This window comes from Durio zibethinus, chromosome 18 (genome assembly GCF_047325235.1).
Source record: "Durio zibethinus cultivar Kanyao isolate XHJ-2024 chromosome 18, ASM4732523v1, whole genome shotgun sequence".
Taxonomy (NCBI): Eukaryota; Viridiplantae; Streptophyta; class Magnoliopsida; order Malvales; family Malvaceae; genus Durio; species Durio zibethinus.
Genome location: NC_143179.1, coordinates 20879975 through 20951753, shown reverse-complemented (window position 1 = coordinate 20951753; position 71779 = coordinate 20879975). Strand labels below are relative to the sequence as shown.

At 31.8% G+C, this 71779-nt stretch overlaps 5 protein-coding genes and 1 pseudogene across 9 annotated transcripts; all 6 read left to right on the top strand.

Moving 5' to 3' along the window:
* Positions 1-21904: 21904 nt before the first annotated feature.
* Positions 21905-26013, top strand: LOC111299920 (AP2-like ethylene-responsive transcription factor ANT). 3 transcript variants are annotated; one of them, XM_089747869.1, is made up of 9 exons: positions 21905-22990; positions 23110-23776; positions 24048-24130; positions 24279-24287; positions 24383-24471; positions 24571-24644; positions 24738-24788; positions 24886-24962; positions 25265-26013. In XM_089747869.1, the coding sequence occupies exons 1-9, from the start codon at positions 22654-22656 to the stop codon at positions 25915-25917; spliced, it is 2040 nt and encodes a 679-aa protein (XP_089603995.1). In that variant the 5' UTR covers positions 21905-22653; the 3' UTR covers positions 25918-26013. The 3 variants fall into 3 exon arrangements, with proteins under 3 accessions (XP_089603995.1, XP_089603994.1, XP_089603993.1); XM_089747868.1 differs by lacking the exon at positions 24279-24287 and having other exon boundaries at positions 21919-22046; positions 22627-22990; XM_089747867.1 differs by lacking the exon at positions 24279-24287 and having other exon boundaries at positions 21927-22046; positions 22615-22990.
* A 9450-nt stretch (positions 26014-35463) lies between these two features.
* LOC111300708 (receptor-like protein 44) lies at positions 35464-37164 on the top strand. The gene has a single exon (XM_022896325.2). The coding sequence runs from the start codon at positions 36072-36074 to the stop codon at positions 36873-36875; it is 804 nt and encodes a 267-aa protein (XP_022752060.2). The 5' UTR covers positions 35464-36071; the 3' UTR covers positions 36876-37164.
* Positions 37165-49616: 12452 nt separating this feature from the next.
* LOC111300707 (squalene monooxygenase SE1-like) lies at positions 49617-54113 on the top strand. Its single transcript, XM_022896324.2, has 8 exons — positions 49617-50290; positions 51241-51352; positions 51470-51644; positions 51797-51965; positions 52154-52372; positions 52549-52824; positions 52971-53249; positions 53736-54113. Exons 1-8 carry the CDS (start codon positions 50033-50035, stop codon positions 53838-53840), a joined length of 1593 nt encoding a protein of 530 aa, XP_022752059.2. The 5' UTR covers positions 49617-50032; the 3' UTR covers positions 53841-54113.
* Positions 54114-54509: 396 nt separating this feature from the next.
* Positions 54510-56195, top strand: LOC111301040 (GTP-binding protein At3g49725, chloroplastic-like). Of its 2 annotated transcripts, XR_016329991.1 has the most exons (4): positions 54510-54981; positions 55187-55236; positions 55696-55797; positions 55889-56027. XR_016329991.1 is itself a non-coding variant. In XM_089747866.1 (2 exons), exons 1-2 carry the CDS (start codon positions 55672-55674, stop codon positions 56063-56065), a joined length of 303 nt encoding a protein of 100 aa, XP_089603992.1. In that variant the 5' UTR covers positions 55561-55671; the 3' UTR covers positions 56066-56195. The 2 variants fall into 2 exon arrangements, 1 of the variants encoding a protein (XP_089603992.1); XM_089747866.1 differs by lacking the exons at positions 54510-54981; positions 55187-55236 and having other exon boundaries at positions 55561-55797; positions 55889-56195.
* Positions 56196-56614: 419 nt separating this feature from the next.
* On the top strand, positions 56615-59853 carry LOC111299919 (putative pectin methylesterase CGR2). The gene is made up of 7 exons (XM_022895441.2): positions 56615-56754; positions 56966-57133; positions 57227-57266; positions 57375-57410; positions 58139-58513; positions 59053-59108; positions 59494-59853. The coding sequence occupies exons 2-7, from the start codon at positions 57011-57013 to the stop codon at positions 59644-59646; spliced, it is 783 nt and encodes a 260-aa protein (XP_022751176.1). The 5' UTR covers positions 56615-56754; positions 56966-57010; the 3' UTR covers positions 59647-59853.
* A 6851-nt stretch (positions 59854-66704) lies between these two features.
* LOC111300706 (1-aminocyclopropane-1-carboxylate synthase 3-like) lies at positions 66705-68827 on the top strand (annotated as a pseudogene). Its single transcript, XR_016329990.1, has 4 exons — positions 66705-66991; positions 67104-67235; positions 67353-67513; positions 67644-68827. The product of XR_016329990.1 is annotated as a 1-aminocyclopropane-1-carboxylate synthase 3-like (transcript).
* Positions 68828-71779: the final 2952 nt, after the last annotated feature.

Below are 71779 nucleotides of genomic sequence, written 5' to 3'. Positions count from 1 at the left end.
TAATTTTTACAATTATACATGCCTATTTAGTATTTATATAACATTAACTCAATATCATTAGAAATAAGTGTCAGGTTATATTCTAACAAATCTAATATGCATAAAGAAGAAAAGTATTCACATTAAACAGTCCCCAATAAATTAGTGATGAACTATATGGAAGCTCAAATTATGATTATGACTAAAAATAATAGAGCCAATGACCTTTTTTTTTTGTTAAATAATATGAACCATCCAAAAGTTTTTCTACTGATAAAGCGTATTGTGCAAGTCTTGAAGTGGCCCAAATTCAATTACTTTTTTGCTAATAATATAGAGACTTTTGGTTTACAAAATTCAGTATTTAAATGCAACTTCACAAAGAACATACTGCTTTTCACAAGTTTGCAACAAAAATAAAAGTATAATATGATAGTGTTTGACAAACAAATCAGAATTGAAAATATCAATATTAACAAATAGCTATAACACCTTGCCCCCTTTCATTGTTGTTCTCGATCTGCATCCCCACAATATTCATAAGGGTATTTAATTTAGGCATTCATAAAAGTATTTAATTAAGGCATTCTTATTTAAAACACCTTTTAGCATGAATTGGAAGCCTAACATAAAAATATTTAATAAAAAAATGGCACTCAAAAAGTATGTCATGGAGAAAAGGCTACGTTGAAGGATCGGGTTCTGTTCAAGCTACTGCAAATGTCGAATGGGTGGAACGAGCTTACCTTTTAGAGAGAGGAGAAAGGGCTACGTTGAGGGATCGGGTTCTGTTGAAGCTGCTGCAAACATCAAATGGGTTCTGTTGAAGCTGCTGTAAACTGTTGAAGCTGCTACAAACTGTTGAAGCTACTGTAAACGTCGAAGGGGTTCTGTTCAAGATCTGCAAACTGTTGAAGCTGCTGCAAGCTGCAAACGTCGAATGGGTTCTGTTCAAGATCTGCAAACTGTTGAAGCTGCTGCAAGCTGCAAACGTCGAATGGGTTCTGTTCAAGATCTGTAAACTGTTGAAGCTGCTGCAAACTGTTCAAGATCTGTAAACTGTTGAAGCTGCTGCAAGCTGCAAACGTCAAATGGGTTCTGTTCAAGATCTGTAAACTGTTGAAGCTGCTGTAAACTGTTCAAGATCTGTAAACTGTTAAAGCTGCTGCAAGCTGCAAACGTCGAATGGGTTCTGTTCAAGATCTGTAAACTGTTGAAGCTGCTACAAACTGTTCAAGATCTGTAAACTGTTGAAGCTGCTGCAAACGTCGAATGGGTTTTGTTCAAGATCTGCAAACTGTTGAAGCTACTGCAAGCTGTAAACATCGAATGGGTTCTGTCGAATGGGTTCTGTTCAAGATCTGCAACCTGTTGAAGCTGCTGCAAACGTCGAATGGGTTCTGTTGAAGCTGCTGCAAATGTTGAATGGGTTCTGTTCAAGATCGGGTTCTGTTCAAGCCTTTTAGAGAGAGGAGAAATGGCTTTCGAAAGGGTGGAACAAGCTTGGAAGACAATGGAATGGGATTCGGAAAGAAAAACGGCCGCAAGTAGGGCTGTTGCCTGTTGGTGAGTGAGAGAGACGGAGAGAAAAACTGAAGGAGAAGAGAGAAAGAAAGAAAATAAAATTTTAGGGTTTTTTAAGATAAGGGTAAAAAAGTAATTTTATAAATAAAATAATAAAAATAAATATATAATAGAAAAGCTCGATTAGGCTCGCGAGCTACTCGAGCCGGATATAAGAATACTCGAATTCGGTTCGATCGATAAGTTGAGCTACTCGAGCTCGAGCTCGACTCGATAATAATCGAACCGAATTCGAGTTTTCTTCGAATCGAACCCGAGTAGCTTGCGAGTACTAATGTATCATTTACACCCCTAGTTGAGACAATTTGGTAGAACAATAACTTTATATGGTATTTTTTTTTATTTAATTATGCTTTATACTTATTTATTTTAATACTTGCTCATATGCTAGGAAATAAATTTATTAATGGAGAATTATATTATTGTAAAACTCTTAGGGTAAAAAAAATAAAAGTAATAAAAAAAATAATGGATAAAATTTTTTTTTTTCATGATGAGATCTCAAAGTAATATAAGTAGTGATACTTAAAATATTTTATAGTGATAAATTTTTTTAAAATGTTATAAATATATTAGGGTATTTATAAAAATTTTTAATATAATAAAAATTTTTCTTTTCTTCCATAAATAAGTGTGTAAAAAAAAAAACCAACAATCTTTTTGGAAAATTAAAACATACGCATCAATATTTTGTCATTTACATTGCATGCATATTCTCATTTTTGAAAAATAGTTACGAGCCTTCGAAGACAGGATTATAAGAAAATTCAAGTAATGATTCTTAAAAAATTCATATGAAAAAAAAATTCTTTCAATGTTACTAACATAATGAAATATTTTGAGAGTTTTTTCGATAATAAAGTTTTAATTTATTTTTCTTATAAAAATGGATTAATTTTTTTTAAATAAAATAATAAAAAGAAAAAATGAGTGAAATAACAAAAGTGGAGATGAAAATAAATTAATAAAAATAGTCAAGGGTTTTTTAAATACTAAAATTAAGATATTTTTGTTAAAACAAAAAAAAAAACACATAATTAATTAGTATCATTTTTTAACAAGCGCTAGGAGGATGCTAATCTTTTCTTAGTCATAACCGACTCTCAAATCTAAATTTTTTTCGTAGATAAAAAATTATTTTTTTAATAAATTTTAATTAATTTTAAAAAAAATTTTAAAAAATAAGTTTTAATATATAACTAATCACATCTAATTAAAAAACATTGGTGATGACTCTTTGTATTTTTAAATAATCTAACTGTCTTCAAATCATTATGACAATATTAAATTTATAGATTATTTATTAAAAAAATTCATTAATGATGATATTTGAACTTAAATTTTATATACAAAATATTTCAACTTTATCAACTCATCCTATCCTTTTGATATCATGTCAATTATTTTTAAATTTTACCAAAGGTTTTCATGATCTACAGTGATATTGTATCTATCATTTCCTAACTTTGGACCATATATAATTTCCTACAATGAGAACATCAGAGTTCTAAGATTAAGATAGAATCAAATTAAAAAGTTCTGAATTGCCAAAAGACTTAATGAAAATAGTTAAATGGTTTTTGTCTGAGTCTAAGCCAATCACTCTCCCAGGTAGTTAAAATGGTTTTTAATTGGAAAAAGACAAGTCGTGAGCATGCAAAAATATTAAATTTCAGAAAGGATACATTTCCTTTGTTTGATAAAATAATAATATGTGTTGATACAAATTATTAAAATTTAAGATTTGAATATAAAATATTTAAATTTAAATTTTTACGATTTTTTATTAATAAATTATTTATAAATTCAAAAATTTTAAAAAATTTCATAAATTCACCTGTGAATAAGCGAATTACTCTCCCCAACTTGTAAATTTACTCTTACTAAAAAAAATATATATATATATATTTTAAATAGCTTTTGAGGTAATGTTTTATTACCGGTTGTACCGTTAATTTTATTTGATAAAATTATCAAAATATCCACTATTCAAAATGTATTTTATTCGTTTACGATATTTTCGTTATTTTACTAAAATATTACAGCGTAACTTTCGTAGAAACAAAACTTTATTACAAAAGATCATCTGGCAAAAAAAAAAAAAAAACCCAAAAATGCTTCATGAAAAACATCTAAATTAACCACAAGGATGTAAGTGAAATTTACCCTGAAAATTTTTCTTATTCTCCATCAAAATCCCACAATCCTATAAGTGAAACTTGAACGATAAAAGTGGACCAGCTGATATGTGAAGAACTCGAATTAGATTACTTCAATCCTTATGAACTTGCCAAAGATAAAGTTGGTTTTGTATATTCAATAACTGCTCGTCAAGGGATGCTTAAAAAATTATTACTATCATATCTTTATCAGTATCAAATGTGTTTTTTTTTTCTTTTTTTCATATAGTATATCTATCATTATTTTGTTGTCACCATCTCGCTTTGCTATTAAGTTTGTGTATCTTGGTTTTTTTATTGTGCATGGATGTCTTCGTATCCTTTCAATAATCGTAAGCTTTAATACCTATTGACTTTTTTTTAAAGAAAATTTTATACTAGGACAACAATTTCTTTAATAAGAGACGAAAATCTAGAGAAAATTAAGAAGAAGGTATCATATATATATATATATATATATGTATATATTACAACATTTATAATTATCATATAGTAATTGTTTACGTGAACATTTACATGGACAGCTTACTTTTTTTACATGTAAGATAAATTTTAAAATTTTTCATTATAATGACACATAAGATATTTATTAATTTTAAATTATTTTTTAAAAATATATTTTTAAAATTATTAAATTATCCAAAATTTTAAAATTTAATCAAAAACCAATTCAAATTTTAATAAAATTTCTTTCTCTTGTAACATCACTTAATCTCAATTTAAAAATAATTTAAAAATAATTTATCTTTTTCAATTTATCTAAAGTTAACATGAGTATTTAAATTTATCATAACTTTTTAAAATATTATTTAATATCTTTAATATTTTTTATAAATAATCATTATATTATCTTCAATTTTTAAATATGTTTTACAAAGAAAATATGAAAAAAAAAAAAACCAAAACAACTTCAAGAAAGTTTTTGCTATATATTGCCTTATATCAATTTAAAATCAATTTTAAAATAATTTATCTTTTTCAATTCATCTAGAATTAACATAAGTATTTAAATTTATCACAACTTTTAAAAGTATTATTTAATATCTTTAATATTTTTTTATAAATAATCATTACATTATCTTCAGTTTTTAAATATATTTCACAAAAAAAATGTAAAAAAAATATAAATAGCAAAACAATTTCAGAAAAGTTTCTTCTGTACATCAAGTTTCTTTTGTATATCACTTCATCTCAATTTAAAATTAACTTTAAAGTAATTTATTTTTTTCAATTTATCTATAGTTAACATGAGTATTTAAATTTATCATAACTTTTAAAAATATTATTTAACATCTTTAATATTTTTTTATAAATAATCCTTACATTATTTTTAACTTTTAAATATATTTCATTAAGGAAATGTGAAAAAATATATATAAATACCAGAACAACTTTAAAAAATTCCTCATTGTCGGTAGTTCTTAGTTATATAGTTTTTTCAATGTTGCACTGAACTAAATGTATTTTTCCCTATTATTAACTTAGTCTTTCATTTTATTAGCCTATTCTTGCTACAGGAACTAACATGTTTTTTTTAATTATTGATACTATTTCACTAAATATATTATTCACTCCATCATGTAGGAATTTTTTTTTTCAAATCAATTTTAATATTTTTTTTAGCTGTAATAGTTTTTTTTTTTAAAGACAAAAATTACAAAACATATATACTCTTATATTTTCATTACTGTTGTCTACAAACTTTTTATTTTTTTTGTGGATTCTTCACTCAATAAGTTAACATATTCTATCTTTTAACTGATTATTTATTCAATATTTCTCATTTTTATAAAATAAAAATGATGCTCTGATCAATATATATAATAAAGTTATATGCCATAAACAAAAACTTATATGCCAGTTGTCCATTTAAAGAGTGAATAATTTCTCAATTCATATTTTTATTGTGAAACATGTCACATAATTTCAAATAAGGAGATTATTTTTCATTAAAAAATTTAAAAATAAATAATTTAACGATAGTCTCATCAGTAGTATTAATTTCAATCTCATTTACATCTTAACTTAAAAAAACCTCAAAATCATAAAAGATTTCACCAAAATTCCTAAAAAAGAAGATATGAATCTTATGATAACTCTGTAATTATGAAACAAAAAATTCTTTATAACTTTAAGTAGAATTTTGTATTTGCATGTTTCATGTTCCTCACTTGATGCCTGTGACAGGCATTAAAAGTCGAACGCATATGTTCTCCCACGACAATAATGTTGGAAAATTGAAACCCTCAATTCATGGAAAATAAATTTTGGTCTGATCTCTATTCCTTAAAAGCAAATCACAGTTCCAGCCATGACTGTTATGGTACCATGATTTCTGAACCCAAAATACTTAAAATTTTCACCTTTAACTCATCTAAAACCTTATTTTTCCCATAAATGTGTAAAAGTTTTTTCTGTCTGTTGGTTTCTTGAAGCTAACCTAGTGAGTTGGTGACAAATTCAATTTTTTAGGAATATATGCATTTATCTTTGAATCAAATAAATGTTTCGTTTACAAATTTATTGAAACTTTGAAATACAAATGTTTTTTTTAGTAATTAAATATTGGCGTTTGTGAATTAGGTAGCATTGAGCGAAAAAAAAGGCAAAAATAGACAGATCAAGGAGACAAGAGCAGAAATGGACATATGAATGGAAAAGAAAAGATAGAGAGACATAGGGAGCGCAATGGGGGATGGATGGGACACGGGAAGGTTTTATTATGGCCATGGGTCTGCATCAATCCCAGACATTGTCCCTCAAGCTTCAGCCCTGTTTTTGTTAATCGGGGTCCCTTGCCCCTGTCCCTGTGCTTTTACTTTTTATGCGCACTTGACAAGGTCAACTATCAGCTTTGCATTTCAAATTTTATTTCTATATATATGGACTGGGATTGGAATGAATTCGATAATTCCCTTGGTGAAAAGCAAGAAAAAGCAAAGATGGACAAAAAGATCAAGGAGAAAAGAAGAGAAATTGGACGAAAACAGGGAAAAGAAATTGAAAGTAGACTAGACCTAAAAGCAGGCCAGCAAAAATCCAAAGGCCACATAATGAAACTTGCTTTTTTTCAATTACAAGGAAATATTTGTGTGGGCCTCCAAAATACTAACCCAAAGACCAATCAACAATTCAAAGACCAAACCCACAACCAACAATCAGAAATTCCTTCCATCAGCCAAAATATCGTAGTAGCATTGCGACGTTAACTTCACAAAACCTGCAATCAGTTCGGTCTCTTTGCTTTTATTCTCTGAATTCTCCTAAATTTCCATATCAAATTTCTTCATTAAAGTTGCCCCTTGTTTTCCGTACTCAGAGCTTTTTTTCTTTTTCTATCTGATAGTTGCAGTGTATAATAAAGATGAGTAGACTTGTGCAGACTTTTTTTTTTTTGGGGGTTTTCTCTGCTGCTTTATTCATTACTTTAGCATTCTCCAACTACCATTTTAATTAATTATTTATTATTCAAACTAAGGGAAGGGATAACTGGTTCTTCAGAGCCTATTCAACAATCTAATTTATGAAAGCTTTCGCAGAGCCAGTGTAAATTCCTTTCTCAGCTTACAAGAAAGTACGTTTCTTGTTCATTGAAAGACGTCTTTTTTTAATTGGTTTATAATTTTGCATATGTATGACGGGCACAGGTGTTCTCAAGACTTGACAAAGTGAAGAAAACTATGGAAACCTATACCATCAAAGCCACTCCAGATGATAAATGTGGTGTGTATTACAACAGGTTTTAGAATTTGTATCGACATTCTAAAGATCCATGTTTTGTTTTATATCAATTGGCTGGCTCCTTCAGGTTCTATTCTGTTATTCTTTTATCGGGAAGGGATGCTTGTTTTCAAAGGGTAACAATTGTTGTATGCACGAAAAGACGAAGGGACGGATGATCATGCTCCTTTAGATGACATCTTTGATGTTTGCTGCAAAACTCAACTTGCATGAAGTCATTCTATAATATATTATCCAATCATTCTACAAAAGCCTGCTTCGATATCGGCATCTGCTGCAAAGTTCTAGTTTCTAACACATCTTATAATTTGTAATCCTGTCAGGAGAATATTGCCTTCAATTTGTTTTAAATATATATATATATATATATATATATTTGTTTCATAAAATATTGATCATGATATAGTTATATAGGTGTTAATTGAGAGGAAGTATTTGAACTATTATTCTTTTTATTATAATCTTACAATTATTAAATCACAATGAATAATTATGTAAGGGTATGAAATTTTAATTAATCTCACACATCTTTAAATTGTTATTGATTAATTGTACTATAATAATTATCAATAATAATTATAAGTGATATGCTCTCTAATTAAGATTAGAATTATGATGGGATCATCAAAATTTTATATGAAATCCACACTTATAAGTAATGGATAATTACATATTTCTTTATTGTAATTAAATAATTATAATATTGCAATAAAAATATTCTAAGTAAAATATTTCAGAGAATGGTTTTGGGTAGGTTCTCATCAGGCTGGACTTGGGGCTTGAAGAAAAGTCTTGGGCTTTAGTCCAGACATTGAAACACCACTTAAAGTAAAGAGTAGTCCCTCTGTTTGGGGCTTCATTTTGTCTGGGTAGTTGTTCCTATCTTGACTCTCACCATAATTTGAGCAATTTTTTTTTTAAGGAGTTGAAATTTTAGGGAAATATTTTGAAACAACCTCTCTTTTCCACGGAAATTATATTATCTCAAGTAATAACGATGAAGATCATATTATTACGTGTGAATTTCAAATGTAGGTGGCTATGAAATACTATTTAATTCTCTGGAATAATGAATCTACTAACTTTAGTTATCTCCTTTATAAAGGATTTGTAACATTTGATTTTCTTTTTTTTTTTATATATATTTTTTGTAGGAAAGAGATAAGAGTTTGAAAAAATAAAAGGATTTATAATTGCTTAGTATTTAAAATTTAGATTTAGTGACTATCACTATTTAAAAATAATTATATGAATAAATTGAGTTAAATTCTGAGTTTTTTTTTTTCTTTATCCATTAACAAATATCTAATGATTATGCATTCATATGTTTCAAACCGATACGGAAAAACTATATACATACCAGAACAGAAATAGATGGCAAAATGAAGAGATGAACTTCTGTAATAAGTGCTGTACACATTGTCCTTTCCAAATTTAACTTTAGAGAGACCAGAATCCTGACCATTGGAATATATAGTTAATGGCTATTTTACTTATGTTATTTACTTTTAAGCTATTTTAATGTAATTCTAAATTTATCTGCTTGCTCTGATAATTATATATCCTCCTTTCCTTTCTTTAGGTGTGATGAAGCCATACAAAAAGCCTAAGCTGGAAACCATGTAATCGAATTTTTTTTTAATTATAAATATAAGTTACAATTATAATCAAATATTATATTTATATATTATTAAATTACTAAATAATCACATATTATAATTACAATCATTGAATAATTAAATAAATAAATTAATAACAGACTGTTAATTAAATAAATTCAACAAAAATTGAATTAAATTTACCTACAATAAAACTTAAATCTAAAATCTTAAGATTTTAGGACATCATGCTTGTAACGAAGCCAAAATTAACTGGCAATCATGTAATGGAGTTATATCAGTCGGAGAGTTGTCCTTTTCAACACATTCTAATTTCTAAGTCAATGTGTCTCACACCCCAAATTCCATACTTCAAATTCTCTCTCATCTCATTCCCCACTAGTGCTTTTTGTGACGACAAAGCAAAAGTAGAATACTACAAATTAATCCTTATTTCCAGGACCTTGCAGCAGCATGAAAAGCACCTCTTGCACTCAAGGTGGGTTTGGATTCCTCTTTGAAAGGAACCCCACCAACTACCCCTACTAGACATTTATTCATCTATTCGATTAATTTTTTTCTCCACAAAAACTTTCTCTGTTTGAACCCTCTTCAGACATATAGGCGGTCCTAGGAATGTGGGTATGTTGGTTATCAGCACTTCATGGACTGCTGCTTTGCTTTCTTGTACATGGGAGAGGTCTTTCTCTATTTGTGATAGAAAATCTAGTAGGGTCTTTTGTTCTCAGCAGGGCTAGGCTACAATAACTCTAGAGTTTAGGGTAGTCCTAGCTGGCCGTTTCACACCTCTTAATGATCAGAAATAATAAATTACTATAAAATATTTTCATAAATTTGAAACAGAAGGAAAGATTTTAAAACATCCCTATTCCCGAATTACCAATCCAAAAGAAAAATATGCTACTAATAAATGTTTGCAGACTTGCAGTGACAAAAGTAGCTCTAGAAAAAGAATCAAATGTCTGAATGTGACGTGACCAATTTACCATAAACCATGACATCTCAAAGAAGAGACTGTAAAAAATGAAGAAAGAGAGAGGAAGATAAAACAAAGTTAAAAGGAGGTAATGAGGTTAGGATCTTGCAGAGAAATCTGGCATTGGTTAATGGTAGAGGGGCCAACTTTATTTGTGAGAAACTGTCAAGCCACAAAAAAAGAGGAAAAAAATGCTCTCTCTCTCACTCATTTTCACTCCCTCAAAAAGAAAAAGAGACCAATGACCTTTTAGACCCATGCAATACAGTAAACCAGAAAATAATTTGCTATGGTCGCTCTCAGATTGGTTGTTATCCATTACGTGCTTTGTCTATTGACCCTTGCAATTGCATGCTAGCCATTTTTCTGTGATCCCATTTGGATTTTGGTTGGATTTTCTGACTCACGCGAATTACGAAATTAATCCCCGTCCCTTCATAAATTTCATTGCTTATTTCACTTATGGTTTTTAATTAATTTTGTTGCGGTTTTTCTTCCACTTTCTCGACCATGAAAAGGACCATCACATCTCATGTTTTCCTGGGAAAGCAACAATCTCAAAGACCCAGGAAAATAAATTCTTCTGCTAAGAAAATTAGAGGGGTAAGTAACAGTTAGATTATAACTTTGTCATTGAGGCTGCAGAAGAATTTATGATTTATTAATGATTAGATAATTATTTTATAATCAGATTACTCTGCTTTTTCTCTTTTATTTACCCCTTTAATTTTTTGATGTCTTGCTTTCTGATCAAAGTGCTTTTTTTTTTCCTTTTTAATTTTTTCCCTTTAATTAAATGTCTTATTGATCCTACTGTAGATTCTTAACACTAATTTTTCAATGCCTAGGCCCTTTAATCACCAACATTTTGTTTGCTTTTGCGGCTCTTAATGAAAAAAACATGTTTTGTCAAATAGAGTTATGTTCAGTGTTTCAAAAGTTCATTTGTGATTTCAGACCTGACAATTCCGTCTTCCTTTTTTGTTCTTTAATGGCATGCCAAATGCTCTTATTGCTTTGTCTCTCTTTCCTTTTTTTTTTTCTCTTCTTTGCAAGATTGATATTGAATTTGTTCAACTATGTAAAGTAGGTACTACTTATTAAGCGTTTCATTACCCATTAATCATTCATAAAATCATGAACCAGGATGAACAAAGTAATTAATCTTTCAAATCAAGTCAGCCATGTTTATATGCTAGATTTCAGTTGCAATAAAACTAAAACGATAGAGCTTGATGTTTCATCGGACGAGTGCGAGTCATCAGCTGTGAATACTGTGAATGCTGGTATAGGAAGCACCGGACCTTTAGCTTAGCTTTAACTAGATGCAATCAAGAAAGCTTGGGAAATCAACGCATCACGTGGCTTCGCAGCGTAGGGATGTATAGGTCAATGTAGGGAGTGTTGTTGGGAGAGTGCCAACCCCTTGGGCAGGGTCCTATTGTTCTAGCAATGCAGCTGTCCATGCCACGACCAACAGTTTGCGTGTTGAATTAAGACCCTTTGGCATCAATGTGGTGCTTCTGGTGCCTGTTGCTGTGAGATCAAATTCCGGAAGCCCTAGCCTGGAGACGCTGGGAAATCACGATTGGGAACTTTGTAAGGAATTCAAGGATGCCATTGCTGAGCGAGCCAGGGCTTCCCAAGGTTCCAAGGCAACGGAAGCCACGATATTAGCAAGCCATGTAGCAAAGAAGGTTTTGAGTCCTAAACCACCAAAGCAGACAGTGTTTGGTCACATGACTGGTGTCATGAGCTAACCCTGTATAGAGTCATGATCGTGACTTAGGTTGTCATGAGTCATCCATGTATAGGGCCACAACTGGATAGATCTCTTGTGCTAAGAAAAGTATCTCCATTTTAAACATTGTAATGGTTAGTGGTAGCAAAGCTCTAAAATTTCTAAGGCTCTTTAGGGAGGGTGAGCGAGTAGGGTACTGTTGGGCTCTCTCACCGATCGAGATACGGGCCTAGGCCATTCGCTAAAGGCTGCCCCATAGCCCTGACGATGGTAGAAAGTCTCGATGTAATTCCTCAATTTTAATGAAATTCACCTTCGATTCTAATGTCCCGATTATTGCCTTGATGTGTTTTTCTTTTTGTCGATGTGAATGTGCTTTCTTATGTGTGTTTGAGATTAATCTTGGTATGAATGTGCCTTATTACGTATGCTAGGGACTAACTGTGGCTTATGGTTATTTGTTCAGATATTGAACTATTAAGGGCTGACTTGGGTGAAAGCATCCATTCAAGTACGGCACGAGCTATTGCTTGTTGAGAGAAAGCCTAGTTCGTGACACGTGGTATCAGAGCACGGTTGAGAAGTACTAGAAAATAGAGGAGATGGCCACAAGTGGTGGACCCAATTATCAACAGAGAATTGAAGAACTTGAGGGCGCAGTGGCCACAGTGAAAACTCACATGGTGACTAAAGATCGAGTAAAGGAGATCGAGACAACTCAACGGGAGTTGTCCGATACTTTCTACAACGTAAACGAGGAGGCTAGAGATGCCTTGAATATTCTCCAAAAGGAGTTTGAGGAGCTCGGAGCACAAGTGAGCATCTTACAAATGGCTGTGGCCAGATCGAGTTTGAGCTCGACGAAAAGGGAAAAAAGGGTCAAGGTGCCGGAGCCTCGATGCTATGAGGGGGCAAGGGATGCCAATGAGCTTGAAAATTTTCTGTTTGACATGGAGCAGTACTTTCGAGCTGTACACACGAATTCAGAGGAAGACAAGGTAGCAATGGCGTCGATGTACCTCACAGGAGATGCCAAGCTATGGTGGCACTCCAAGTTTGTCAATGACGAGTGTCCGATTAAAACTTGGACAAACCTGAAATAAGAACTGAAAAACCAATTTTTCCTTGAGAATGTGAAGTATATGGCCCGAAGGAGACTTTGAGAATTGGTGCAAACAGGAACAGTATGAGAGTTTGTAAAGAGCTTTTCTACCCTGATGTTGGATATTCGAGACATGTCCAAAAAGGACAAGATGTTTTATTTTCTTGAGGGCCTCAAGCCTTGGGCCAGGACAGAACTACAAAGATAAAAAGTGCAAGACGTGACCACGATCATGGTTGCAGTTGAACGTCTCCATGATTATAATGATGGCTCCTCAAAACAAAAAAATCCTTTATTAGTTGGCAGTAGCTTCAACTTTGAGAGTGGAAAAAAGATGACTAGGTTGGACTGACCCTTCAGTGAGGGATCAGACATTAGGTCCTTTGGTCGAGATAGCACCTAACCCAAGATAAACAACGCAGTTATTTTTAAGCCTAGGCAACCGCTAGCTTGCTTCTTCTGCAAGGGATCGCATCGGGTGATCGAATGCTTACACAGAGGAGCCTTTAATGCTTTAAGAGCCTCATCTCAAGAGTTTACAAAAGCGCTAGAGAGCATTGAAGAAGTTGAAGAGGAGCCAGCCAGGATGGGTTCAATAAGGTTCTTCAATGCCCTTCACACCTAACTGAACACAATAAAGAAAGAGCAAGATAGAGGCCTGATGTATGTGAACTTAATGATCAATGAAAAGACCACCAGGGCCATGGTAGATACGAGTGCAATCGATACCTTCATCACATCAAAAAAAATAAAAAGGTGTAGTCTCCAAGTTAGCAAAGACTATGGACGAATAAAGGCAGTCAATTTACCAACCTTTACTATCAGTGGAAGCTCCAAGAGTGTGATGACCAAATTGAAGCCATAGAAAGGGAAGGTAGACTTTACAGTTTCTCTCATGGATGATTTTGATGTTGTTCTCATATTACACTTCATGATGTTGGCTCAGGTGATCCCTATCCTCGTCGTTAGTTACTTGTTGTTCTTAGGGGAACACCCATGTGTGGTGCCAACCACTATCTTGCCAAAGAATAGAAAGAAAATGATCTTAGCTTTACAGTTCAAAAAAGGAGTAAAGAGAGGAGAACCCTCATTTGTGGTCATACCGATTTACAAAGAAGGGTTGAGAATGAAACTGATACTCGATAGCATGAGAAGTGTTGAAAGAATTTGAAAAGGTGATGCCAGAGATGTTGCCTAAGGTTTTACCTTCTCAACGAGTCGTGGACCATGAAATTGAGCTCTTCCCAAGAGTTAAACCCTCTGCTAGAGCCCCTTACCGTATGGCCCAACCAGAGTTGGTCGAACTAAAGAAATAGTTAGATGAGCTTTTACAAGTCGGGTTCATTAGACCATCAAAGGCTCTTTTTGAAGTACCAGTGCTATTTCAGAAGAAGCATGATGGAAGTCTACGATTATGTGTTGACTACAAAGCCCTGAATAAAGTCACCGTGAGAAATAAATATCCCATCTTTCTTATAGCAGATTTGTTTGATCAATTGAGCTGGGCCAAGTACTTTTCCAAATTGAACTTAAGATCTGGCTACCATCAGGTCAGAATTACTGAAAAAGATGAGCCAAAGACCATTTGTGTAACACGGTATAGTGCATTTGAATTTCTTGTTATGCCTTTTAGACTGACCAATGCTCTCATCACATTTTGTACATTGATGAATCAGATGTTTCATAACTATCTAGATAAATTTATAGTCATCTATTTAGATGACATAGTGGTATATAGCTCCACTTTGAAAGAACATCAAGAACATCAAGAACACTTATGCCAGATGCTTCGAAGGTTACAAGACCACCAGTTATACGTGAAAAAAGAGAAATATGCATTTGCTCAGACCCAAATCCACTTTTTCGATCACATTATCGAACGTGACCATATTCGAATGGATATGAAAAAAGTTAGGACCATCAAGGAGTGGACAACACCGAAGAATGTTAGTGAACTTCTTTCATTTTTGGGATTAGCCAATTATTATAGAAGGTTCATGGAATGGTACTTTCGTAAGACCATGACCCTCACGAAGCTATTAAAAAAAGAGCATAAATGATGTTGGACAAGTAAGTGCCAAGAGGCTTTTGAGGGATTGAAGAATGCTATTATGAAGGATCCCATCTTAGCTCTTTTTGATATTGAAAAATCTTTCGAAGTTCAAACGGATACATCTGATTTCGTTATTAGAAGAGTGCTTTTACAACAACATCACCCGATAGCATTTGAAAGTAGGAAGCTAAGCGAAGCTGAGAGAAAATATACGGTCTAAGAAAAAGAGCTTCTGGCAGTAGTTCACTGCTTGAGGGCTTGGCGACATTATTTGTTAGATTCACACTTTGTCTTGAAGATAGACAATACGATCGTTAGCCATTTTTTCACCCAACTAAGGTTACAGCGAAACAAGCTAGATGGCAAAAATTTTTAGCGGAGTTCAACTTTTATTTTGAGCACACCACTGGAAAGACCAATCAAATGGCAGATGCATTGAGCAGACGAACAAAGTTAGCATCCCTTAGAAGAATTACCCCAATGAAGGCTAGCAAAGTCACGACAGACATTCGTAAGTTGATTGAAGATCATTTAAGGAAGGGCCCGCAGGTTAGTGCCATCCTGAAGCTAGTTGAAGAGGGGAAGTCCAAGTGCTTTTGGCAAGAAAATGAGGTCTTGTAGACCAAATGGCCTCGATTGTTTGTGCCAAGAGCAGGAGGTTTGAGACAGATGCTAATGAGAAAATATCATGACACACCATGGGTCGGACATCCGGGTTGACAACACACTTTGGCTTTATTAAAACAAGGATACTATTGGCCTTACATGCGATAAGATGTGATGGACTATACAAAAACTTGTCTTATTTGCTAACAAGATAAAGTTGAAAAGAAAAAACTTATAGGCATGCTTGAACCACTATCGGTGCCCGTTAGATCGTGAGAAAGCATCTCTCTCGATTTCATTTCGAGCCTACCTAAGGTTGGTGATCTTGGAGCTATTTTGGTGGTGATTGATCGATTCTCTATGTACGCCACATTCAGTTTCACTCATAAGTATTGTACCATAAAAGACACAGCTCGACTATTATTTAAACATGTTGTCGAATACTAGGGCCTCCCTCAAAATATTGTTAGCGATAGAGATCCGAGATTCACGGGGTCTTTCTAGAAAGAACTTTTCAAGATATTGAGGTCTCAACTTAACATCTCTTCAAGCTATCACCCTCAAACTGACGGTCAAACGAAATGGTTCAATGGATTACTAGAGGAATACTTAAGGTACTTTGTTTAAGCCAATCAGAAGAATTGGCCTTTATTATTAGACGTTGCTCAGCTTTACTTTAATTTCAACAAAAGCTCTTCCACTAACAAGAGCCCATTTAAGGTGGTCACCGGATAATTACCAAGGCTACTTCATACTTCTTTGAAACAATATGAAGGAAAGAATTCGAGAGCCTTCAACTTCGACAAGGAGTGAAAATAAAACACGGAGATTGCATAAGCCTACTTGGAGAAAGCATCGAAGTGAATGAAGAAATGGGCAGACAAAGGTTGCAGGGCGCAACAATTCCAAATTGGTGATTTGGTTCTTGCTCGACTAGTCCCTGAACAAACCAAGTTCTTGAGAAAAAGAGATCGTAGACTAGTGCACAAATATGAGGGTTCAGTGAAGATCTTTTCCAAGGTGGGGAATGCTTCTTACAAAATTGACCCACCAAAGTGGATGAAGGTGCACCCAGTATTTCATGTGAGCAACCTGAAACCTTTTCATACAGATCCTACAGATGCTAGCCAAAGGGAGCCAACCAGAACCATCATTACCATGAAGCCACCCTCAGAGCGTCAAGTCGAAGAGATCTTAACCGACAGAGAAACCAAGATATCTCAAAAATTAATTCGTGAATACTTAGTGAAGTGGGAGAGATTAGGACTAGAAGAAATCAGCTGAAAAAGAGAACACGACCTCCGAAGATTCAAGAAAAAGATTAAAGAATTTCAAGCCAGCAAGTCGACGAGGACGTCGATAGAATAGGTGGAGGAGGATGTCATGAGCCAACCTTGTATAGGGCCATGACCGGGGCTTAGGTTGTCATGAGCCACCCATGTATAGGGCCATGACCGGGTAGATCTCTTGTGCTAGAAAAAGTGTCCCTATTTCAAACATTGTAATGGTTAGTGGTAGCATAACTCTAAAATCTCTAAGGCTCTTTAAAGGAGATGAGCGGCAGTGTATTGTTGGGCTGTCTCACCGATCGTGATACAGGCCTAGGCCATCCTCCAAGGACTGCCCCCTGACCCTGGCGATGGTGGGAAGTCCCGATGTAATATCCTCGATTTTAATAAAATTCACCTTCGATTTTAATGTTTCAATTGTTGTCTTGATGTATTTTTCTTTTTGTCGATGTGAATGTGCTTTCTTGTGTGTGCTTGGGATTGATCTCGATATGAATGTACCTTATTGCGTATGCTAGAGACTAACTGTGACTTATGGTTATTTGTTCAGTATTGAACTATTGAGGGTTGACTTTGATGGAAACATTCATTTAAGTACCGCACGAGCTATTACTTGTTGAGAGAAAGCAGTCCGTAACAACCGACTTGTTTGCTGTGCTTTCATGGTCTCCACTTTGGTTTAGAGTTCTGTTTTTTAGTACTCGTTTCAACCTAAACAAGAGTGTCAAGGAATTACAAATGATCGATATATCAGCTAATCCAGTTAATAACTAGTGAGTAGATTAGCAGATCATTACAAGTAGGAATTGTTATGCTTGTGAATTACTAGTATTTATGGAATAGCAGAAAAGTACCTAAACTTGTTTCTGGTCTAAAAAAACCAATTTCTTTTACCCAATTCATTTCAAAATTTGCAAAGCATTAAGTTAAAAGTTCAAATTAAAATATCAACATTTACAATTCTTTTTCTTTATTCTTAAATTATGTTTTTTTTTGTATAAAAAATATTTACGTTTGACTAGTATCAATGAAATTAGCATTTGTGTAATGGCTTGGATCCACATGCAACAACGATTTTTGAAATTTGAGTACTGTTTATTTTAAACATAGAAGGAATTTTCTTAATTATGGGATTAAACTATTAATAGTACAACTAAGTGTAAAGTTAGGGTTAATTAATTACAAAAGTTAGGTGTCCCTGTCTCCAACTGAGAAGGTACAATGGCTCCAAGGAGATTAGAGAGGTAATAAACCAAGTTCCTAATAAAAAGGTTAATGACAAGTCCAATTGAAGCAGACAATGAAGAGCAAATAAAGCACCACAAAACCAAGCCCTTCCCCATCTGCTTCCCACCAAAAGGGTCATGACTTGTTGTGACAATGAAAGGAGAGCAAAATCTGCTGATTGCAGCAACACAAAGCTTTCTTTGATAGGCCATGCACTATTTCTAGTAAAACTTATTGGTCTCAATTACTTTGTTTTGGTGGATTTTCTCATCATTGCTACAATCAAAAAAGATGGTACTCCCTTCAAACTCCTCTGTCACCCTCTCAAAAACTCTTCCCCACTCTCTTTTCAAACAAAATCATTCTCTCTGGAAATTCTGTCTCCAAGAGTTTGGCTATAGTCATGCAAATTTTGCATGCAAAAATACATGACTATGCCATGAAATTTTTTCATGCCAACACATATGGTGCATGCAAAAATACATTACTATACCCTTTTTAAAGAAATATGCAGAGTTTCACAGACAGAAATGTTTTCCCTTCAAAAAAGTTGAATGACGGTTGCATTTAATGCAGCAATTAAAGACAAAAGAAGGCATGCCAATGGCCAAGGGAAGTCTTTCAACTTAAAAAAAAAAGGGGGGTTTAAACAGCCAAACTTGGGTTAGCAAATATTCTTCGAGTGTTAAAAGGCTTTATTGAGACAATCGGATATAAAGTGTTCATCCCACAAAAAGCATGTTCTTTTAAGGGCCCCTTCCGTCATCATTTCAGGAATATCTTTGACACAAAGTTTTGCCAATAGCCTATGCCATTGCTCTCAATTTCCACTTAGCTCTTAATTTTGTTTTAACAAATTTTTTTCATGTTAAAATCAGAAGTGAATTTCCTTAATAATTTTTTAATTTGAGATGGTAGAATCTGAATTTTAGTCATTAAGAAGTTTAGATGTATGTTACCCTCTTGTTTTTATTTATTTTTTCTCATTTTTTTCCGTAATTCTTTAATTACTTAGCTAGAGTCTTAAATTCTCGTTTAGCTCAGCAATAGCTGTAGCTAGCTTCCCTCCACGTTTATCACAGTGACCCACCCTCTTCACTTTTTTGTCCGGAAGGCAAGTGTTGACTAAAGAAAGCCATAGATAAAGCAAAAAATAAAAGATATTATACTGTATCTGGCACATCAATAATGCTAATAGTTCGATATGGAATTGGACATTGATGTACCAGAATAAATCCCATTGGGCCATACTTCTCTTTAGTCAATTTTGATCATAAAGCAAAGTTAATGCAGCATTTTCTGCTGTTTCTAATAAATACCTAGCTTTCTTTTCTTTGCTATTATATTCATTATATTTTCTTTTATTTATTTTAAAGATTCCACATCTAAAGTGCATGCATTAATTCGTTATGCTCATGTTTGATATGACACATGCATAAGGTTGATATTTAAAACTACCCAATAAAGATAAAGGGCCAGGCAAGACAAGGTAGGGGTTGATATTTCAAACTCTCTTCCTTCGTTTTTCTTTCCGGCATCCAAAAAAAAAAAAATTATTGGGTTCTAAATGATGTCATGTATGCTATATTTAGCATTTGTATCGAATCAAATTATTAGCATTTCTAAGTGATGTCATGTATGTTTCTCCTCTGTTCGATATGCATATAAACATCCTCGTTATGGCAGGGTCTAGCGGTGTTTATTTTTTTATTTTATTTGAATTAATTGATTAAATTAATTAATTAATTATCAAATTAATTTTAATTAATTAATGAAAATAATTTTTAAAAAATTTATTTTTTGATTAATTTGATTTTTAAGTCGAATTAACTTAAATATAATATAATTTAAATATAAATAAAAAATAATGAATTATATAATTTTATAAATTGTTAGGGTTATTAATATAATATTTTGATATTTAAATATTTTATTAAATAATTTTATTTAGTCTATTTAAAATATGAAAACTTAACATTTTAAATATATTTATTATTCAATTAATCAAAAAATTAATTTAATTAATTTAATTAAATTTGATTAATTAATTTTTAAAATATATTAATTTAATTTAATTTAATTAATTAATTAATTTAAAATTAATTAAATCGATCGAATAAACATCCTAAGAGTACACCCATCAGAGCTTACTATTTACCAGTGAGAAAACATGCAAAAGGACAAGCCAAAATTAAGCCAGCTAAAATTGTGACTTTGCCAAGCATTCGCCGTGGCATTTCTACGGAAACAAACAAGGTCAAGAAACTGGTAGATGCTTCCTTTTTTTCATAAAAGAAATATATATATATATATAAATAAATAATATATCAAAATCTGTTAATTTGAATAATAAAAAATTCGATTTTTTTAAAATAAAATTTTAATTTTAAATTTTATAAATAAAAAAATAGATGCTATGAGAGTTTTTTTTATATGAAATTTGATTTGATTTAATTTTTGAATAAATACGATTTAAAGTGATTATCAAATATAAAGAGTCTTAAATAAAAAATAATAAATAAAAATATTATAAATATTAAAAATAAAATTATAAATTTATAAAATATTATTTTTAATAATAATTAGATGAATTATTTGAATTGATTTTCAGATTAGATAATTTTTTAAAATTTCAAAGTATTAATAAAAAAATATTAAAAAATGTTTTATGAGGACTTTTTAAATTTAATTAATATTATTTATACCCCAATGCCTGCTTTTTTTTTTTTTTAAATTGCCAAATCTATCGTAGGCCCAGCAAAGACGTTGTATGGTGATCGGTGAGCAGAGATTAGACAGTACCGTCTTTCTGGTTTCGGGTTGCGATAAAACCCTTTGCTCTCATCCAAAGCCTGCTACTACAATTAAAGCCGAAGCTATACATTTCCATTTCATTTACTATTATTATTATATGCCACCACAATATGATATAATATTAATGTGCTGCAGCTACAGCCTCAAATACCCCACTAATTATGCATCCCAAGTTGATTTTACTGGTTTTTTTTCTTTGAATACTCATTTATTCTACCCGCCTCATTCATTTTTCTTGTTTATAACCTGGTTGACATACTTCTTACATTAGTTGTAAAATGATGTAAAAAGACTAGTCCTTTAGGAGACACCATTACTTTTTTCCTGTTGAAAATTTTAATTTTACTGTGACAAATTTCAAGTTTGTAAACACAGAAGAAATATTACATGCACCTTAAAAAAATTGCTATCAATATTTTCTCTTATTGTTTGGATGTTATGTATAACTTATTATGTACTTTCATAGTCTCATTTTAAGTATTTCAGATATTTAAAAATGAAAAAAGATTTTATTTTGGAACATCCAAAAATAAAAGTGAAGACTTGAAATGAGAGGAGACTGGAGAGAGTAATATTTTCTTGTCTCATCTTGCAGCATTTTTTTAATTATGATAAAAAAAATTCCCTACTCTAAAAGTTATATTGAAATTTTTTATTTCTATAAAGCTACCTGAAATTGAAAAAAAAAATAGAATATTGTTGTTAAAAGTTTTTTAAATTTTGATAATGAGACTGTTTACACAGGAAAAATGCAAAAATGATTATTACTAAATTATTGTTTAATTGGTTTGTAACAGTAATTAAAGCAACTTAGTACATGCATCTGACAAAAAAAAAGATAAATAGTACCTAATATATCATTTTTTAATTTTTGTTTTGTTTTTTTTTGGTTTCAAAGGGGATTAGTGTCCGTACAAACGGAGGGGCATGGCGGGGATTGAACCCTCGCCTAGATGACTTATAAAAGAGCATTCTATTACAGGCTTACGTCCCAATCCCTGCCAGAATTTAAGTTGAAATTAAACAGGCAAGGATGAAAAGAGAACTTGTTTATAACCAGTGGATATTTTGGCAGGTATCGAGGACGAAACACTGATATCCACATGAGAAATTAAGGTTCCTGGGGCTGTAACTTGTAAGTAGTACTACTGCTACTAGTATATTGTCTTTGGGTTCAGCAGCTTCTGGTTGGGGCTGGGGGGTTAGTCTTGTTTAATCTTTTTAAATGAATGAATCTTTGAATTTTTAGTGTGTTTGGGGAGGGTATTAAAAGGAAAAGAGAGAAAAAAGAAAAAGGAAATGCAAGGAGCGTAGGGTAAAGCAAAAGAAGAGGTCTTTCTCAATCACAGATCCCTATGGAATGCAGGAAGGATGCCCAGCATAGCTTGCTGGAACTCATTCTTTTTGTTTAGTTTAAAGGAACTTGCTTTGTTTCTATTTAGAATTCTTTTCAGTGTGAGAGAGATTCATGCATGTAGATGTAGGGTAGATTCAGTTGCAGGAGTTTTGGATTTTTGTTTTAGATCATGAGATTTTAGATTTGGTCCAGTCACTTCTGCAGCTACAAAACAAAAATACCCAGTGTTTTTTTTTTCTTCTTTTTCTTTTCAAAATGGAGTGAAGCAAGGAGATGGTTGGTTCATGATTAGTTTTTTTTGTTTCCCAATGATTGAGTTGCCCTGCGCTAAGAGAAACTTGTCTAGAACCTTTGCTAGGTCGGAAAGAAGCAGCATAGTTCGAAGATGAAGTCCATGAGTAATGATGATAACAACAACAGTAACAATACTACTAACTGGTTAGGTTTTTCTCTCTCTCCTCTCATGAAAATGGAGGTTAGCAATCAAGACCCTCATCACCAGACACAATCTGCTTCTGATGCTGTTGCTGCTGGTGGTGGTAGTGGCGTTACTACAGCGGTACCATCAAGCTTTTTCCAATCCCCATCTCATCTTAATTATGGACTTTATTATGGAGTTGAAGGACAAAATGGCGGCTTGTATTCTCACTTTCCTGTGATGCCACTTAAGTCTGATGGGTCTCTTTGTTTAATGGAAGCTCTTGGCAGGTCACAGCCACCAGGTTAGGCTCAATATTTCTACTTGTATATTCTTTTATTTTGGAGTTTGTTTTGTGCTTTGGGGAAAATAGTTGTTTTCTTAAACTTCTGGACTTTTCTGTCTTTGACTTTTCGTGTGAAGCAATGGTTCCTACTTCAACTCCAAAACTGGAGGATTTCTTTGGGGGTGCAGCCATGGGGACCCATCACTATGAAAGCAGTGACAGAGAAGCCATGTCTCTTAGTTTAGACAGCATGTATTACCATCAAAATCCGGATCAGGAACACAACAATCAAAATTGCCTAGACCACCTGCAACACTCTTCAAGGCAGCAGCACCAACAGCAGCTTCCGGTCCAACAATACCAATATTACTCAGGATATAGTAACCACGAAATGTTACTAGGAGAAGAAGCCAAAGAAACCCATGTTACTGATTGTAATCTTCAGCTCCCACCAATGGCTGATGATAGGGCACCTGGCGTGAAGCACTGGGTTTCAAGAAACTACTCAACTGAACATGCAATGAATCAGAAGATGATTGGCTGCATGGGTGATAATGGAGCTGAATCTGGCTCTATTGGTGCAATGGCCTATGGTGATTTACAGTCTTTGAGCTTGTCCATGAGTCCTGGCTCACAATCAAGCTGTGTTACTGGTTCACAGCAAATCTCACCTTCTGCAACTGACTATGCAGCCATGGAAACCAAGAAAAGAGGGCCTGAGAAGGTAGATCAGAAGCAAATTGTCCACAGGAAATCCATTGATACTTTTGGGCAGAGAACCTCACAATATAGAGGTGTTACAAGGTTAGTGTTTTTCTGTATCCTTTAATCCTGTTTAATATTTTTCTGTCTTGTCTGCTTTCCTGAAAACTAGTTTGTCTTTAATTAGTCCTTATATTTTAACTAAAAAGATTTCCTTTCTTTACAAATTAAAGTTTTTGTCTGGCTCTTTCTTGCATTCTATTTCTCTGTGTCTTGATTTTAGCTTACTTTTTTATTAATTTTTTTAAGCATTTCTCTTTCTGGTTATAATGCTTTTTTTATTTTTATTTATTTTCTGGTTTCTATTACTCAGACATAGATGGACGGGAAGATATGAAGCGCATCTGTGGGACAACAGTTGCAAGAAAGAAGGGCAGAGCAGGAAAGGAAGACAAGGTTAGTGTTGAAAAGAGAACCTCCTGCAATAATATAACCTCTATTTTTGGTACTTTTTTGTTCTTAATCTGACTGTTTTTTATATCCTACTAATGTATCTTTTTCTTATCATGAATGGGGATGATTACAATGAAATGATGATTCTCAGTTTATTTAGGTCAGCACTTCTGCCATTATTAATACTAATCAAGTATATCATGAATGATCTTGTCATGTTCTAAATAACAAGTAAATTCCAAATCTTAATTTTAGGGGGTTATGACATGGAAGAGAAAGCCGCAAGAGCTTACGATCTAGCTGCACTCAAGTATTGGGGACCCTCCACTCACATCAATTTTCCTGTAATTATTTAATTCTCATTACATTTTCAAATCTTATGGTTCCAGGAACCTTTTTCAGTTTTTTTGTACTGAATTGTAATTATGATGTGTTTTTTGCAGTTGGAAGATTACCAAAAGGAACTTGAAGAAATGAAGAACATGACTAGACAGGAGTATGTTGCTCACTTGAGAAGGTAAAATGTTTGCCCCTTCTCTTTCCATTTTGGTGCATGCATCACTATAATTTGGGATAATTTTGTCAATGATTAAAATCTACTATTATGCAGGAAAAGCAGTGGATTTTCAAGGGGAGCATCAATGTACAGAGGAGTGACAAGGTCTTGTTATCCTACTTCAATTTCGGAAGTTGTACTACAACTCGCCATCACTTCAGCTCTTGTTTCTCAATTTTTTTTTTATTGAAATTTTAAGCAGACATCATCAACATGGAAGATGGCAGGCTCGGATAGGCAGAGTTGCAGGGAACAAGGACCTTTATCTTGGAACATTTAGTGAGTTTATTTGGGTATTTGTTTTACTATTTTATTTTATTTAATCATGTCGGCATTGAATTAGAGTTTAGAGCATGTTTTTATTGACTTTAGAAAGGCCAATCTTTGAGTTATTCTTTAGCTCTTTCGGCTCTTTTCCAGCCACTGGTCATGCTTCCATAAGGCTGAGCTTTTCCCAAAAGAAAAGAAAAACGAAAGCAAAGTGAAAAAGAAACAACAGCTTCTGTAAGGCTGTTTGTCCACAAACACCCACAAAAAGAAAATTGAATGTAAAATTCAAGCTTTATGAAATCAATTTTCAGGCACTCAGGAGGAAGCAGCTGAGGCTTATGACATAGCGGCTATCAAATTCCGTGGGGTGAATGCTGTGACTAACTTTGACATAACAAGGTACGATGTGGAAAGAATCATGGCAAGCAATACCCTTCTTGCCGGAGAACTGGCTCGGCGAAACAAAGATATAGGAACCGGTAATGATGAAGCTATCAATCATAACCTTTTAACTGATAACAGCAATGGTGAATCCAATATTTCATCAAAGAACAATGAAGGTCAACCAGACTGGAAAATGGTCCTTTATCAGTCCTCTGAACAGCAACTTGAGCAGAAAGAGCCAAATATTACCGAGAACTATAAGACTCAGACTTTCTCGCTAGCCCCACAAAACGTGGCTGGGATTGACACAATCAGCTCGGGCCAGAGAGAGGCGGATGATTCAAGCAAGATGGGAACTTACTTGTCGAATGCTTCTTCATCGGTCACTCGTTTGAGCAGCTCAAGGGAAGTTATCCCAGATAGAAGCAGCCTGCCAATGTCGTTTGCCATGCCTCCTCCAGCAACCAAGTTGTTCACTAGTTCAGCAAATGCTGTGAATTCTTGGATTCCTTCAGCTCAGCTGAGGCCTGCACTCTCCATGCCTCACATGTCAGTTTTTGCTGCGTGGACAGACGCATAGATTAGACGTTTTGGTATAGTAGCAAAATGTTTTCTTTTCTTTTTTTTTTTTGCATGGAAAAAAATCACAAGAAAAAAAAAAAAAGTTGGCCTTTTATGAGTTTTTCTTTAGTGGAGAAAATTGGGGAGTTAATGGAGGTCTATGTGGGACACGTTGTGAAGAAGAACAAAGTTTAAACTCATCCTTTTTAACCTCTCCTATGAAGATCTTGAAAAAAAAAATTGATAGTGGGAAAGCTTTAAAAGACATTATGATTGAAGTCTATGAAATGATTTTTGCAATATGGGGGGATGACCCCTTAAGTACAGAAACAGCTCAGTATGTGTAGTAATAATGCAAAGCAGGTCTTCAACTCTGGGCCTTTGACCACAATACCTCTGATCTCAAACATCCTGTGGTTCTCTATATCCATAACAACATCATTGCCAAATACCGATATCAGCTTTCTCTAAAGAAAATGGGAGACATTCCTTCCCATAATTCAAAGAGAGAAAAGAAGGGTCCGAGGGTGATGGATTCCCTCCTGTGTTGTGTGAGAAATGTAGGTGCTTTTATAGTTTATAATGATTCAAGGGCACATAATTATTTCAAAATTTGTCTGCTATTTTGTTGGAAAGATGAATTACCCTTAGAGATTTTTCTTTCTAAGCCCGCTAACTGTAACTCTAATGATGCAGGGGGGCTGTATTTAAAAGCTATTCTATGTCCAATTGTGGGTTTCCATGACCAGTCAAAGGTTTGATTAGATTGCCATGTGTTTTTCCACTCGTGTGGTATGATTTCTTCCTTCATGCACATGTGCAGACTCAAAGCAACCCCATGCAAATTTGCAACATGATTGAAGCACCAAAAACGCTTTGCTGCTGAAATAAACAAGGGTTTCAAGCTGATTTCCTTACACAAGACTTAGGATTTAAGAGAACCAAATATTTTCCTTATGTCCAAACAAGAAAAAACTTTTTCATGCCAAGGAGATCAGTAGAAAAGTTCAATCGTTGTTCTTGGTTCAGCTCCTGATCTGCATTCCCAGAAATTTATCAATGTCCACCATCTTATAAAGTTGCATTTGTTCAAATCTACTGAGAAATAGTAGTACTAAAAGAAACGGTCGCTAGACCTGGAGTTATTGCTTAACAACAATAAACCAAAGGTTCTGCGGCCATTATTTTTTGTGCTTACCAACCTCTTAACTGAGGCGGCTAGGTTACGTTGGTAAAGAAATTAGCTGAACGGCAGCAACCCAAAAAGCATTGAAGATTCAACAGTGCTTTTCTGCTAATAATAAGTTGGCGATTAAATTCATGATTGAATGATTTACTTCTAAGGCTATACAGTAATGCAAGCATTTGGAGTTAAGATTCTGTTTTTTTTTTTTTTTCTCAGTGTTTAGGATACCAAAATGTGGTAGCCCTCGTTCTTCCCATTAATCATCACAATCTTGTAGATTCTAAGTTCTTCAAAGGGTCACCTGAGATCTTTATTCATTAAGCTAGTCGACACCTTGAAGTATGGAGATTAAAAAGAATAAGAAAAGTTGAAAGCACTTGATCATTTTCTTTGTTTTTATTGTTAAAAGCATACTTTCCGTTGATTAAGTGCACTTTCTACAGAAGACAGGCATATTTTGATAATGAAAAGTGTGATTTGAGAAGATTGATTTTAATTCTAAGTAGTCAAGTTTTTTTTTTTTTTTTATTCTTTGTCCACAGGATAGGACTACAGCACATCTACCATTACTATCAGCTGTTTGAGTTGCCCCTAACATGAAGATCTGATACTACCAGAGGACAAAATTTAAAGATCTTAACAACCCAACTGGGCACACCAATATTGACACTTACAAACACCTTCCCCTGGAGTGAAAAAAAACAGTGTTTTCCCTGTTAAATTAATGATCATTTTGGATTTTAATGGTTTAATAATGATAAAGATGGAGCAGAAATGAGTGGTCTATCTCAGCCAGAGGAAGCCATAAACAAAAGAGACAAAGAGACAACAAATAGAATTATTGCGAGATAAAGGAAAACAGCCAAGGGTTGGCATGGCCCTTGGTCAAAAGAGATAACAACTCTTTGTGGAAAAAAGCTCATGGAAGTTTTAAGATGCAAGTAATTTGTCTTTAATTTCACAGAAACATCAATCCTGTACGGCTTGAATCACAGGTAAGCTCTTCAAGTTTTCAAAGTCATGTCAGAAATATGCATGACCATGATTCTGACTTCACTCTCCCGCTATGCCCAATTTGTCACTTGTGTACAATAAGTCGAATCACCGAATGAAAATTGGAAATGAAATAAAGAGATTTTTGGTTCAGTTTAGAGCATTAATCATGAAAATATCAGTGAAAATTTTCTTGTTCTTTTGCTGGACTAGCAATATGTTGGTCTAAGAATATTGTCTAATCGGCTATGACATGATCTGATAGAAACAAAATTTCTTCAATGGATGGACCTGATTCCTTTACAGATATTTAAAGTTGAAAACAAACAAATTTCTCGACATTTTTTCTTCCGAAATCATATCTTTTCAGATTCACCGGTGATGCTGGCAAAATAGCAGAAGAATAATGACTTTATAGTCCAATGTCAACACTTTTTATCACAAAATGTTTTGTAAGGGGGGATTTGAAATTTTTTTTTCAAGATTTAACTTCAAATCCTAGTGGAAAATATGCTTTCAAGGCTTTTGCATTTGGACTAAACTCGTCTCTTATTTCTTTCAATGGTGTATGGTATTTTAATTACTATTAAAATTTATCAAAAAAACTCGAGTTTTGATCAAATTAATTCATACAATTATTTTTAAAATATAACATTTAATATGTTTGTGATTTAAATTTCAATATCTACAATTTCTTTACCTATTTTCAAGTTAAAATCTCTTTTGTATAAAAAAATATACAAGATAAAAAAAATTTATCAAATTCATTGATAATAAAATTTTTTTAATTTCACAAGCAACATTAAAAGATGATATACATCTCATTTCTTTTTAAATTAGCTTTTTATTTTTTAAATATACACTAAAATATATGTATACACATCTTAATCTTATTTTTGAAATTAAAAAACTCTATTATTAGTGTATTTTTGTTATAATAAGTACATTTAATATAAAAAACTAATTAACCAAATAAATTGTTTAATAAAACCAATATAAAATCTAGTTGGAGTATACCCAATCATCTCGATTTAAAAGCACTAGTTCTCAATCATGTGCTGCTACAATATATAACTGGAATTGAGCCAAAAAAAATTTAAGAGCAAATATTTTGGGCCTTGAACTTATATATAAAACAATATCTGATATGAATGGTTAAAATATTAAAAAAATTTATGAATTTTATCATTTTATTTAAATAAATTTTTATATTTTTATTGTATCTAAATAAGTTTTTATTTTTTATTTATATTATTTAAATATGCCTTTATTTCAAATAAAATATTAATTTATGTTAAGAATTTATTTAGATATAAATTAAAGTTTAAAAACTTATTTGACTGTAAATTAAAATTTAAAAATTTATTCTGATATAATAAAATTAAAATGATTTATCTAAATAAAATGATAAAATTGAAGAGTTTTTTTTAATTATTTTAACCAATATAAATTTTATCTCAATTGCATTGATTAATCACTTCAAGAATGAATCATGAGATAAGATTAACTTTTAACTTATTCTAACACTTATCCCTACATACCCAAAAAAATTTATCTCTATTAAATTATGTGGTTCAAAAATATGTATGGGATGATTTATTGCAGAATTTTGAGATGGTTAGTGTTTATCTTCATCATAGAACTCTTTGCTATTTACTGACAAAAATAGTAAAATTTAGATATAAATTTAATTTAATTAATTTATGTAATCATGTTTTTATCGTTAAATTATTATTTTTTATGAAAAAAAAAAGTTTACAATAAAAACCATTTATTTTCTAAATATAAAAAAAATCTATTACAATTTGAGTACTTTGTACTAGATCAATAGTTGAATCAATAATTGCACAAACAAATACGAAGGGCAAAATTTACATTCATGACCGAAGGAGAATCCTTAAACAAAACTCTCTTGTCAAAGAAACCAAGCTCATGCAATGACGTAATTAGGCAATAATTTGGAATGGGTCAGGTTCATCAAACCCAACCGAGCCATGGGTTTCCCTGGTCATGCAGCCATCCAAGATCGGGCCTTTTATTGATTGCGCTGAATGATTTTGGGTCCACCTAGGTAATTTTTTCTCTCAAAGTCTTTTTTTTTTTTTTTAATTTATAATAATTTTAAATACGATACGATTATATAATATAAAAATAATAAAATTAAAAAATATAAAAATAAATAATTTTAAATTTAAACAAAAATTATAAAATTATTTTATATTTTTATGTCAATACAAATTATAACATATAATTTTTATATAAAATATAATATAAATACATAAATTTTTAATAATTTATACAATATAATACAAAAATTATTAGACCTAACTCATGTTCTTTCGATTTTAAGGACCACAAAGACACTACCAAAACCTTTTACACAGCTGTTTGGGTACATCTAACATCTCCAATTATAATAATCGAACAAAATTTCTTTTAGACTGTACGTTGAAACAACCATGGTTTTTGTTTGTAAACATTCTGTGGTTTACATTTCATATTCTTTTTCATGCCCCAATCATTTGAAGTCTTATTAATTAGATAAGCTTACTCATCTGGAAATGACGATGGTTAATCTCGATCTTTAATCAGTGTTGTATAGGTTTAAAGGTGGCTTTAATTAAAGTCTTAAATGGAACTACCGCTGGTGTTAGGCCTTTTTAGACATTTATTCTTTTATTCTTTATTGAGCACAAAGAAAAGGTTTGGTTTTTGTCTCAGATTGATTTGCAAATCACTATCTAAAACAAACCCAAAAATGGGTTGTCAATAACATGATCATGTTAAGTTTGGTCGATCACTTCGAGTTAAATTTTTTTTTATTTGAATCATTCGAAATTTGACATTTGAATTATTTAATTCAAGTCATCGAGCTTGGATTATTTTAAAAATTATTTAAAAATCAAATTAATTTGAATTTGAATGATTTTGATTTCAAAATCTACAGAGGCATTGATTTTTTTTTAATTAAATTGAATTAAATCAAGTTCGCATGAGCGGACAACCCTTTTGAGTTGGTCAATATTAACGGCTTCACTTGAAAGAAATCATTTGTCCGGTATAATCCCAACAAAGTCCAATTCAAAGAGGGTGCTGATATTGAACGCTTGCAATCAACCTGAACATGAGTCGTCCCACTAATGCTATGTTAAAAAGCTGGTGTATTGTGGTCTTAGGGGCCCATTGTTTCACGGTTGGGCTTCCCAAAGAGGCGAAGTTGACACCAACAACACAAACATTTATCGGATGACACTAACATTTTTATTTTGTGATACGTGCGTGAAGGTTGTTTAAATTTTGAGATAGTTTAAATAAAAAATTAAAATTTATTAAATAAAATTGGATATAATTTTTAATTTTATTTAAATTTTAAGTCAAATCTAAAATAAATGAATTAAGACTTGATTTCGGTCATATCCAAATTCATATAATATAAATTATATAAAAATCTATTTACATATATATAAAAATAAAAAATAAAAAATATATATTTTATTAAACTTAATTTTTATTTTTAATTTTTATATATAAATGAATTGAATGTAATTTCGTTAAATTCAACTTAATCACATTTTTTAAATTTTTATTATATAAATTAAATTTAATATGAGTTTGGATTTATTTTTTAAATTTAGGTAGAATTTAAAAAAATTTTGAGATTCAAAATATCAAATCAAATTAAACTTATCAAGTAAATTGTTAATATCACGTATGAATTCAATTTGAATCTGATTCAAATTTAATCTGATTTATAAATACTTTTAGAACTTTGTTTCATCCAAATTTTTATTTTTTTAAACTGGATTTCATTACATTGATCTAATATATTTAGATTTTTATTATCGAAATATTTCCCACAAAAATAATGTCAGAAAACCAATTTACATTGTTTAGTCTATAATTACCAGTTTAGAGTATTATTTTTTCGTTCTCTTCACTTTTTCTCTTTTGTTTAATAAAATTGCAATTACGACACGGTATCCCAAATTTATTAAATATTTCAATAAAATAAATATATGATTTTTTTTTTTATACAAACATTAAAATTTTCTATTGGATAACTTAGTTGGTAACCTTTACCTGTTTATGTATTTTACCTTTTTTTTATAGTTACCCAAACACATGTACCGATTTATTTTTAATAAGATTTAGAAGCATTATTATATTGGCAAGTCGGCCACTAACTATTTTAATCACTATTAGTTTAATAGAACCTAGCTGGAAGCTGACAGCATTTTTTAACCCATGGTGCTTACCTACCAAATAATGCATTGTCCCAAGTACAAAAGGATAATGTTCATATATAATTTTTTTAATTTTTAATTCATTTCGGGATTTTCCTATCCTAATATTTACTTTGATTAAAAAAATATTACATATATAAATCTTTTAAAATTTATATTTTTTAAATACTAATTTTAATAATATATTAATTTATCCAAATATCAATCGATTTCATATATCAATAGAACCCCGAACAGTGTGTTGGTTTGTAGGCATTCACTTGGGTCCCGTCTGGCTTCCATGGCAGCCAAGAAACCCCTGGTTTAGGGGACAATCCATCACATTGGCGAAAATTGAAGCCCAACTAAAATGTAGAGCTTAAATCCATGAAGCATAAATTCCTCTAACCCAAAATTTGGTGAAGTATTTCAATTCTTTTAAGACAAACCGTAGACAAAGTACATCAATGTTTTGAGTAGAGCATCGTTGGTTGACATTTAACTAAAAAAGTTAGATATAATAGATCAACAGTGTAGAACTAATTTCTGTTCTTTACTTGTTTGGTCCCTTTTAATGGTTGGGGGGGCGCCATTGAGACTTTAAGGACAATGATGTATGGTAGAAAGGAGTAAAATAAAGGGAATAAATGGTAGCTTTAATGATCCAAAAATATGGTAAATTTAATAGGTTATTTTTTGGTGATAAATATTATTGTTGAATATAGTTGTAATATGATGGTAAGTAATCTGTTCATCATGTTGGTGACAATTCCCAACGTTGACTTCTGTTTTCTCTTGTATTTTTATAATAATAATAATAATAATAATAATAATAATAATAATAATAACCTAATCAATTAGAGCAAAAACTATTGGTTAGGAAGATTGGTTTAGTTAGCAAGTTAATATATAGATTCAAATTTAACTATAGGATGATAAATTCAATTTATTTCTTAAAACAAATTCTTTTTTTTTAATCTATGATAAATTATTTAATCTCTAAAATCAAAATAAAATATGCAAATGACTTCAACCAATTAGATTTGAACCTTAAACATTTAGGTTAGAAAAGATGATCATTTATGAATTGAGCAAATCATTTATTGATTATTAAATGATTATAATTTTATTATTGTACAATTGATTAAAAATAATTAAAAATAAAATATTATGTTATTTTTTCACAAAATATTTTTCATCATTAATTTTTTAAACAAATTAAAAAGTATGATAATAAATTTGCATTCGTTCAAAAATAAGTGATGAATTTGATCTAAAGTGATAAATTTTGGTCTTATTATTATTTTATATTTTAGTTTAAATTTCATGTCGCAAGTTTTTATACAATCAGAAGTAAAGTCAGGCATAGAAAGAAAGAGATCCAATTAATAAATTTAATGGGAGAAAAAATTCAAATAATAAATTTTATAAGAAAAAGTACTATAAATATAAAAGTGTTGAAATTTTTTTGGAGGAACCATGGCTATGCCTTCCCTAGCTGCGCCCCTGTATACAATGTAGGAAAATGAGGCTCATGCTTTATTTTACTATGGTTGGCTAAACTGGTTTTCTTCAAACCATGCCATGAAATTCTTGCGTGACGCCTTTAGTTTCGCCTTCGTGCTTCCTCGGTTTGTTCCTTCAGCCGTTGCTTCCTCTTGCTTCAAGCATTTGCACACACAAATTTTTGCTAAAAAGTTTTCTTGCAGATTGAGCTTTGTGTCAACCAAAGAGTCTCCAGTTTTCACTGTATGAGCTCAAAAAGATTGATTAGCGAAGTAATCAATAACAGATAAACACTAGAAACATTTTTTTTATATAATTTAATTTAAAATTTAATCCAATTAAATCAATAAATTTAATATTTAAATTTCAATATTTATAATATTTTTTATTCTCAATTTATAATAATTTTATTAAAAAAATTTCTTCAATTTTCTTCTCCTTTCCCTTTTCAATGTTATCAAGTTTGGCAAATGTAATCCTCACATGAGGATGATTACAACAAAGAAATGATTTCCCTTCTCAAACATGCGTTTTGTTTGGTTTGATCTCATCAATTAGGCATGCCAAAGCAATAATTAAGTGTTTGCAAAAATAAAAATAAAAAAAGTTCGGGCTTTGACAACGAATCTTGGCTTTCTTTAGCTTCAAGATCCCGAAGGCCGGAGAAAAAAACAAAAAAGTGCATGAGGAACGTGAGAACAGTCGGTCACAGCTCAATGGGTTTTAGAGTACTCAAAGGCCGGACAACATTTTCCGCTGCTTTCATTAGTGAATCAATCATAGCCACAAGCTAGGTGATGTCAATTCACGTTGTTATCTACATTTTTTTTTCCCAAAAATATCGGTTTTTTTTAAAATTCGAAGCTACGACAATTAATGTTTTTTTTTTTCCAAACTTAGACATTCGATTCAAGTTCAACATCTTTCTATGCTTATTTGGTTATGATTATGTTGTAATTAGTGGGAATTTAAATTTTATAGTACTTTTAATATGGTGCAGTTAAATTTATTATATCATTAATTAAATTTAAATATTAATTTTAATAAAAATTATTTAATAACATTTTTTTATAATTTTTAATTATAATTATAATAATTTTTTAATTACAATAATAATAATAATTTTAATTTTATCAAAATTAATTTTATTATTTATCTAAATTAACTCTTAGTTATTAACATATCAGTCTCATCATCCCATGAAGTAAAATTAATTGAAATGCTTACTCTTAGTTAGTAACATATATCTCATCATCCTATTGAAGTAAAATTAATTGAAATGCTTATTGTATTTTGTATAGGAGTTGATTTTTTTTTTTGAAGAAATTATTTCAAAACTGATGAGTCATTTTTTTTAATTTGAATAATTTGATATTAGATATTTAACTCAAATTTTAATAGAAAATTAATTTAAATTTTAGTGAAATTTTATTGATTAAAAAATTATTTGATAATTAAGTTTATTTAAGTGACAGATATTTTTTAACAAATAAAAATTTTTTATGATTAAATAATAAAAATTTTATATAAAAATTATATAATACATAATTTTTATATAAAAATAATACATATATTAATTATCAAATATATTAATCTATTAAAGAAGAGAGAACAAGCATTAATGAGGGAATATAAGTCACTAATTACATCATTGTTTTATGACGGAAATGCTGGAGAAATCTTTGGCAAACAATCAATCCTTTGCCTCCTTCACCGTTCCTAGAACGTGTCAATCAATCTCTCAACGACAACACTACAGCAATTGGCTGCTTCTCTAGTCCCTTCTGCTCTTCGCCTCCCTAATACGTCTTGTCGCCATCCTTAGGCTTCAGTTGTGCAGCTCTCAGTCCCACCCCACCCCTCTCTCTTTCTCTCGCTTTGGTTCTTTGGTTTTCACCGAACCCCCTCTTCAAGACCACCCCATTGTCTCCCACTTTATCTCTCTTTCCTTTTTCTTTGCTAAGGTGCGCCTATAAAAACAACAGAAGAACAGTAATTTTATACGACAGAGCTACTCTCTCACGTATTGTTTTGTTCGTTGATGAAGAAAAAACCTTTAAAAGGCCTGTCTTTTTACTCTTTACATTTCCCCTTCATAACCATAACTGAAACAGAACAGAAGGGCAAAGAAGAAACCGCTTGGTTTTTTCTTCTGTCTTTTTACTACATGACCAAAACATCCAAGAATCAAAGAAAAAAGCTTTAAGCTCAAGGCCAAGTTTTTATTAAACCAAAGACCTCTTTTTCCTTTTTTTTTTTTGTTTCATGGGTCTGCTAATTCTCTTGCTGCTAACGTGCGCCGCATTTCCATTGGCTTCATCGGATCCGAACGACGAGGCTTGTTTAACTTACTTAAGCCAATCTTTGAAAGACCCATTAAAGAACCTGCAAAACTGGACCAAATCCACCTTTTCAAACCCTTGTAGCGGTTTCACTTCGTATCTCCCTGGTGCCACTTGTAACAATGGTCGAATCTACAAACTTTCCCTTACAAACCTCTCTCTCCAAGGCTCTATCTCACCTTTTCTCTCAAACTGTTCCAATCTTCAGTCACTTGACTTGTCTTCAAACTCCATCTCAGGATCCATCCCACAAGATATACAATATTTAGTCAACCTGGCAGTATTGAATCTTTCATCAAACCGTCTTGAAGGAGAGATCCCTCCACAGCTTACGTTATGTGCCTATTTAAACGTCATTGATCTTCATGACAATTTACTTACTGGTCAGATTCCTCAACAATTAGGCCTTCTTGCACGGCTGTCAGCTTTTGATGTTTCTTACAACAAGCTTTCAGGGCCAATACCATCTTCTTTGGGGAACAGAAGTGGGAATTTGCCAAGGTTCAATGCTACTTCTTTTGAAGGAAATAAGGATCTTTATGGATACCCTTTACCACCTATGAAAAGCAAAGGGTTGTCTGTTTTGACTATTGTTGGAATCGGATTGGGAAGTGGACTTACTAGTTTGGTGCTTAGTTTTACTGGAGTTTGTATTTGGCTGAAGATCACAGAGGAAAAGATGGCAGCCGAAGAAGGGAAGATTACTCAGCTTATGCCTGATTATTGAAAGATTGAATCTTGATTTAACATTTTGTTGAAGATTACTGAGCTAAAATTGAAAGATTGAAAATGTCAGGTATGTTTTTAAAATTTTTTTTTCTTCCTTCTCAATTTTAGTGAGGTTTGGGCTAATCTTATTCAGAGAAGTTGTCTTTTACTGACTCTTTTTAGAGAGTTTTTCTGGGGTTTTTCATCTTCTTCTTCTTGAGATTCTCTATAATATTTATGTTCAACAATCATCAACGATGTATAAAGCAATTCAAACATGAACCTTCAAATAGTGAAGTTTCTTACTAGTTCGTTCTTTCATTTGTTTTCTTCTAACCTTTTGAATCATTATTGATGCAAATGAATTATTTGCTGTTCAAATTTTTAATCTTTTTTTTCCTCTAGTCTCCACAGAGTGCAGAGTCTGTGGGGATGAATGAAAGAAGAGTGTTTGGGAATTTTGTCTGCTCGTGGCAATGGCTTAAAAGAAAATTATTTTAAAGAAAAGAGTGGTTGGGGGGGTGGGACTTCATTGAATTTATTAAGCGTGCGCTTTACCTATGGGTTTCATGTGCTTTGCTTTATTTGATCTTGGATACCAGCACCCTCACATCACATGCCTATGTGTTTTGTTTTCTTCTTACGACAAAAAATGACAGCCTTAATTAAATCTAATACTTTGGCTTTTTTGGCTTTGGTCAAGCCAACATTCCGGACAGTTTCCTACTTTGTTTCTACTTAATTTTGGCTTATGGTTTTGGTTTCATAGTTAACTGGTGAGATTGGTTTCATAAAATTGAAAATAATAATAAAATTTATTATAATTGTAATTAAAAACTAAAATTATTGTAGTTGTGATTAAAATAAAAATTGAATGAAAATTTTAAATTAAATAAATTTTATGGAAATTAATATTTGATATTTTAATTTAATTAGTGGTGTGAAGAACTTAAACCCACTGTTTTGGAAGAATGGTAGAATCCAAACCTAATCTAAATCTCTATGGGCGCATGGTAAAGGAAAAAAAAATCATTTTTAACTACTAATAATTATTGAATAATTATTGCATTATTTAATTCTTCTTGGTACATAAAAGGGTTTAACATGAGAGAAGGGACTGTGAATGTTGAAATTTCATGCACTGGTTGTTGCTTATGTTAAGTGCTGCTCAACTACCATGGGGAGGAACCAAATTGGACCCCATTTCTTAAAGTTCATGTTCTAAATTAGAGTCCTTGAACTGCTCAATAAACAGGAAAAACCAATCTGAAGAAACAAGGAAAAAAGTTGGAAAATCCCTATTCCAAAAATATGGGGGGAAAAAGCAATTGACAAAAGCATCTTTGACCAAACCAAATTAGACAAAAGATCTAGTAAGTGTAATGAAATTTGTTGTCTTTTTAAGGTTCACTCGACAAAACCTAATTTAACCAAAGCCAACGGTCAGAACTGGCTGTGATTGCTGAAATTTCAAGTCACTGAAAGTAGATATGGTCAAATTTGCTTTCATTCCGTTCATTAATGGATCTTTCAAGAAAGGGCATACATGTTATCATGGGCTGGACCCCGTTTGTTTTTTTTGTTTATGTTGTTAGCTGGAAAGAGAAAGGAAAACACACAAGTTGAAATTGGATTTTGTTTTGATTGATGATTCATCTGGTTCTGATCTGATCCATTGCTTCTTTTTCGTTTCTCTTTAATTGATTTATTATAGTCACAAGAGTTTGGGTTTTTGCTTTCAATGCCTTTCACGCACTTAATACTTTATTATATCTCTTTTTATTATTTCGTATATATGAATTTAATAATTTAAATATTCATGTTTTATAAGACACGGTATAAAATATAATACAAATAATTGAAATAATACGATATAAATTATTAAAAATATGAAAATTTTAAATATAAACACAACTTTTTTAGTATATATAAGAATATTTATGTTAGGTCTGAAGTAATAAACACAATAATGTAAAAGTAATATATCGCAATAAACTCATAGTAATAGATAACGATCAACAATAAAAAACGTAAAAAAAAATAAAACACATCAAAATTTACATAAAAAACTCGTTAATGTAGAGAAAAAAAATCATAAATCACCAGAAAAATATCTCTATTATTAAATAATAGATATACAAAGTTTTTTTCTAATTAAACTAGAGCTAATCAATAATTAAAAAGATAATTGAAGAAATCTCACCAAATAAATGACTTAACAAATATACCATAAATTTGTTCTTAGAGAGCTTTAAACCTGATCTTCATAGTTCAGAATATAGAACTTTAAATCATAAACCTGTTGATAAAATTTTATCTCAATCTGATCACAGATCAATTCTGTTCAACCAACTTTTTCTTTTTTTTTTTCTTTCTATTTTTTTGGCTTCTTTTTTTTTCTTCTTTCTTTTTTTGGATTGCGACGCCACTTTCTTTTATTAAGTAGCTAGGGTTTTGTGTAAAAAGAAAGATTAATGCTCATGACCTTTGATTGGTTCAAACCCAATTACATGGAGCTGGATCTTATTTTCCTAATAATATCCCCCTTAAGCCCAATTAGGATGACATTTATCATTATAACAGTTTCATTTAGAACTTACTTTGGCAAAAAAATTCATTTCGGTCAAGTTACTGCAAAAACTTAAGCTTCTCTTTGGGAGGTATCTTAGTAAACATATCTGTTATATTTTAATCAGTATGAACTTTTTTCAATAGCATCTACTGTTTCTCAATCACTGAATGTAATCAGTGATATCTAACATCAATGTGCTTTGTTTTTGCATGATACATGACATTCTTACTCAAATCTAAAACACTCTAGCTATCACAAAATATCATATATTCTTTCTGATTCAACCTTAGTTCAAGAAAAAAATATTTCATCCAAAATATTTCTTTACATACTTCGATTGTTGTAATATACTTAGCCTTTGTAGTTGATAAAGTAATACACTTTTATAATTTAGACTGTCAAGATATAGCTCTTTCTGTAAAAGTGAATAAATACCTTAAAGTAGATTTCTACTATCAAGATCACCTGTCATATCAATAAACTCTTTTAGAACTGATTGTGAAATTTTATAACTCAAGCACATTTTTGAAGTGCCCTTTCAATATCTGAAAATCTATTTCACTGCTTTCTAGTGAACCTTTTCTATATTAAAAAAAAATTTGCTCACTATACCAACAGCATGAGCAATGTCAGACCATGTGCAAATTATAAAATACATAAAAGAATTGACTGTAGAAGAATAAAAAATACTAGACATAGCTAATTGCTCTTTCTTAGTCATAGGACAAGATTTTTTATTCAAATGAAAATGGTTGATAAGTGGACTGCTAATTGATTTAGCATATTGTATGTTAAATCTACTAAGCACCCGTTCAACATATTTTTTCTGTGACAATTATAGCTTTTTTTTTTTTATCTCGGATAATGTTCATACCGAGAATTTACTTTGTTGGACCTAAATCCTTCATGTCAAAAGACTTATATAATTATTTTTTCAACCTACAAATCATACCAGCATCTTGTCCTACAATTAACATATAATAAGAGAATAATAAAGTTACAATTAAAAATTTTTTTGATATACACACAAGGATCTACTATATTCTTTTATAGTTGTGGCTCACCATAAAAGAATCAAACTTTTTACACCACTGTTGTGGAGCTTGTTTCAAGCCATGCTAGCTTTTTTTTAATTTGCAAAGTAAATGCTTTTTCTCTTTTACTTCAAAACCTTCAGGTTGATTCATATAAATATCCTCATACAAGTCACCATGCAAGAATGTAGTCTTGACATCAAGTTGTTCAAGCTCAAGATTCAAACTAGCTGCTAATCCTGGTATCACTCAAATGGAACTCATTATCATTACTGAATAGAAGATCTCATCAAAATCGATGCCTGATTTATGATAAAAACCTTTCACCACCAATCGAGCTTTGTACCTCACTAGCTTGTCACCATCATTTTTTAACTTAAACATTCATTTATTTTTCAACGACCTTTTCTCTTTTAAAAGTATAATAAGATCATATATATTATTTTTTCGTAATGACTCTATCTTTTCTTTCATTGCTTTTAACCAGTGCTTTTTTATCTAGAGTAGTTTACACATTTTGGAAGCTCTTTGACTCTCCCTCATTGGTAACTAAAATAAAATTTGAACTTGGATACCAAGTAAATGGCATGTGCTCTCTGATAGATTTCTTTGGCTAAAACTCTACGTCACCTAATGTTGAAAGTAATTCATCTTGCTTAACACTTTTAGGTAAAAAGGATTGTTCCTCCTGTTTAAAACTGATTGCATTTAGCTCATCACTAACTGTTACTAGCTTATTCATATCTCTAAGTTCTGTTTCTTACTCATTTTCACCATCTGTGGCTCTTTCTTGTGGAACCCCTGTCGGTGTTAAAACATTACATTCAACAGTAACCTGTGTAATTTTTTTTTTCAAGGTTTGCTATGATTTTTTTCATGAAAGACTACATCTCTACTATTGACTGTCTTTCTTTTCATTGGATCTCATATCTTGTAGCCAAATTTTCATCATTATATCTTACAAACACACTGTGTAGCTTTATTGCCAAGCTTTGACCTTTACTTTTTTGATACATGCATGAATGCTTTACACCCGAACCTTTTAAGTGAGAGTATGAAACATCTTTTTCTATCCATACTCTTTCTAGAATGTCAAGGCCTAAAGGAACTAATGATGATTTATTAAGCAAATAACAAGTTGTGTTGACTGCTTCACCCTAAAATGGTTTTAGTAATTTTTTCATCCTTAATATACATTTAACTTTTTTCATAATGGTGCAATTCATCTTTTCAGCTACACCATTATGCTACGATATTCCAAGTTCTATCATTTCATGCCCAATCTCATGCTTTAAACAGTACTCTTCAAAGTTTTTGGATGTGTATTTCTCACCATTATCAATTTGAATACACTTCAAGGTAGCTCTGTCATCCTTTTCATTATGACATGAATTTTTTAAAAATATTACAATACTTAGCTTTTGTTTTCTAACATAAACATTCAAGTCTTACGTGAAGCATCATCAATAAAAGTAATAAAATACTTGCTACCACCGAATAACTCAACCTTAATGGGATCACATACGTCAGAATAAATCAATTCTAATATATTTTTTTCGTTAAGAACTCTTATGAAAAGAAACTCTACGATGCTTATTAAACAAATAATGATCACATGAATCGAGAGATATATTTTTGGTTAAGGGAATAAAAGACTGTCTTACCAAAATTGTAACCCTTTTTTACTCATGTGTGCTAGCCTTTTATGCCATAAGTTTGCTGAAACATTATCCTCAATGGTATTTATCTGGTTGTCATTTAATTGCATCCATATCTTATATATTATGTAGCATAGTTTTTTTCTTGTAATTATTATAGATTTTTTGAGAAGTTTTCACTGTTAATTCATTTATCTACTCTCATATCCTTTTTTATTAAAGATATTAATAGCAAGCAAGTTTATTCTTATATCTGGTTGTCATTTAATTGCATCCATATCTTATATATCATGTAGCATAGTTTTTTTCTTGTAATTATTATAGATTTTTTGAGAAGTTTTCACTGTTCATTCATTTATCTACTCTCATATCCTTTTTTATTAAAGATATTAATAGCAAGCAAGTTTATTCTTATATCTAAAATATGTTTGACATCTCTCAAAGTTAACATGCAACCTATACTAGTTTGTACAACAATATCACTAATCCCAATAATTTGTGACATACTATTGTTTCTCATCTTAGTGCAACCATAATTTTCTGCTTTGTAAGTTATAAACAACTCCCTCTTAAAAACATAATAATATGTCGCTCTTGTGTTAACTATCCACTCAATTCTGGGATCATCAACATGATTACAATAATCATGTGTACAAATTAAAGTAACTAAATCACTATCTGAATTCACTGTTGTAACATTGTCATCATCCGAACTCTTATTTTTCTCATCTTTTCGCTCTTGCTTCAAGATTTTACAATATCATTTTATATGACCTACTTTACCACAATTGGAACACTTCACTTTATTTTTGAACTTGGATCTATGTTTAGACTTACTACGATTTTTTGAGTTTTGACCTCTGTCAATGTTTCTACCTCTGTTCTCTATGACCAGAGCTTAATTTTCAGGATCTAAATTTTTTCACCTTACTTTTTCATTAAGCATACTGTTATTTACCATCTTCAATGTTACCTTATAACTAGGAGTTGAATTAAGAACAGTCATAACTATAGTATTTCAACCATCTGGCAATGAACCCAAAAAAGTAAAGCCTTTATTTCATCAACCATCTTAAGCTTCATAGTAGTCATCTGATTAAATATATCTTCAAAATCACTCAAATGCTTTATAATCGATCGTCCATTTTTGTACTACAAAGTTGTAAGCTTTTTAACAAGCATAACTTTATTTATACATATTTTTTCTCATACAATGCTATCAAATTTTTTCAAACAGTGTGAACATCTATCTCATACGTTATATGATGGAACATACTGATATCAACCTATTTTTTTATTATAACTAGTGTCTTTTTGCTTAACTTTTTTCAACTTTAAACTTTCATATCTGCTGGTTTAGTCAAATCACCTAATACTGACTCATACAAATCTTTGTAGTATAAATGATCTTTCATCATATGCTTTCAAATTGAATAATTTTATGCTATTGATTTTATCATGAAACCTGTATCTCTCTCCATGATCTTAAAACAGAATTTACTTTTATCTTGGGCTATTTTGTATTGATGTCTCAAAATAACCTGGCTCTGATACCACTTGTTGGGCCTAAAGCAATAAACACAATAACGCAGAAGCAATATATCGCAATAGACCTATAGTAATATACAACAATCAATAATAACAAAAGCAAAAAAAATAAAGCACACCAAGATTTACGTGAAAAATTTTTTAGTGTAGAGGAAAAAACCATGGACCACCAAAAAAAAATTTCATTATCAAATAATGGATATATAAAGTTATTCTCTAGCTAAAATTAAAACAAATCAACAACTAGAGAGATAATTGGAGAAATCTCACCAAATAGGTGACTCAATAAATACATCTTGAATTTATTCATAGAAAACTTCAAGCTTGATTTACGCCATTTAGAATGTAGAACTCTAAATCATAAATCTGCTGGCAAAATTTCAATTCAATCGGATCATGGATTGATTTTCATTCAACCAACTCTCCCTTCTCATTTTTCTCTCTATTTTCCTGGATTCTTTTTTTTTTACTATTTGTGATGCCACCTTCTTTTATTAAGTAGCTAGAGTTTTGTGTAAAAAGAAAGACAAGGCCCATGGCCTTCAATTGGTTCAAACCCAATTATATGGGGCTGGATCTCATTTTCCTAACAATTCATTTAGTCATATAGGTTAATTTCAAATTAAATTATTTAAAATTAAATTAATTGAATTATATAATTTTATTTTCATTAATTGAACTAAATTTATTAAGTTTAGAAATTAATCAATCAAATTTAATTTAATTGATTCAGTTAATTTTTTTATTAACCAAATAATAAATATATTTAAATTAAATTATATTTTAAATTCTTAATTTTTCATATTCTAAACAAAATAAATAAAATTATTCAACAAAATATTCAACTATCAAAGTATTATATTAAAAACTCTAACAACTTATGAAATAAAATGACTAATTTCATATAATTTTCATTTTATTTTTAGATTATATTATAGTTCAATTAAAATTTTAATTAATTTAATTTTTGAACCAAATTAACCTTAATTAAAAATCAAAATTCTTTCAAAATAAATTTTATTAATCATCTGAAATTAATTCAATAATCAAATTAAATCAATTAAAATTAAATTATACATACCTTTAATTATATATAATATCTATTACATACCACATAACACAATTAAAATATTTAAAATTAATTCCTTTAACGTTGATACTAGTTAAAAATAGAAGACATGAGGAAATCTTGACATTTGACAAGTCCTTAATTTCAAGATTTTTTTTATGTCAATGATCTATTAATAAATACATAAAAACAAAAAAGATTGAACATGATAAATTAAAAAAAAAATTACGGTTTCTTACTCTATTTCATTTACATCATTTGAACTCTTAACTTCAAACAAAACTGGTTAAATACTTAAATCAAAATTAAATGTTTAGGTGATTATTCAATTCAAGATTAAATATTTTAATTCATACAAATAAAGATTAAATATTATCAATTTATAACAATATAAAAATTATTTCAACGAAAAATAAGATGTGTATGTGACGCACATTTATAACACATAAAAAGAATAAAAATCAACTGATTAGACAAATTAATGTTGATCTAAATTTTTTATTAGTATTTTGAGAAAAAGAAACAAAAATAAAACATTTTTTTAGGAAAAAAAACTTGCAATTTGACCAAAATAAAAAAAATTCAAAAATTTTCAAACCCAGAGCATATCGTCCTTAACCCTAATCACCCAGATAAGTTTAGTTCAATCACTGATTCAATTTTATTTGTTAATTATTGTGAGGTAAACATTTTTGTAAACCTTATTTTAGGCTAACCAACATTCGGTTCAATCGATTACACTTCAAGAATTGATTTTGTTTAGAGTTCAATCTTTGGGCTCCGAAAATTTGGAATGTTAGTTGTTGTTTTTTCTATTAAATTTGTGTAAAATGAATAATATGGTGAATAATATGTACACATATTTTGGGTTCTATTGTTCTTCATAATTAACCATTTTGTGGTTGAAGTTTTTTGTTATTTTTCAAAGTTAGGCATATTTTGGTTTAGGGTTTTCTACAATTCTCCATTCTTAGGCATATTCTAACTTATGGTTTTTTGTTTTTGTTCTTAATTACTCAAATTTATAATTAAAGTTTTCTGTTGTAATTCTTAATTGCTCAAATTTATATTTAAGGTTTCTTGTTGTTACTTTTATTGTTGTTTTTAATTAATTGAAATTATAGTTAAGGCTTTCTACTGTTTAGTCATATTCTAATATGTGGCTGATCATAATTGTTTAAATGTTTATATAGCTTTTTGATTCTTACCCATCATTTAGGCCTCCACTAATGCTAGTATAGGTGATCACCTATCATTGTTGCTTTAATTTATAGCATAAGTGAAGCCAATTAATCAACATAAAAAATAAATGTTGTTTCATAAAAAATAAAAAAAACCAACAATTCATGGCAACCAGGATTATAAATAGGGTTAAATATAGGAATGAAAACACTTACAACCTAAATTTTGTTTAGTAATTAAACTATTGTGTCAAAAGGTTGAAATTAAATCTCCACCTCATCACCTAACCAAAAAGATTCTAAAAACTTACAACAAAAACATAACTTTCAAGACCTCTCCTAAAATTTTAGCCAAGTCCAATATAATCGTCTATTATAGCAATTTAAGAACAAAATCATGATAAGGATAGTTACAGAACCAACCACAAAATTAATAGAAAGATAAACAAGCTTAAGTATAAGTATGATTATAACTTCAAGTCCACTTTATAAATTATCTTGTCAAAAACATTACCAAATAACAACATCAAGTCAATCATGTGAATTCTAATTCTAAAAACAAAATAATACAAAAAAATATGCTAAACTTTTGAGCTAAGATGTGCATATAAAAAACCTATTGTAAAAAAAAAAAGCATTTCAAAGAAAGACCCTAGGTTATAACAAAACAAAAGCTTATAACAAAAATTAGATAACAATGTAAGAGACATACATACTTAAACAAATTGTAATTTTCATTGTCACGGATTTAAGGTTTTTTGTAATACTTATAATACAAATTTTTGTTAAATATAATTCTTATAGAACTTATCAATTATGTGTGTGTGTGTGTCTTATTCGTTAATAATTTATAATTTAAGATAAAAATTATTGAATTAAATTGAAAAAAAAAGAAAGGAATAAACAACTTAAGATGGAAGAAATATTAATTAAGAAATCGGTTTAATAATGATTATTGATTAGTATATAGATTTGTTGTTTATAAATTGATCAATTAATTTTTTTATGAAATTATAAGTGTAAGAGAAATCACAATAATAGTTAAGCATTTTATTTATATAAAAATTATTAAATTAAATAATACATACAAATCAATCAATGAATGACATATGATTGAATAAATCAAATATACAATTAAATCAAATTCACACTTACTCTAAAATTTTAAAATTTATTCTTTATTACTAAACAAAACCTTTAACAATCTCTTTAGTAACGATAAAACTATAAATTATTGGAAATTATACCTTGAAGGTAACGACCATTGAAAGCATGATTCCTTTTCCTCCAACGACTTGTCTCAAATCGATTATGTTTGTAAGGGATGCATACCCACTTTTTATAATTCCAAATCGAACCACATATTTCTTTTTTTTTTTTTTTAAACCATAGTTTTAAATACACCAAATGTTTCTAAACCTCGTCCCATTCTGATTGTTTTGTATCTCTTTCACTAATAATATTTTCCAGAAATTTAGGTATGCATTTATTATAAGAAATTATTATATCGATCACTCCTCACAAATATATAGCTATAAATTTCCAATAAATTATAGTACGTTTATATTATTTGTTAATCTTAATTATAAAATTACTAAAATATCTTAAAATTATATTATCCCATACAAAATCTTATAGCTTTTTCCTATTTAGTTGTATGTTGGGTTATTTAAATAAATTTCCTATTTTATTGCATAACAAGAAAACACCTAACAATAGTATCAATGGAAGGGGCTCTTAATGGAAAGCTAGATAGCAGTCGACAGTAGGCAGCCCTTGATAAAGGCTATGCATTCACGCCGTGTGATTAGCAGCGAATCTCAACATTTGATATCGAGGGAGTCAATTAGAATTAAATATAGTTTTTTATTGATTATATTATTTAAAATATAAAATGAGTGTCAAATATAAGTACATATTTAATATAATTATGCTTTTTTTTTTAATTTTTTCATGTATTTAAAATTTTTTAATTTGCATATTCACATTTATCATATGTATCAAAATATTTTTTAAAAAATCTAAACAATTAACATAATTCATTTAAAGTTTTATTAAACAAAAAAATTAAAAATGGTCATAAAAATATAAAAAAGTACAATAGACTAAAAAAAAAAACGTTTTGACGTTTGATTGGAAATTGAAATCTTGTTGAGAAAAAAAGAAAGTTAATTTATTTTTTAAAAATATACGTAAGTGTGATGCATTAATGTGATTTTTTATTTATGATAAATTTATTATTTTTAAAGATTTATGATAATAATTATGGATATAATAAATGATAAATAATAATATAATTAATTTCTCTTAAATCACAATACATAAAATTAGATTAAAGATAAAAATTAAATTAACAAATATCAATTTTAATATAAAAATTAATTTAATTTAATAAAAATATACGAAACAATTATAATATATATAATATATATATTTTTTATTACAAAAGAGGGCTAATGCCCTTATAAGAACTGGAGGAATGATAAGATAAAACTCACGTTTTATATAACTTTTAAGTGGTCTTTTAATCATTAAATTAAGAGGAGAAAATATTATATATATATATATATATAATATGTTAACAGGATTTTGAAATTTTTTGACCGCCTCTAGCCCCTAGCGGCGATCCACCATTGCATGTGCATTTTGATCGTATCGATTGTGACGTCAGTTAATATTCCAACTGTCATCTTAGCATTCTTAATACTTGTTAAGTAAATAAAACTTATATAAAATTCATTAAGTGAAGTTTGTAAAATTTTTTTAAAAATAAATTTATAAAAATTTTAATAAAAAAATTAAATTGATAAATTAATAAAATTTAATGTAAAAATTAATGATAAAAAAATAAATTATTAAAAATATTATTTATAATTTAAATTTAATTAATATTTATTCGACAAAAATTTTATCAATATTTTTATTAAAATATTTATTTAAAAATATACATTAAAATTTATTAAAATTTTTTAAATTGACACTCTTAATCTATATAACAAGAATTTTCAATATATCATTTTTTATTTTCAATTTTATTTAATTATTTATAATAGAGAATTTTACCAATTTTATCTTAAAAATTTTATTTAAGTTTTTTTTTTCTTTCTGGAGAAATAAAAGATAGAAGCTGGCTAGTCCAGATTTCATATTTTGAACTTTATTTTTTTTTTCAATTTTTGATATTTTGCTGATTTGAGAATCTGAAAATCATTGAAATATTATTTTTACATCCAATTTTTTTCCCCGACAAATCACGTTAATTTCGGAAATAAATCCTCCAATAAATAAAAATACATATTTATTTTTTTAAAATTTTTTTTGAAAATCAATACAATCTAAATATTTCGAGATGGAAGAAATATATATTTTCACCAAAAATGTTTACTAGTTTCTATATTGAAAAAAGAATTACTACAATAATTTCATTTAAAAAACTTAAAAATAAAAAAGTAGTAAAATTTATGGAAACGGAGAGAATTCACGTGCTAGAAATATTATACTCTGAGATAAATCAACGATTTACATTTCACAATCATAAAAAAAAAATACAGAACAAATGTAATTACATCCACATCTTCAAAAAAAGAGCCAAAATCATGGTCGTGGCCAGTCCCCTGTAAACAAGGAATTACGTAATCTTAATCTTCTGCAAAGAGTCAGACTACTTTTTCATGTCCATTGTCTCTTCCTTCTAACTTGTCTTTTCTTTCTCATAGAATTCTTGAATATTTTTGTCTTTGACATCCCAAGACCACAACTTTTGTCTTCATGAAAAAACGAGAACAGAGTCATCAGTTTTAACCGTTCAAAGAAAGCAAGTAAGAAACCGTAAATTTTAAGAATCAAAATCACAATGAGACTTGTTTTTTAAACTTTAATATTTCATCTTCTTCAATGCCATTGCTTAGCTTAACTCTAACAACCATCAGCCTTCCCTGTAAAGAGTCCATGTCCTACATTATCTCTCAAATCCCCCACATATCTGGGGTTTTCATCAAAAACAAAGCAGAAAAAAACCTTAAAAAATACCTGCATTTGCCGCTTTTGCAAAAACCAAGAAAGTTCTATCTCTCTTCTTGTTAATTCCGCATCTGGGTTTCGCCGTTTGAAGGAAATGGTGATGGATTTTGATAATTATATTGTTGGGACGTTTTTGGTTTCTCTTTTTGGCTTTGATTTTTTTTTCATTTTGCGGCGTAATAACAATAAGAAGAAGAAAGCCAAGAAAGATTCTAGGGAATTTAAGAACCAAACCGACTCTGTTAACGGCACCGACATAGGAGAATGCTCGCCGGAATATGGTTCCGGTGAAGACGTCATTATTGTCGGTGCCGGCGTTGCTGGTGCTGCTCTTGCACGTACTCTTGGCAAGGTAAATTCTGTTTTCTTTTAACTATTTTCTTAGGTACTATAGTTTATGGTTTTCATTTTTGATGAATGATTTTTTCAAATATTGAGGCAATTATTGAGTTTTAGTGATTAACTGATTATTCATTGAGAAAAGTTTAGTGATTATTTTTTTATGAGATTCCACTGATAATGAAAATCTGGTTTTCATTACTTTGGCTTGAAATTTAGTATATGTTTACCTGCACGTTAGCTACACATGGATACGCTTTACGAAATTGGCGTGCTTGGAATTATCTTATCGTAACAAAAAGCCAGTTTGGAATTTGACTGTGATGACATAATTTCCTTGAAAAAGACACTTTTTTTTTGTTTGACTAATGAATTCTGTTTAGATTTTTATTGGTCTTCACCGGAGAATTGAATCTTCTGCTCGGTGATTAAACAGTGCAAATTATATCAGATTGTTAGCTATTGAATTTAGAATTTTTTATAAAGAGGAGGAACAATTGTAGATGGTGGGATCTGAACTTCACATCTGTTAGATGCAAGGTCGTCGCATAGATCAACTTTACAAAGTTTTAAATTCATTAATGAGTTTAGAATTTAACTTGTAAATAACTTTGCTAACTAAACGGAGTAGGAAAGGTCAGCAACGTGTTAATGGTTTGATTTGAACTTTGAAGATAGATAATCTCAATTTGGATTTCTTTTTGTATTGTTGTCTTCTTTTCTTGTAAGATTCTACTGTAAGAAATTCTAGACGTAGATTAACTTGGATTGGTTGTTTTTAAGGAACAAGTACAGGATACCGACTTGAACATCCTTGGGATTTTGCTTTCCACGTGTTTGTTTAGTTTGTGGAAAATTGCAGATGATTTCTGAAGCATTACAATCATAGAAGGGCTTAAACTGGTGTTCATTTGCAATGATTATTTAGTGCTAATTCAACTACAATTTTGTTGCTAATTTCAGGATGGAAGGCGTGTTCATGTGATAGAAAGAGACCTGACAGAACCCGACAGAATTGTTGGGGAAATGCTGCAGCCAGGAGGATACCTTAAATTAGTTGAATTGGGCCTTGAAGGTATACATGGAAATTAATATGCATCTTATTAAATTGTGAACAAACTTTGAGTTTGGATCTGTTCTTCTGATTTTGTTTTTACCTGTAAAATGCAATTTATATCTGTTTTGGTTACAGATTGCGTGGAGGAAATTGATGCCCAGCGAGTGCTTGGGTATGCTCTCTTCAAGGATGGGAGAAATACTAGGGTGTCATATCCCTTGGAGAAACTTCATGCTGATGTTGCTGGGAGGAGCTTCCATAACGGGCGTTTCATACAGAGGATAAGAGAAAAAGCTGCTACTCTTCCCAAGTAATCCTTTTTGCTTCCTGGGTTCATGATGTATACATATTAGTTACCTACTTACTGCTGCATCGATGAATTTGTATTTCTTTTTTCCACATCAAAATTTTCATTTTGCGTTACAATTAAACTCCTTCCACTCTTGTATTTTAAAATTTAAGTGTACGGCTAGAGCAAGGAACAGTAACATCTCTGCTTGAAGAAAATGGGACAGTTAGAGGGGTGCAATGCAAAACTAAGGATGGTCAAGAACTAAGAGCTTTTGCTCCTCTTACTATTGTATGTGATGGTTGCTTTTCAAACCTACGTCGCTCTCTTTGCAACCCGAAGGTGAAGTTGCCATCTTATAATTGTTATAAACAATCATGGTCACCAAGATATTATCTTATGAGCTACAATTTCTTAGAGTCGCATTGTCTCCTTGAATGCTAAATCTAATCCTTTAATGTTGCATGTGCTTCTGTTGCTTGTGATGTTCTACTAGGAAAGTAACTGTAGCCCTGTTAACGTTTCAACAGGTGGATGTGCCCTCTTGCTTTGTGGGTTTGGTCTTAGAGAACTGTGAACTCCCATTTTCAAATCATGGGCATGTTATCCTAGCAGATCCTTCACCCATTTTGTTTTATCCGATCAGTAGCACAGAGATTCGCTGCTTGGTCGATGTACCTGGGCAGAAAGTACCTTCCATTGCTAATGGTGAAATGGAAAATTATTTGAAGACTGTGGTGGCACCACAGGTACCTGTTAATGTTGGTGCATGATTTTGGATTGTCAACTTATGATGAAAAGCCCTGTTTCGTTGTAGTTGCACCCTAAAATGACTTTCATCCTTTGTTCATGATCACGCGTCACTTCATCAATTGCATGCTGCATGCATACCTTGGTTTAATCAAAGGGAGTGTTTTTATTTCAGGTTCCACCTCAGCTTCATGATGCCTTCATAGCTGCTGTTGACAAAGGTAACATTCGAACCATGCCAAATAGAAGCATGCCAGCCGATCCTCATCCAACTCCTGGAGCACTTTTAATGGGTGATGCTTTCAACATGCGCCATCCTTTAACGGGTGGAGGAATGACTGTGGCATTGTCTGATATTGTTGTACTTCGGGATCTTCTTAGGCCTCTGCGTGACCTTCATGATGCAGCTTCCCTGACCAAGTATCTTGAATCATTTTACACGTTACGCAAGGTTAGTTGGCTGCTTATGCTATGATCCTTCTTTAGTAAGCATAGCTCTTTCATCATTTGAATTTTTTTGTGCCACTTATCATAAGGTTAGTTGTCTTCTTATGCTATGAATTTTGCTGTTTGCTCATGATACGATGTTTATTGCAGCCTGTAGCGTCTACAATAAATACTCTGGCTGGTGCCCTTTATAAGGTGTTTTCTGCTTCCCCTGATCAAGCAAGGAATGAAATGCGCCAAGCCTGTTTTGACTATTTAAGCCTTGGGGGTGTTTTTTCAACAGGACCAGTGGCTTTACTCTCTGGTCTAAACCCTCGCCCATTAAGTCTAGTTCTTCATTTCTTTGCTGTGGCAATATATGGCGTTGGTCGCCTGCTCCTACCATTTCCCTCACTTCAACGCTTGTGGATTGGAGCTAGGTTAATTTCGGTATATTTTTCCACCCTTTATTCTGTTTTTTTCACCTCTTAACTCCCTCGTTTCCTTTTCTTTTCCTTCCTTTTGTTCTCTATTTATATGAATCAAATAATCTCACCGTACAAATTATTTGACATGCTACTGAACTCTCAGCCCTTTCCTTTTGTTTCTGTCCACTGATTTTTGCATTTAACATTCTTGCTGGCAACACTTGGCAGACAGCAATATGATTGGCAAGATACCATAGTACGTTACAAAAGTTCCAGCCTTTAACAGCCGGAATTGGTTAATACATTTCTTTCTTTGTAACAACTTTGTGCTTTGCTCCAGAAGATAACATGAAGAAAAAAAAAAAAAATCCTATAACACAGCACTTTCATGTTTTTTCAAATCCTAATTGAATGCGAGGTCCATTAGCATACTGTCGAAAAACATAAAATCTGCAAACATTGCTGGAGTTTGCCACTTTGTGCTGAACTGTTTCCCCCTTTTCTGCAGAATGCATCAGGTATTATTTTCCCCATAATCAAGGCAGAGGGAGTGAGGCAGATGTTTTTCCCTACCACAGTTCCAGCACTATATAGAGCTCCTCCCGTTGAGTGATATGTCCCATGATGCTAGCTTCAGCTTTGCTGTACCCAAGATTTAGCTTGAACTACCTCCTTTCTGCTCAGACGGTGACTGATAGTGCATTTTATATTTCACGTATGCCGAGGACATTGTACGACTGTGCTATATTAGAGACGGTTAGGAACTATTCTTTCATTGTATGAACCAAATTCTCCCAAACTGAAATACTCTAATAAAAAAATCTTCATTTGTGTTGTAAAACATTGCTATGGAAAGCATTTTTACAAGTGTGATTATGAAACTTATTAAAAGAATTAGACCTAAGCATTTATTTATTTGTTTATGTATATTTTATATCTAATACGTGTAAAATATAAAAATTATCATGATTCGTATCAATATATTAAATACAAAATACACATTTTAGTTTTATCAAATTCATATATATATTATTTTTATTAAAATTTTAGATGGTATCATAAAATATCATGATTACGTATCGAAAATGGTTAGCTCTAAAAAATTATATTCCAAACCCAATACTACTCATGGGCTACACTTCCTCAAATAGAAGTTGAAACGAGGGCCGTGAAATAGAAATGGTGCTTGGATTGGACATGGACTCGTAAACTACGATGTGGGCTCCCATGGTTTTGCCTTGAAAAGGCTAAAACCTGACTGTCTCCGTACGCGTCCGGTAACCGAACCCCTCGATCACCCAAACGGAAAAGAGGAGTCAAACTCCGAGCTCCAATTCAGTAGAAACTAGAAAAACTCTGATCTGTCAACATTTTCAGGGTAATGGTAAGAGTCCTCTCTTTGTCACGGACCTGCCTTAGGTCCCGGTCGCACTCCATTTCCCAGCAACCTTCTCCATTTTCCATTGTCTCTTCACCATTCTCAGCTTCGAAGCAACAAAACAAAAGCACTGAAGACAATCAAAACACCGCCGTTTCACTTTCAACAGAGAACCAACTGACCCACCTCGCCTCTTCGTCCAGCCTCGTCTCCGTCCTGCTACTTTCTTGCAGGGTAAGCTGTACGCAGCTTTGTCTAGCTAATTCCCTTGAGGAACAGCGTGATGGCTACTTTGGTTTTGATTTCTTCAATAAGGAGTTGCCTCCTCATGTTGTTGTCCAAAACCCTTCTCTTGAATCTTCCAAAATCAGCGCTGGTATGTAAAGCTCATGGTATTGTAGCCCTTTCGACTCACTTTCACATAGGTTACATTTAGTTGTTAAACTGTGGGATTCATATCCGATTTGCGAGTGTAGGTAACTGAGAAGATTGAGTACGTGTCATTGATGCTTTTTTTTTTCTTTTCCTATCTATTTTTGGTCTTTATTAATCTTTTTCACCAATTGAATTTGCTCTTATAGTTGATGGAAGCGTTTCATAATTCAACCTTGGAAGAGGTGACGCTTTTGTGGTATGAATGTATACCTCTCATCTTGCTTAAAGATTATTGATATCTGCCTGTCAGTCTTTTTCTCTTTCCACGGGCTTTGCCGTTGTAGCTTGTTTACCTTCTCTAGTAGCAGTTACATTTGCCAAGGCTCCTACAACCTAGATATATCCTCTCTAAGAGGTCGATTTATCATGCAATCAAAGCTTTGCTATTACTAACTATTATTCTTGCTGTTGTTTTAAGTGGTCTACTTCTAAGTGAAATTTTCTTTATATGATCAAGCGCCACAGTAATTAGTAAATACAATCAGCGAGCTCTGTTGAGTAATACTTGAAACATGATTAATGTAGACTTATGTGAACCATAATTAAATTATCTTTTCTTTGGGTACATAATTTTATATGAAATCATCTCTTGAATAAGAGAAAATCAAGATTGCTGTCCTTCGGACGGCTGATGGATTTTTCAAATATTCTGCAGCTTGTAATAGATTGCACTCCGCCTAATCTTGATGAGCATCGTTCTACAGTGTTGCATGTTCTTCGGAAAATTCGAGTATCACAGGAGAAGCTTCAGAACAAGGTGCTTTAACACATTCTTTGCCTCTCCTCCCTCCAAAGATTTAAAAGAAAAAAAATCAAGAAGATATCTTCTAACTTTGCAATCTGCTCAGATTGAATACGAAGAAGAAATAGGAGCTGATGAACATATGGATGATGGTGAAGATGTTGAGACTAACAATTTAATATGGCATCTGAGCTATATGTTAGATGGGAAGTTTGATGTTGATGGTAATGCTGATACTGATGGTAGTGATGTATTTAAGCCTTCACCTGGAGACCTTCAATAGACCATGGATGACAAGCAGCAAGGTGATTGCTTTGATGGCTGGCTGTTGTCAGGGGATGACTCTGCGGATGACTATTGGAATACCCTGAATGACAGGAGTGTGGAAAAAGATTCCGAATCTCAACCTCAGCATGGTCCACACGTCAAAGTATCTGCCCTAACTGGAGTACTGGGACTTGCAATAAGAACTTTCGGAAAGCATCGATGGAAGGCTAAAGGTGCTAGATGACAAGCTGAAGTCTCAAAAAGTAGTGGAAAGCAGTTTCTTAGATCGAAAATGGAGGCCCCCTCGTAAAGAAGGCGAACATCTAGCAATTGAACAAAGACAACAAAAGGCAATACATTTTTTTCCCACTCTGGTGAGCATCAGCAATATCACAGTATCAAAGTACAAATGGAAGCACCATGGACATAGATGATGAATAATTAAGCGAATGTGTACCATAAATTTTTTTTTTTAATGTAGTACATAAAAAAGGAATAAATCACTGCTCTTAGCAACTCAAGCAATCCATCAAACGACATCGTATGTCTCACCGACGCGCTAATAACTGTATCAAAAAAACCGCGCCGTATAATGGCGATCCATATTTCTCAGAAACGGGTCTGAGCTGACCTAAAACACTCCAAAAGCTTTCACAGATCTAAGATCCAAAATCCAAATGCCCATTTCCATTTTCTTCGTCTAAGGTGAACGTTCCCTTCTTCTGTCTCTTCTTTTGATTTTTTTTTTCTTTCATCATTTCCTCCGTTTTGTCTTATACTCAAAGCTTTCTCATGCTTTGGATCCGCTTTGCATTTCTCATTTTGATTGTTTGGCAATGAATTCTAGTGCTTGTTCTTTCAACGAAGAAGCTGGATTTTACTGTAAATCTGTTGTTTGTTTCTTTGTTCGGTACAGTGTAAATAATAACAACAAAGTTTTAGAAGAGAGTAGTAACGAACCATGTCAAGGAGGCAAATAAGTTCCACGCGTCGATTAGTCGACAGCAGAAACTTTCCATTCGCCGGTGCCTTACATTCCAAATCCCGATCTTCTCCCATTTTATCAATTGGTCTTGTCGTTGTGGTATATCTATCTTTTTTTTTTTTTTTTTTTTTGTTTTTACTTATAATTTTTGTTACTTTTAGAAAAGAAAATTAAGTGAGTTAGTACTTTCAGGGAGCTATCCTTCTAATTGGCTATGCCTACAGTGGCTCAGGTATTCTTCATTTTATTGGAATTTCATATTTGGGTTTACTTGCTTTGTTGTTCAATATGCTAATCTTATTAGTTCAATTGGCCATTCTGTTCGTTCTGGGGAATACAGGTAAATTCCGTGGTGAAGCAGTTAGTCGGATTGAAGGTAAACCTTTTAGTTTATTCCTCAACCGTGATTTGATTTTTACTATTAAATTAACTGTGTAGTTACTTTTTATTTTCTTTTATTTTATGAACATTTTGTTGTGATTTTTCTTTAGAACTACTTAAATACTTGGCAGATTCGCTAATTCTTTTTGGAAAATTTAATTTGAGAGACCAGAGAATGAATTTAGATTTGGTTTGTCATATAAATTGTGACGATTAACGTCTCTATTCATATATGAATTTCAAATTTATCACTAAGTAGTACAGATCTAAAAAAATCCATGCATTTGAAAATAATTATGAAATTCGCTATCCCAAATTCTAGTTCCCAAAGGCAATCTTAACAAGTTGGAAAATAGATTAAGTTATTTTGGCATGTGTATGAGATTACCAAATTCAACGGAGACAACATTTTGGAAACAGCTTTGATCTTAGAGGCCTTGCTCCTGCATCTCATTGTTATCAGTCTTACTTTCCTTTGATACTTATACTGAAGAAAAACTTCTTACCAGTCGCCGTGATCTTATTTCCTCCTTCATAATTTCCTTTAATTATTACTTGAGGAATAAAAATTTATATCATTGGTGGTTACATTGGGTAGATATATGGTTTGTCTGTCCAGTGATAAGTGGAACATCCAAGTGTGGAATTGCCATGCTTTGGAAATGGTATATTTTCATTAAGTATAACATTCCAAAAATCAATTAATTTCTTCTTGTTTTATAGGTGACTATTCATGCACACTAGAAGTTCAGAGGGCAATAACTTTTCTAAAGAAGGCATATGGCGACAGCATGCACAAGGTTTTGCATGTAGGCCCTGATACCTGTTCAGTGGTCTCTAAACTTTTGAAAGAAGAAGAAACTGAAGCCTGGGGTGTGGAACCATATGACATAGAGGATGCTGATGCAAATTGCAAGAGTCTTGTGCGCAAAGGCATTGTACGTGTGGCAGATATCAAGTTTCCTCTTCCTTATAGGCCGAAGTCATTTTCTCTTGTTATTGTGTCAGATGCCCTTGATTACTTGTCTCCGAAATACCTGAACAGGACTCTTCCTGAGTTGGCAAGGGTGGCCACTGATGGTCTAGTTATTTTTGCAGGTAATCCCTTACACTTTTAAGTTGCATATAAATTATAAAATAAAGTTAATCGGGTAGAGAAATTGCTTATATACAGATATATTTGCTTATGAAGCTAACTGTTTCATGGATGAAAAATTGCTTCTGATGTAACTATACTACATCTCTTTCCCTGTCTTAACAATGTTTCAGCAACCTCTGTGCCCTTCTAAAGAAAGCTAATATATTAAAAACCTTTTTGATCTTTCTCTGCTTTCTTTTTCTGCCATACCTGTTGGCACACCATTCAGACACCGCAGAGCAGCTAGCTCAAAACGTATATGAATTATTATAATTAGGTATATGCTAGACATTTTTCCGCTATTCTAGCACTTAATTACCAGTCTGGAGCTGTATTACCATTTAGAACACTTTCCTAGAGGCTATAGGCATGCTGTTCAGACTCCTCTCTTGTTTTTCTTTGCAAGCTGGGAGATTCATCACAGCTTTTCTCCCTTCAACATATTTGATTCTTTCTTTTGGTTTATTTGAATTTTAACTACTTCCATTTCGTTGTTCAGGTTACGCTAGTCATCAGAGGGCTAAAGTGACAGAATTATCCAAATTTGGTCGGCCGGTTAGTCGCTATCTACTCCTTATAACCATGGGATATGGAATTGAAATAGGCCATAGAATGTCTTTTAACTTTCATTTGATCAAAATTGTCACACAGTATTTTTTCCATTGAATCTTGTTTCTGGATATTGATAATATCATATTCCTATCGGTTGCATATATCTTTTTCTAAGTTAGGTACTGGTGATAAATTTGAAGTTTTGAGATAGTCTTGAGAGGAACAAAAGAAGCAATCAATTATAAAAGGATATGCACACACAACCAAAAAGTTGGGTGGAGTTCATATAGTTTTTCCACTTATTCCAGTTGTGATCTTGGTTTCTGAATTATCACGTGGTACTAACATAAAATTGCCATCATTGACTTCATCTGTTTTATTCGTGAAGGCCAAAATGCGAAGTTCATCTTGGTGGATTCGCTTTTTCGTCCAGACTAGTTTAGAAGAAAATGAAGCTGCCATTAAGAAGTTTCAGCAGGCTGCATCAAAGAGGTCATTCCAGCCAGCTTGTCAGGTGTTCCACCTCAATCCATACCACTAATATAAGAGAAATTCATCAAAGATCAAATTTTCGTTAATTCTGTTTGTCATGCATAGAAGCCGAAGGAAAAATATCTTCAGCTTTTATCTGAAATATAGTCTGTCAGGTAACTACATTTGGTAAAAGAGATGTTGATATCACTAGTGTTGTGCCCTTAACGTTACAAGTTGATATCTATTAATTTAATTGATGGGAAATTTACACTTATTTGTTTTCACACATTATTAACCGAACTATATGAATCAAACCTACCAAGAACCACAAAGCAATGCAACTGCCTGATAAAGAACGCATTTAAACAAGCCATGATGACCCCAGATAAAGTAAAGCCATCCATATCAAAAAAGAACTCTTTCTCATATTATTTTTAAACAGCCCCAAGGCAGGTTCAGTCCGACCACAATGAAGTTTGGGCCATCCATGTGCAACAACCTCTCTAGCTTTAGGATTCATGGCTGCAGCTATTGCCCCATTGAAATTACATGGGAAAGGTTAAACAACCTAAAAGATTTTTTTAGACCTTACAATGTAGTTTGGACCATAATTCCCTGGGTCTATGGAAATTTATTCTAGTGGTCTAGGCTAACTCAAGCACAACCATTACCAATAGGTTTCATTTGGGCTAGAGCGTCATTTCAATTGTGAGCACAGGCTCACTAAGGAAAAGGCAACAATTGACCACATTTTCCCCAAACTCATTATTCTTTGGAGACCAAGAAAATGTTTCCATCACGGCAAGTAATTGGAGCGTCAAAGTCGTTTTTACAAATGGTCATGTTCAATCCACCCCACATTTCCCAAATCAAAAGGGAAAAAGAATAAAAAAAGGAAAACATAATAAATATACGTGATGACTGATGGCCCAAAACTAGCTGTTATGAAGTGGAAATGGTCAATTTTGGTTTGCATGTCGCCTTAGGTCCTTAATTCCAATATTGTCAATGGGCATTAATTTGTACAGCCCTGTTGTTTTTTTCCCTTTTTTAGGACCTCCTCCACACTATTATTGTCAATTGGTTGCCTTCCCTGTCTTAAAAGAGGTAAAGAAGAAAACGTGTTTTCCCTCTCATCTAAATTGCATTATCCAATATATGAATTTCCTCTCTTACCATATGTCCACTTTAGTGAGGATTAATACATTCATAACCTTGTCCTCATTTAAATTTTACTATGTCCATTTGCTCTAATTATAATGAAACCACTCAAATGGTTCCATATATAATTTTTTTTTTCCAAAGAGAGAGAGAGAGATAAGGGTTTATATTTGATCTTAAACCCCAAAATCGTAAGTCTAACAGAACCGTGCCTTTGTTACAATCCACCTATGAAAACTTCTCATTTTGCTTTTTGTTTGAGTCTCCGAATATCCCATACAGACCATGAATAGGGACAAAATTTTATGTCCATCACCTACAATTATACAATCACATGAAAAAATTGCATAAAGATAAGGATAATGACAAGTGACTTCCAGGTTTGGAACAGCAACATTTGATCTCCAACCGGTAAGGATTTCTGGCCCAGCATGCGTGGCATATTGAAGCGTAGGCCACAATATTAAGGAAACAAAATTTAACGATCACTTTCAAGCTAAGCTGGCGACGAGTCTCTATCGACCGCGCATGGCCTGGTTGGAATTGTTTTGATAAGAATACTGCAGCCAAATAATTAGAAACAGGCTCATAGGTGAGAGACCCCTTTGATGTATGACAGTAAGGTACGCTCCATGCTCATACTGTTAATATCTCAACTCACTTGGATATATAACTAGACAAAAAAAAAAAAAAATTCAAGTGTCTTGAAAGGAACACCCCACCAACCTAACCGTAGAGTAAGACTTGGTTTTGAATGGTCTACGAAACCGTAGCTTGAAATTCAAGAGTCTAATTCAATTAAATTTATTGTATATATATATATATATATAATGGAATGATATATATGTTATAACTAGGTTTATTTTGCCATATCAATTATGAATTAGACAATTTGAACGAAAGAGAAATGTTGCTTTCTAGTCATTGTTGGATATCTTTGTCGCAAGGTCAGTTTGGTTGATGGAAATTTATTGTGTACGTGGTCAGATTTCAATGAGAGTACTGATGAGGAGAATTTAATTATAATTATTTTTTTAGGATGTTTCCCGGATAGCTAGTTACTGGACTAACCTAGAAATTCAGAGGTCAATTTGTTCCCTTTGATTTATTTCAGCAATTTCTTTCTGCTACTTTTTTGGTGGGGTTTAGGATAAAATAAAATACAAGTTTCTTTAGTATTTTCTGGTGTAATACAGTGGATACTTCTTTATTGCAGGGAGAGAACGGTTAGAAGTTAGAACCTTTGTTATAGTTAGTATGGGACATGGGGTCAGGGTTTTGTTATCTAGGAGCTCTAAGATTAGGATAGATTTTTTTCTTTTTCTCAACCAAACAAAATAAGAATTCTATAAATTAATAACTTGAACTTAATTAATTAAGTATAGTTAAACTAATTCTAAACATCTCATTTTTTAAAAAAAAATTATAATCACTTGATTGTTGCGAAATGATCTTAGCATGTCATACCAAATAGAATATTTAATTTATTCATAAATATGATATGCATGTATAGATTCTGATATTTAATTTTTTAATTGTGATATATCATTTCATGAAAAAGATATATAAATTTCTTTCTTTCATGATAGTAACAAAATCACTGTAAAATCAAATGCAATTCAATTTATTTGATTTATTGATGATTGTTTTAGATGTAAAATAATAAAAAAAGTTGATATTCTCTTGAACTTCTCTTTGTAAGACTTGCTATCCAACCAAACCTGATAAAACATGAAACATCACATCACTTTAATCCTAAGGTTTTGCTAAATCTTATCAGATCAATTCGGATGGGAACCATCCAGCCAGTTTTTAAGACTCGGGAGGACGAAGTCAAATTTATATAATATGTTTCTACCCAATAAGTTCTCCTCTATATATACATTCCCATAAAAATTTGACCGAGAATTCCTACATGTACGTTCCTGTTCAGATTCAATTCGAAAAAGGATCACACATGAAACCTCACATCCAATTTTGAAACGTAACTAGTTCAATGTTTTCACGACTTATATTCCTTGTTTAATATTGTTTTCCCATGCCAAGACTCTCCTCAAAGTGGCCTTTTGAAAAAGAAATTAAACCAATAGAATAGCATTTGATTTGTGTATTAGAGAAGAAAGAAAAGAAGATAAAAGAGATGAAAGACTCGGGTTTTTTATCATTAGTTTATCATTTGCCTGGATGGAATTTATGTGTTCTGTTTATTCTACTAGCTGGATACCACTATTAATGCTAGCTATGACTTAAGTGGGTATCGATGGTTTTTTTTGAGCTCTCTCCCTTCTTCCAGCATTTACTTGGATATTACCTACGTCAAGCATCAATTTCACAAAGAAGAGACAAAGAGATCATTTATGAAGGGTTGGAGAGGGGCCTACTATATTGAAGAAAAGGATAGCAAATGGTGGGATTGGTCCATGGTTGTTTATAGTTTCTACTCGGAAGAGTGTGAGGAATGGACAAACGTGTAGCGTCATGTTACTTGTCACGGATGGAAAAGCTAGCTAGCCTATTGGGGTCGCCCCCAAATGGTCCCCTGATTCGAACCTACATTCTTCATGTATAGAGGGGCCCTGGCCGCCCCTGTCCCTTGGCTCCTGGTGGAGGCATGTAAACAAGGGTTTCACGTGCCCTAATTACCCTTCTCCTACAACAAACCACGTGGCCTTCTTCAATTATTTCCCCCTCAGATAATTCAAAACCAAAACTCCCATTAAAGTCCCTAACATGGAATAGGAAAACCCAAAATAAATATCAGATGAAGGGATTTCAAAGAAATGCAGAGCAAGACAGAAGAGAAGGTGAGCCAAAGTTGAATTCGCCCCTTTGCGGTTGTCAAGGGGTACCAGGTCGGGTTCATCTACATCTAACCAATAATTTTCTTGCCCTCCAAAAATCATCATTAAAAAACATAAGCAACCCTCTGAAATCTACTAATGATAATACCATGTATAAATATGTACTGTGAATATATGCATATAAACAACATTACATTATTAAATTCAGGATTTCGCATCATGTCTTTGCCTGTCGTTCCATGGCCTGCCTCATGTCCCTCGGGCCAGATTGGTTATAATGAAATGAAATCGAATCAATCAGATCAGTCTAGCCATTTCCAGGTCCCATTTGTTGCGCTGAAAGAAGGATTGAGAGACCTTATTCTGAGAGTATTCTCCATGATTTACAAAATAAGAATTTGGGTAATTATTGTTGTTAATCTAGATTTACGGGATTTTTATTTCATATTTTCATTTATTATGGGGACCAAGGATTGAAATTATGGATAATTTGTCACTGCCATTTGTTTTTGAAAAATTATTGTCTTTATCAAGTCCTTGGTAACATAACTCGTCACTTTCGTCAAATTTTTACATTTCATTTCACATTTTCAGTGAAGGAGAAACATAGGGTTAAGAAAAAAATTAAAGCATCAAGAAACAAAATCAGCATAATGGCTCAGCCCCTATCCCACATCCAAAATTTCCTTCCCTTTTTTTCTTCTCTCGTTCGTTAAAATACCAATTTTGACTTCAACAACACCCTGATCCCTTAGAGTCCAAGTCCGCCCTATGGAGCCATCTGATATGCGGTGACTTCATTAGCCAAAACCAACAATTCGGTATGCTTTTTTTTTTAATGAAATGAATTTCAATGTTGTTTTTAGTACAAAAATTTTACCATGTCAATGTTCATCATGGACTGGAGTGCACAATATCATGACTCAATAGAGGGTAATTAACTTGTTTATGTCAAAATAGAACAGACAGAGAGAGGGACAAGGGTTATCCACTTAATGAAATGGTCCCCCGGCCCCCAATGTAGTCCTTGGGTTCCTTCAAAGTGGTCCCTTCCCTTCTCATTCTACTTCTTTAAGCAGATTACCTGATTATGAGCTGTTCATCACTTTTTCTTACCGAATCGAATGTGTTTTCATGAAACAAAAGAAAAATAATACAAGCAAATAAAAAGAGAAGGAAAAAGTCGTTCCCATCTGCGAGCAGACCGCCACTTCACTCCCACCCATCTCACCTACCTACCCTTTTTATCCGACCTTTTTTTTTAAACCCAAACAAAACATGTTTAATCACTTCAGTTTTAGAAGTAAGTCAATTTTACTTTTTTACTTCACCTTCCTTCCCGGTATAAATGTGATCATGACTAAAAGTGTAAATAATACATTAGTATTCGTAAGTTACTCGAATTCAATTCGAATAAAATTTAAATTCGATTCGATTATTATCGAGTCGAGCTCGAACTCGAGTAATTCAACTTATCGATTGAGCTGAGTTCGAGTATTCTTATACTCAACTCGAATAACTCACGAACATAATCAAATTTTTATATTTAAATTTTTTTATTATTTTAATTAATAAAATATCTCAAAATCGAGCTCAAACTTGAGCACAAATAATCAAATTTTTATCGAGTATAAGAATCGAGTTTATTTTTATATATTTTTGAGCTTAATCAAGTAAGTTTGAATAGCTCGAATTTGATCACAAATCAAACTCGAACTAAAAAAATAAAATTTGATCGAGTTTGAATCGAATATCAAGCAACAAGTTGAGAGTCAAGTTCGAATTTGAATTTTTTACTGTATTAACTCGACTTGATTATACCTCTAAAATTCATGACAGACAAAAACACACTAGCTAGGAAATCAGGTGGCTAAAAAAACAAAGGGCGGGGACAATTGGTTAGAAGTTGTTAAGCAATAATTGCTTTGGATTTTGATGGATATATCTCTGTCGAGCCTAGAAGCTGCCCACTGATATCAGTCCCCAGATTATCCTTTTTTATTTTGTTTTATCATTGAGGAACAAAACTTCTATCAATTTCCACCATCCATGTGGTGGTTAGTATCTTCAATTTATGATCAAAGTTGCATATAAAATCATAACACTCCATCTAATTGGCCCTGTACTGTGGAACCAAACTGATCAATAATTTTGTTGTATTTGCATAAAATAATCCTAAAGGAAAACCCATAACCGGAAAAACTGTATACATTTTTTTCCTAGTTTTTTATTTTTAATTTATGTAAGCAGAGTTTTAGTTGAAACCATATTATTATTATTATTATTATTATTATTATTATTATTATATATTGATAGATATGATTAATCAATTCGTTTTTTGAAAAGTTTTTTTTTGCAATTATAGTATATTTTATTATTAAAATTAAATTTTTTCCCCCATTTACCCCACCTACCATATGCTTATAATGGATTTTGAATCTTGACTTCCAATATCGAAATTCTGGTTTGATTTTGGTAGAATCTTGAATTAAAAAAAAAAAAAAAGCTAATGGGAATTAAGCTGGTTAATGGAGAGAGAGAGGGGAAGGGATTAAACTGGGCGGCCGACATGGCAGGTTAACAAAGGAAAGAAAACACATGGACCAGAGTTGCACACTATAGAGTCCAATTTAACATGGACTTTGTGGGTTGCTCGGGCTATTTTCTATTAGATTTGCTGTCGGTAAGGGTTTTTTTTTTTTTTTTTCATAAAACATACCCTTAAAAAATACAATGTTTATAAAATTGGAATTTAATCTTTATTTTATCAGTTAAGCATTAATTTAGATGATAATTATAATTGTGCTTAAAAATTACAGGGTCGAAAATTTATGAGAATAATGTTTTTTTTTCATTAGAAGTCAAGACTATACGAATTAAAAAAATACAAACTTTTATATTTATCCAAAAGAAAAATATTGAGAAAAAAAGTTGATGACTTAAAATAATTACTGATTAATTTATTAATATATATTCTGAATAAAGCCCCTGTCTGTATGGTCAAAAGCGTCGTTTTGAAGTTGTCTCTTAAACTAATTTCTTAATTTATTTTCATTTAAAATTTTCCTGCCTTGCATATTTATATATATGTTCCCATTTGCTAGAGATCTCGCCATTTGCGTTACGAAGAACAATCAAAGTTTTCTCTCTTCCAACACTTCCTCTCCCAACAACAACTATCAATCAAATTCATTCTCTCTCTCTTTTTCCTTTCGAAGATTTTTTTTTTCCTGGCTATAGCAGATTAGAGCTTCTTAATTTCTTTTCTATAGCTTAAATGAAAATTGATATTCAGAGACCAAAATGGGGCTGCCGTCAAGAAAAGCCACGTGCAACTTTCATGGGCAAGATTCTTCTTACTTTCTAGGATGGCAGGAATACGAGAAAAACCCGTATGATGAAGTCAAAAATCCTAAAGGAATTATCCAGATGGGTCTTGCAGAGAACCAGGTAAAAAGAAAAAAAAACCCAGAAAAATACGGAGAAGTAGATTCTTTTCCTTTCTTTTATGGCTTAAAATGCACTCTCTTACGGTATTTTTTTTTTCTTTTGATTTTTGCAGCTCTCCTTTGATCTTCTCGAGTCTTGGCTGGCCAAAAACCCAGACTCAGCTGGTTTCAAGAGAGATGGGAAATCCATATTTAGAGAGCTTGCTCTTTTCCAAGATTATCATGGCCTTCCGGCATTCAAAAAGGTTAGCTAAAAAACTCCATTATTAATTTTATGACATAAATGATAGCTCTCAGTCCACTGTTTATTGTCAATATCTAATAAAATATTAATCCTTGGATTTTGATAATTTTATCTACAGGCATTGGTTGATTTCATGGCTGAAATCAGAGGAAACAAAGTAACTTTTGATCCAAATCACATAATCCTCACCGCCGGTGCAACTTCTGCTAATGAAACTCTCATATTTTGCCTCGCTGAACAAGGCGACGCTTTTCTTCTCCCTACGCCATATTACCCAGGGTATGTTTATCTTTGCTTTCTTTCTACCTTAATTTCCAATTACTAAAATGTTAAGAAACAAATCTTTAATTTTATGCATGAAAACTTACGTTATTAACTTATATATTTTTTTTATTCTTTTTTCTTACAGATTTGATAGAGATCTCAAGTGGCGAACTGAGGTTGAGATTGTACCAATACAGTGTACCAGCTCTAATCGCTTCCAAATCACTGAGTCGGCCCTTGAAGAAGCTTATCAACAAGCACAAAAAAAGAACCTGAGGGTGAAAGGGGTCTTAGTCACCAACCCCTCTAATCCATTGGGCACAACAATGACAAGAGACGAACTGGACCTGCTCATTAACTTCATTACAGACAAAGAAATTCATTTAATCAGCGATGAAATTTACTCCGGTACTGTTTTTAGCTCTCCAGCCTTCGTAAGTATCATGGAAGTATTAAAAGATAGAAACCACGAGAACACTGAAGTGTGGGACAGGGTTCATATTGTTTATAGTCTTTCAAAGGATCTAGGTCTCCCTGGTTTTCGAGTTGGTGCAATTTACTCCAACGATCCCATTGTTGTGGCTGCCGCCACAAAAATGTCCAGTTTTGGCCTGGTTTCTTCTCAAACTCAATATCTCCTCTCCGCCATGTTATCCGACAAGAAGTTCACGAAAGAATACATCTCCAAAAACCACAGGAGGCTTCAAAAGCGACAGAGCAAGCTGGTTTTAGGCCTGGAAAAGGCCGGCATCAGCTGCTTAAAAAGCAATGCCGGGTTGTTCTGTTGGGTTGACATGAGGCACCTTTTGAGCTCCAACACATTCGAAGCAGAAATGGAGCTTTGGAAGAAAATAGTTTACAATGTTAAACTAAACATTTCTCCTGGCTCTTCATGTCACTGCACTGAACCAGGCTGGTTTCGAGTTTGCTTCGCTAACATGTCCGAAAACACCCTAAAACTCGCGATGCAACGGTTGAAGTCTTTTCGTCAGTTCCATCACCATTAACAGCCAAAGCCACCAAGAGTTTAAAAACTCAAGAAGAAAGGCCCGCACGAATTGGGTTTTCCGGCTATCGTTCCAGTCTTTCCATGATCGAGAGCAAGAAGAACGATAAGCCTGGTCCAATTTTACAAGTGTGAACACACTGTTCGTTTTGAAAATACTTTTTTCAGACATTTTTTAAAATATTGTTCAAAGTAATTATTTCTTTAACTATAGACAAAGAGAGAACCTGCACTCAGTACATGTGGGATTTGAAGTGTTTTTAGTTTCACTTGTAAAATCTACGTTACCAATTGGCATGAAAATCCTCTTGGATTCTTCAAAATCGTTAAGGAAATAATTTGGTAGTACAAATTCCATGTTAATTTTCATATAAACAATTGTCTCGTTTATTTCTTTTACTTATCATATCTATAGTTTGTCATTAAATAATACAATTCTGTTGGTAGTAAGAGTAATGACATGTAGCTGCCAACGCGTATAACATTTTCCCGGCCCGACTTGATCATCATCAGCCGCCGACGTTTGCCACTCTTCCATTAATTGTGGTGTGGTTTGCAACCGACCTTATCATCACCATTATAACTCTTAACGTTGTTTAAGCCGTATGAGAAGCGAGTTCCGGATTCCAACTTTATAAATGTCTCTTTTTTTTTTTTTTTTGCGGTGTGAGTCAGAGCCTAAGAGTCAAAAGGGCATGTGTGTTGGTATTAGGGTTTCCCAAAATATGTACATTTTTTTTTTCTGAGAGAGGTAACAAAGCCGTGGATATATTCCTACGTATAGTACTTCTCCATCTTCAAATTCTCTCTTCAACTAAAAGACAGAATGTGTTGATTTAGATGTAAATAAAGCTACAACTGTTTTCGTTTGCTTCAAAGTCGTCACCAATCACGTAAGCTTTGGATTTAAGAGTAGTTGCGTGCAAGAAATGTTAAAGTGAAATTGCCTTTGAACATTCTAGGGTTTAATTTATATGCTTAAAAAGGTTGACAGTTTACGCGGTTTTGCATTAAACAAAAGGAATGCTTTCATGTCTTTTAGTCAAGATTTAAGAAAGCAAAAGCACATCACTTGAGTACTTTGGAGATTATGTTGTCTGAGGTTAAACTGGGCATTCAACTTAAATTTAATTAGTAATAAATAAAGAGGTTTTGTTATATTTATGTGTTTAGAATGTTCCCTTCACGAGCAGAGATAACAGATCTATTACGTGACATGAATTTCATTGTGTAGACATAACGTGCGGGATAAATTTCATATTGTATGCATAACACACCTATCAAAGAGGGGACAACGAACGAGGGTAGAGTCTACCCTCATACCATGTTAAATGTTATATGAACATTCAATTTAAAATCACATACTCTCAATTTAATTGGTATGGGATTCAATTTTACCACCACTTCTATAGTTGAGGACTTAAAAAAATTAATTAAAAAGCAAAAGGCATGGAGAAAAGACTAGAAAGCTTCTTCCTCTCTTCCTACTAAAAGCTTCCTTGGTTTTCACTTAAATTAGTAATTAAAGAGTATTGCGACATTATGATTTAGGATGACTTAAACTCAACCACTATACTAACTACTTTTAAAAGTTTTTTCATCAATAAAAATATCTAAATAGAAAATATGTTGCATTTGCTCAATTATTGTCAAACAGATTCAATTCTAGTTGATTACCAATAAAAGGTTTGATTAAAAAAAAGAGATAATTAGTAATTTGCATGCATTAATTATATATAACAATTGTTTAGAAATATATAATCATTTCCGCTAATATATATCTTTAATTTACTTGTGGTGCATAATTAGATTACATTAATTAACTAATCATATCATGTGAAAATCATTTGTTCAATTATGCAATATATCTCCAAACGTTTCAATATCTATAACAATTATATCGTTAAATCATCATTTTTCATTATTTAAGCTTTGTATTAATGTGACCCGAATAATTCAATAATTAAAAATAACTAAAACATATGCACTTTTGATTTTTTTTTTTTTTTGGGTCCACTTGATAAGGGATAGGAGATGGGAATGATGGGATTCAACTCCTACCTCATATGTTTTCTTAAATTTTCTTAACCACTAAATAAAAAACTGAAGATATATACACTTTTGTTAATTGTCTTTTATATAATGATATTAAAAATAAATAAATAAATAAATCATTTAATGATATTAAAAATAAATAAATAAATAAATCATTTAATGCTGTTTAATTCAACAAACGAAATCGTATCCAATTAATTTAATGTTAGAGTGGTCCATATTTTGATTTATGAATTGCAAGAATGTGATTTTAAAATGACATTGTACGGTAAGAAAATGACAACACTTTCCAAATAATATTTTCTTATTTAAATATTAGGAATTATATATGAATATACCTATACGGTACATCCCTCTAAAGAAAAATATATGTATCTTATACTTATTTGCATATCATAGACTAAATTCAATTTAAGAAATATTTGGAAGAATTATGCTTATGATTTTATATTATTGTTTTAGTTAACTAACTACTAAGGTTTGATTATTTAGATATCTAAGACATATTTAGTCAAAGAAATGCTTGTTGACTCAGGCGTTCACACTTGGTTGATTGACATGTCTAACAATTAATTAGTAAGATATATTAAGTATTTTTTCTCTCACAAAAGATTTAATATATGGATTAATTTAAAGTGTTTATAGTGCAAATTCATAAATTATAATTAATTTAATTCATTAGGTAAATGTTAACGAGTGTCTACTGGCACTTATTAAAGTAATATTTAAAGAATGAAAAGTATAATTAATGAATTATTTTTTATTAATAAAAATAATGCATTAAATACAAAAAGCTTTTTAAAAATACTATTTTAACTATTTGTGTATATAAATATATGTTAACCTGAACATAAATTAAAAGAATAATGATATCAAATAAAGGGAGCATTTTTTTATTTTGATAAAAAAATTTGGCTATTTGATTACTGCTTTGTGAATAAGACTACTCATTAACTAAGATACCAATTTGGATTTAGATTCCGGTAGTTAGTTACTTTTAATTAATGCAAAGCTGATGATATCACAACAACATTGATTATGATAAGTTTAATTAATTAAGTACATATATGATATATCCAAAACTTATTGAAACTGTTCTATCAATAAATTATGTTTGTTCATATTTTAAGGACAGAAATTGCACTTTTCCCATATATAATCAAGTAATGGCCCGTTAAATCAATATCAAGTGGTTTAGTTTTGGTTTTGTTTATCAGAGT

Excerpts from the sequence above, each read along its gene's own strand:
- LOC111299919 (XM_022895441.2), top strand. The coding sequence starts at position 57,011 with ATGTCAAGGAGGCAAATAAGTTCCACGCGTCGATTAGTCGACAGCAGA. Across the intron at positions 57,411-58,138 it reads AGCAGTTAGTCGGATTGAAG|GTGACTATTCATGCACACTA; the intron begins GTAAACCTTTTA and ends CTTGTTTTATAG. Across the intron at positions 58,514-59,052 it reads TGGTCTAGTTATTTTTGCAG|GTTACGCTAGTCATCAGAGG; the intron begins GTAATCCCTTAC and ends TTCGTTGTTCAG.
- LOC111301040 (XM_089747866.1), top strand. The coding sequence starts at position 55,672 with ATGGATTTTTCAAATATTCTGCAGCTTGTAATAGATTGCACTCCGCCT. Across the intron at positions 55,798-55,888 it reads AGGAGAAGCTTCAGAACAAG|ATTGAATACGAAGAAGAAAT; the intron begins GTGCTTTAACAC and ends CAATCTGCTCAG.
- LOC111300707 (XM_022896324.2), top strand. The coding sequence starts at position 50,033 with ATGGTGATGGATTTTGATAATTATATTGTTGGGACGTTTTTGGTTTCT. Across the intron at positions 50,291-51,240 it reads TTGCACGTACTCTTGGCAAG|GATGGAAGGCGTGTTCATGT; the intron begins GTAAATTCTGTT and ends TGCTAATTTCAG. Across the intron at positions 52,373-52,548 it reads AGACTGTGGTGGCACCACAG|GTTCCACCTCAGCTTCATGA; the intron begins GTACCTGTTAAT and ends TTTTTATTTCAG.
- LOC111300708 (XM_022896325.2), top strand. The coding sequence starts at position 36,072 with ATGGGTCTGCTAATTCTCTTGCTGCTAACGTGCGCCGCATTTCCATTG.
- LOC111299920 (XM_089747869.1), top strand. The coding sequence starts at position 22,654 with ATGAAGTCCATGAGTAATGATGATAACAACAACAGTAACAATACTACT. Across the intron at positions 23,777-24,047 it reads CAATATAGAGGTGTTACAAG|ACATAGATGGACGGGAAGAT; the intron begins GTTAGTGTTTTT and ends TCTATTACTCAG. Across the intron at positions 24,645-24,737 it reads TATGTTGCTCACTTGAGAAG|GAAAAGCAGTGGATTTTCAA; the intron begins GTAAAATGTTTG and ends ACTATTATGCAG.